Source organism: Strix uralensis, chromosome 2 (genome assembly GCF_047716275.1).
Source record: "Strix uralensis isolate ZFMK-TIS-50842 chromosome 2, bStrUra1, whole genome shotgun sequence".
In the NCBI taxonomy this organism is placed as follows: domain Eukaryota; kingdom Metazoa; phylum Chordata; class Aves; order Strigiformes; family Strigidae; genus Strix; species Strix uralensis.
The window spans coordinates 65,853,463-65,924,897 of NC_133973.1; the positions used below are offsets into that span (position 1 = coordinate 65,853,463).

General features: G+C 43.6%; 3 protein-coding genes across 4 annotated transcripts; 2 read left to right on the forward strand and 1 right to left on the reverse strand.

Moving 5' to 3' along the window:
• The first annotated feature begins 12,365 nt into the window (after positions 1-12,365).
• Positions 12,366-20,346, forward strand: NMS (neuromedin S). The gene is made up of 8 exons (XM_074860959.1): positions 12,366-12,442; positions 12,607-12,662; positions 13,059-13,109; positions 14,239-14,298; positions 17,057-17,092; positions 17,525-17,566; positions 18,549-18,579; positions 20,195-20,346. The coding sequence occupies exons 1-8, from the start codon at positions 12,370-12,372 to the stop codon at positions 20,209-20,211; spliced, it is 366 nt and encodes a 121-aa protein (XP_074717060.1). The 5' UTR covers positions 12,366-12,369; the 3' UTR covers positions 20,212-20,346.
• A 15,258-nt stretch (positions 20,347-35,604) lies between these two features.
• LOC141940002 (late histone H2A.1-like) lies at positions 35,605-36,017 on the reverse strand. The gene is given in 2 exon segments (XM_074860775.1): positions 35,605-35,861; positions 35,864-36,017. Coding segments are annotated over 2 exon segments (411 nt in total).
• An 11,528-nt stretch (positions 36,018-47,545) lies between these two features.
• On the forward strand, positions 47,546-54,480 carry PDCL3 (phosducin like 3). Of its 2 annotated transcripts, XM_074859058.1 has the most exons (6): positions 47,546-47,644; positions 49,038-49,167; positions 49,864-49,954; positions 50,617-50,760; positions 51,611-51,819; positions 54,081-54,480. In XM_074859058.1, exons 1-6 carry the CDS (start codon positions 47,639-47,641, stop codon positions 54,221-54,223), a joined length of 723 nt encoding a protein of 240 aa, XP_074715159.1. In that variant the 5' UTR covers positions 47,546-47,638; the 3' UTR covers positions 54,224-54,480. The 2 variants fall into 2 exon arrangements, with proteins under 2 accessions (XP_074715159.1, XP_074715160.1); XM_074859059.1 differs by lacking the exon at positions 50,617-50,760.
• The last annotated feature ends 16,955 nt before the right edge of the window (positions 54,481-71,435 follow it).

Consider the following 71,435-nt stretch of genomic DNA (forward strand, 5'->3'; position numbering starts at 1 on the left):
TTAGTGCTTTAAATAGGCAACAAAATCAACATTTGAGTGTGGGTTCTTTTTAATATGAGAGAATTTGTACACTGCTAGAGCAATATAAAGGACAACTGTGCTGGTGAAAAGTCACCCTCCTCTCTCTGGGACATTCTAGAGTGACTGTGGCTCCCTGAGAAATACGCTGCTGAAACCAATGGAAGTGATGCACCCATTTTTCTCTAAGGACATGGGCCTAAACTGGAAAATTTCATCTAAGAACACCTTCAATGTTTATGCCGTTAAAAAAGGTTTTTATGTCCTAATAACTCTTGTATATCTTTATTCCAGGTTTGATGTTTCTCCAGGAAGAGTCTTATTTGCAAAAGATCAACATTTGCAGCTTGGCCAGTCAGGAGGACCAGGTGTGGCACTGGCCACCTAAGCGGCAAGAGCACATTCAAACATTTTAAGAAATTATTATGTATCAGTGGCAGGCTCTCTTGACTGTCCTTGGTATGAGTTCATTCTAAATAGCATTTAAATATACTGAAATGTTTAAATGAGCCCCTGTCTGGGACAAGGTAAGTAATCATCCATGTTGCAGTTTGCATTTGAACACATCCAGCCTAATCACACTGAAGGTACTAATTTTCCTTGACCTTCCAAGCTCATCTTATTCAGCAGAAGCATAGGCTTGCCTATATTGTTAAACTTATGCTATGTTTACTTTTTGCTCTTTGCTGTTATTTCAGGATTTAATCCAATGCCTGTTACTAGGATTAGCCTTGGTAGCCCTTTTAGTCATGCTTTGCCTCCGTAAGAGCTGATCTTAAGACAAGTCACCTGTTCAGCATCAAGTACTCAGCAAGAATAAATCTTATTTAAATCAGCAGGAACACATGCTTTTCCTAGTGCAGTGCCATTATTAGTGAAATCACCCATCTACTTCATGGCTGCATTTCTGAGGCATGACTGATCACCAAAGGAGATATCTTGTGTACAAGCACCTTGCTTTACAACTGGTTGGACATGGAACCTCTGGCATGTAATACATTTTGTAGGGTGTGATCTTCATCCCAACTTGAGTGAGCTGATTTAAATGTGGATCTGGTTGATACAAGATAGAATATATAGAATACCTTGTGGCATCTACAGTCATCAAGAGATGCTGCAACAATCAAAAAAATCAGGCTGAGGAATACAGGGGTATACAGCCTCATACAGGTGCAGGATTTACTAGTATGGTCTAAACATAATACATAAAGTATTATATATTTCCTTATTTCCTTGATTAGTTTTTATATAAAATAACTTTAGTGAGGAGTGACCTATAAAGTATATGTCTAAAATAGCTGGTGTATCAGAAAGACTGAGGTGTGTGGAGGGATTGGCAGCAGGGGGGCTTAGGGCAGATATCTGCAACAAAATCAGACTGGCTGTAGTAGGGGCAAGATCAGATCCATAAGCAGCAAATGAGACTTGTTTTCACTTGGAGAAAAAGCCCACTTTTTATTTCAGGGTAGAAGCAATTTTTATCTCATAAGTGCCTTGGAAATTGTTAAATCTTTGTATATCATTACACCATTTGATTGTCTTCTGAGTAGGAGACAAAAAGTTTGGACTGAGATAAGTAGGTCACTAGCTGAACCATCTAGTTTACCTTATATTCTTAAGGCACTTAGTCTGAGCTGTGAGTTTGAAAGAGAAAACAGCTTTGTGGGATTTATTAACAGCAATGAGCTGAACATGTTGCCAGGACTGGGCTAGAGTAGCTAAGAACTACATTTAATTATCAAATCAATGTCAATTAAAATTGAACCCAATATTTCAAAATTAATTATATAGGTCATAAAATGAGTGCAGCCGACAAGCAAATTATCATGTCAATGTAGCAAAATAAGTCAATTCTTTAAACAAAATTTAGAAAGAATAATTGAGTTTTAAGTCCCAGTTATGGGTGTTTTCCAACACAGAGAAATTAAGACAATTGACTGAATCAATTAGCATTCAAAACAAGCTACTTTACTTCAAAGTAATCTGCTACCCTGTTTTAACCCTGCCCTTTCCCCATGGCCTGAATAAGACAGCTGGATTTACCAACTTTAATTTCTCTCTGTGGCTGGCAGAGTCAAACTGGCAAGCAGCTGAGTCTTAAATTCACCTGCTGCATCCACCAAGGGACAAATTAGTTCCAGGCTCTTTCCAGGTGACGAAGTTGCTGTGACACTAGACAGCTCTCACCGTTGCATCTGTGACTTAGGATCCAACGATGGCAAGCTGCATGTGCCAGTGCTGTGCCTTGCCAGGAGTTGCAAGATTGGCAATGTGCAGACACAGAGCACCAGAGCTGCACCGGGCACGGATAAAGAAGTGAGGCAGGTTTTTAAGGATTTTTTTGTTGTTGTTTCTCAAAAGGGAGTATTGGGTGGAGGCAGCTGTGCTACTCTGAACCAGTACTTTACCTTGCCAGTGTTTGAGCTCATGCTCTCAAATGTTAAAGAAACACATAAGGACAGCATGCTAGGCAGAAGACACAATTCCTGACTGATCTGACACCAGTAGTGCTGCTGTAGCAAGGGTTAGGAGAGCTGTTGTCTTCTGCTTGATTATCATCCCATTGGAAAACTGACCAGTTTTGGGGCAGGCAGAAACACCTGAAGGATGATTGAGGGGTGACTTGAATCATGGGAGTGTGAGAAAAGAAAAAGGTGGAGGGAAGCACAGAACCTGGGTCCTATTGATAATGAATGCATGTAGGATTAGAGTGTTTTACATTAAGTGGAACAGCTTTCACAGGGACACTGAGTGCTTCAAATAATTTATAACTTGCTGGTTGGGGCTGGCTCTTGGGAGGTGGCAGATGTGGTATCTATCAGGAGGAATTTGAACATTTGTTTCCCATATCCCAGTAGCCCAATAATTAACTAGGAACAGCACCGCTCTTGTGAAGGCAAGAAAAAAATGTTCATCTCAGAAATTCTGGGGCATGTATGTCTAGAAGGGTCATCATAAAATGGCATTGCTCTATAACCCAAACTCAGGAAAGCAAGTCTGTGATAGTTGGGACTTTACTTCACAGCTCTTGGCATGTCCTCCCAGTCAAGGCAGTGCAAAGGCGGGCTGTGCTCCAGCCACAGGGAGTCACTCCCCAGGTCCCATGTCCTCCTGCAGGTGCAGTCCCTGTGCCTTACCTCAGTGCATGGTCCTCCAGATGCATGGTCTTTGACCAAGGGTAATTTTGGAGCTATTTATGTCTGACTGTTTCCAATGGAAATTAAGAGCCTATTTTTTTTCACAGAATCTGGAGGCTAGTCCATCGTTTCCTTGATTCTTTATTTAAAAAGAAGAAGAAGAACACAAGGTGGAAATTCCTTGTGTTTTTAGGGGATTACTCTTCTGCCTTCCCACGTATGAGCTGTTAATGATGTTACCATATGCCCTTGAACCCACCGTGCATGTTCACATGCTAAAATATTAAAAAGAAGAAAAGGGACAGGGAACTTCCCCAGTCAACGTGTAGACACAAATAGGTATAGGAGAAAGACTTAAGAGGGAGAAGTTGAATTGTTCTGAAGAATGTGGCCTTTGGAATTGCAACACAGAGGTCAACAGAATTCTTTGGCCACTGAAACTTATGTTGAAATTTCTTGCACTTGAAAAACAGAGACATCAGGCCCACAAGATCTAGATTTACCTTGATTTTCTGTGGCAAATTTTTATTTCCTTCAGCTTAATGTTGCCCAAGATATTAGTGCACCGCCAGTCTTGGGCTGAAACAATAAAATCTTGTTCTCACTAAGGCGAGAACACATGGGAGATTGTCTATTTGAAAGGTCCCATTTTTAAAATGAATGTATTTAACCAGTTATGGCAACCACCACCAAGGAGAGCCCTGAAAATATGAGGGGCTGGGTAAATATAGAAAGTTTTATGATACAGCTTTCAGCCTCACTACAAGGAAAAGGCTTGAGAGTATAAGATGATTTTAACATTTAATATAAAGCTTTGACATCTCCTCAAGTATAACTGATGGTCATCAACTAACTTCATTTATTCAGCTCACCCTGAGAGCAGTTGATGTTTTGGAACTGTGACCACCAACCATTCATCAAACCTTATGTCAGGACCAGCCATGATAGATCAACCATGAGAAGCATCATGGCTGATCCCCAGGAATTTCTCTATCTAAAAAGAAGGAGAATAATTTTACATCTTCTTGCTATGTATTCCCAACTTTAATGAAAGAGGGTTAATGAGACAAAATCTGTGTTCACAGACAATCTCTCATAAGTATTATAAGATACTCGGTTACAAAGCACACAGTTAAATGAAGAAGTCACTGTTGCTGTTGCAACTGGTATTTGATAAATAGCAATATTGAAGGTGCCAGTTTTATACTTCAAACAAAGAAAAAAGTCATTGTTTAATGCATTGGACTTTATATTCATCACTGTAATGTTCAAAAAAGTATCAGGTTGTGTTTTTTCAGCTGCTGTTGCTCTGAATTGCAAAATCTACAACTGAGCTCAAAATGATGAAATGAATTAAAAAATAACCAAGCCAAGCAAAGACATGGTTTTCAAATGTGAACTAAATATTATCACAAAAAGTGGATTTTCTAGTGGTCCAGGATTCCATCTCAGAGCACAGATCCTACTGACACAACTCTGTTCTCAGTTCCTTTATAAATATTGTGGATAGCCCAGATCAAATGTATTAAGTGTTCCTTCTTTTGCAATCTAACATCATAAATTCTTATTAAATACAATCTTTTTTGACCATTCAGAGCCAAACCTTTCCCTTTCTTAGGCTGTCAGTTCTTGCTGAAGGGCACTAGGTCCTCTGCTCATTTTCAGGCCCTGCTCACAAGAATCTTACAGGATCACAACTATTTATTTTTTTTAGCATAAGGGACAACCCAGCCCTGCATTTGGAAGCATCACACCATTTAGGCACGTTTCCCCAGCAACACTGTCTTTATTTTAAGTTGTATCCCCAGAAAAGAAGGAGGCTGCCATCCATCCACCCACTTATGATTCCCTCTAGACATTCTGTCCTTTTATTTTTGACATCATTTAACTAGTAGGCTTTCCCTGGTTTGAAAAAAGCACCAGAGAAGTTAGCATGTGCTTTGTTGCAACATTCTTATTTCCTAATTTACATATAGCTTCCCTGAGCACTCACTTCATTAAGAAAACTTGCCACGGAGTGGTGACTCCTTGATCCAGCCAGTACAAGGTGGGCAGATAATTTTGTTCTCCAGGAACAATAACAACAGCAACACACTGAGCCTCATTCTCTTGGATAACTCATGGTGCTAGATTGAGCCTAGCACGGTTGTTGTCTAAATGCACTCCTGTTACAGAATTTATTGGGTCATATCAATTTCTGCTGTTCTCTTAATGATGTTGCTGGAGTTAGAATGGGGAAAATTCATTTTGGCTATGTTTTCTCTGAACAGAAGGCAGGGAGCTGTGCTTGATTGCTTCTTCCTTTGTTTTATTCTCACACTGTAGTCAGTATGAGGTTAATCTTAAGCCACTGCACACAGGTTTCATCTTATCCAACTCCTTCTGCCCCCAGAAGAAATGCCTTTTCTTCACTAGGATTTTACAACTGGATAAGTGAAGTGCATTATTGATTCCCTGGTGAAAATAAAGCTGCTTTAAAAAATGCTTGTTAATGGTAGTTTGATACTGAAGTTATTTCAGAATTGCCTTTCAGAGCTGCAGGGAAGATCATGAACTGTAGCAGCATCATTGTTATGTGGAAAAACTGAGCAACTGACTAGAACCTCTCAGGCTACACTGTAAACCAAATGTGTAACTTTTTTTAATGTAAAACCAGAAGGAATTGTATACACAAATATGTTTCTCGGGTAGAACAGAGAATGTTTAAAAATATTTTTCAATTGATAGCTTGGATTTTGGAAATATATTTGATATACTCTAGAATTTGTTTTTGAGATTTTATTATGCATCGTGAAGCTTTAATACAGTCTTTATTGGCTTCTTTAATGTTATACTCATGTATCTTACTGCATTTCATAATAGATAAATTGGTATTTAATTTTACATCCCTCCTCACTCTTCTGTTAAACATGATCTTCTTTAGACACTGTATTGTTGGCCAGGAATATGATAACTTTGTCAACAGAAAGAAAAAGAAAATTTACATTGCATGCAATTAATTCTCCTGTCTCAGGGCTATTCATCCGACTAAATAAGCACAATATGATCTCCACTTTCATATGACTTCACAAGTCACATACCTCCAGCCATCTCAAATCTCTGAGGTTAGCAGTGATAAACCAAACAGGAGTCACCAGTTATTCCACCGTGTCTTTTTATATTTACAAGTGATGAGATGCAGTCCCAATGTGTCATCCCTGCTAAAACCTCTCCCCAGTGAGATAGCTGACATAACCATTGACATCATTGCCTGTTTTCTTTCTGAGTTTGGGCTTTTCCTCCTTCTTTAGCAATTAAGTCTTTCCAGGTAAATCCCTAAGCACTCTGCTTGTTTTTCATTGTGGTGTCTTACGGAAAATTATACTGTGGAGGAAAGTCTGTCTTCTCCACCTACACCCATACAAGAATGCTCTAGAGGCTCCAGCCTCTGCTTGTTTCTGATAGTAGGACTGAAACAGGCAGGTACTGCATTTGACAGAATATGAGGGATAAAGTGCTTCTCTGCTGAGTCAGAATTTAGTTTTCTCTGCAGACAGTCACTCTGAGAGACCTAGTTCTCTGCTGCGTTCTTTGTCATTATTTCCCTCAAGTCATGCTTATTCTCTCTCAATTTTTTCATCTTCCTTTTTTGGCTTTGGAATAATTCCTTTGTTTTTGGAGCCTTCAGAGCCAGCAGAAAGTGCAGCCATTGTCATTTAAGACAGACAAGATGCATTCTCGAGATGTGTTACTATAAAAGGGAAAAGAAAGTTCACCTTGATGCATTTCATGCACAATATTGCTATCATTGAGGGATGTTCAGGTGCATAACTATAACAGGGAAAAACTGCTCATCAACCAAATCAAGATTGAAGAGTTTTACTGATTTATTAACAGCACATAATTAATCAGCAATTGGTGAATAATATATTCAAGATCAATACGAACAGATAAACCACAACAGTAGGCACCTACAAACTGTTACTGAACTCCGACAGATCTTTGAACACCCTTCTATAAATAATCCCCAAAAGTTCAAATCCCACACAGGGAGTGACAAGTGCCCACCCCCCTCCCCTGGGTGTGGGGCCTCCCTCCTTGCCCACTTCTCCCTTGGGAGATGTGTCTGCTCTGGCTGTGTGTGACCCCCCACTGCTCCCAACACCCCCTGAACCCCCATGCCACCAAGGAAGCCCCGATGGACCACAGGCACAGGGTCTCTCTCCACTGCACCCACTGGGTCACCCCTGCTGAGTGCTGACTGTCTCCCATTCTGCATGGATGCTTCACCCTCCGTGCTGGGCAGGGGCCGTGGTGTTGTGGGGCCACCCCTGGCACTGCCAAATCCTGCTCTGTTCCCATCGCCAGGGCACTACCCTCTGTTACAAATTTTGATACATCCTTCGCACTTCTTTTCAAGCTCACTCCTTCTTTGTTTCAAAAGACTCCAGTTCCCTGGTTACTGTTAAGTCCTGCTGATGGTTGTCTTCCTTTTTAGCAGCACCAGTCTGGGCAAACGTCCTCTCAGACAGTTTCTGGTGCTCAGCTTGTGCATACTGTTGACACGCAAGTTCTTGTTTTAGCTGGCCATTTTGCCAAGGGTGGTCCACAAGAGCAATCTCACACACAACACTTTGTTGGCAAGAAATACTTATAAAGAAGAGAAAGTAAATGCAGATGGGGGATAGGAGGTACAAAATGTCTGTATTCCTGTCACCACACTATTGTTCTCCCTCATTTGTTTTGTCTGGCCACTGCATCATATTAGGGGAACTCTTTTTCTAAACATTTATGTCTCACACTGGGTTTGGATCTTTGACTGAAAACTTTGGTCCCTGTTGGGCTCATCAGGGGCTCAGCAACATGCAGTCCCCAGAGCAGAGATTAAGTGAGCAGAAGGGCTCGTTCATAGTGTCCTTCCCCAAGCAGGGAGAGCTCTCTCGATTCAAGATTTGGTCTACATGGAACAACTAAACTCAGGAAGATAATGTGGTAGAAAATATGGTGTTAATGGAGCCAGATTTTGTAAGACAGAGTCCTTAATTCTATGCCTATAACAAAAGCCACTATACTTCTGCAAACAGACATTTGGGAAAGGACAACAATTAAAAAACTTCATTCAAATGTATTTGAGGAGGAGGAGATTAAAAGCTTTAAAAAGACATTCAACTGTGAAACAGAGTCCCCTCCAAAGGAAAGCCTGCCTTTTGGTTGCCAGTGACTCCTCTAGCCAGCTGCTTACAGGCAGACCAGGCAGATCTTTTGCAATCTGCCTTAGGGAAAGGGACATATATGCTCTGTGCACGAAAGGCTCTGGGACTCAGGTGTGGAGAGAAACAGCTGCTGAGGGTAGGATGCACTGCTCAGTACAGGCTATGGGAGAGGCATTACTACTGACAGCCAGTTTTGGACCCTAATCCAAATAGTATAAACAGATTTAATATTAACAGCTCTTAGTTTATTGTTGTTTACCAGTCTGGTCTGATCGCTAGACTCAGGAGTGGCCATTTCCATTAAACTCACAGTTCCAATATTTTCAGGCCAATAAAATGCTTTAAAAGCTGAAAAGCTTTTGCTTTTTGCTACAGTAAAGCTTTTGTGATTAATGAGGTAAGAAAATATTCAGGCCAATGAGTGTCCAGGCATAACTACTTCAGCCAAAGGGCAGAATAAAAGTTAGCTCAAGTCTTACAGCTGTCAAGAGTCAGAAGACATACAAGAGTTCACACAAATTAAATTTAATGTGTCAGGGAAGCAAGCAGTTCATTTTCAGTGCTAGTAAAATTCTGTATAAATACCTTCGACCTAAAACAGAGTGAGAAAATTAATTGCTTTCAGACTAAATGACTCAAATTACTTAACAAGAAAAATACAGATAACTTTGGCAATAATTGTGAGTGACAGTGTTTGAGTACTTACTCATTTTGAATGGCATTCAACTCAGATCTCTGACAGGAGTAAGTGCTGCTAAAAATGGCTAAGGGAAGCAAAGCTTTGGTTAAACACCTTGCTCCTCACTCAGTGATAGATGTATAACTTGTAGTGTCCGGAGGCCTGAGCTCTCACTTATTTACACACTCAGCTTCCTAGATGTTTTGGGTTTTTTTGTGCATGGTCTTAAAGTTAGGCAGATAATGAGCAATATCACCAACACAGGGTTGGTGGGTCATATGATACTGAAATGGATTGATGTCATCTGGTGGTTTCTTCTCTCTGGCTGGTGGGTTTAGCGTGGGTGGTGTTTGAGGAAACTCAGTTGGGTAGTAAAAATGGCCTGGGATCGGTTGTCCCTGTAGCCAGCTCTTGGTGAGACAAACATTTATTTTAACATATTCACTTCACATATACTAATGAAGATTTATGGTTTGGCTATTTGCCAGAAATCTTAGGCATATGGTATACATGTTAGCCTATATCCTTTACTCTAGTAATCAGTGTAAGGTATCCATTACCACAGACTGTGGTAATCCCTCTATAAACACAAAATTATGATTTACATATAACTATACTCAAAGAAAATTAAAGCTATGAATTAAATAATTCAGATCTAGGAAGCATGGGTGAATGAGTGTTGGCATTATAATTCAGCTGTTAAAATCAGATCTGTTCAGATGGTGATGTCAGTATGTGTCAGCCACTCCAGTATTTGACTGAGAGACCACCTGGAAATTTCTGGTAGAGCACAAGCTAAGAAGCCAGAAACAAATTATTCTGGACAAATCCTTGATGAAAGCTCAACTGCAGATATTGATTGAGTTATCCCACCGGTTGCCTAAGCAGAACAGCATACTGCTCCCCTGTCTGACTGGAGAAGCACCAACAAAAATTAATGCAAGCAAAAGTTCCAGATTGAAGACCTTTGCAAATGCCTCAAAGTGTACCAATTATAATGAACTTTCATCCCACTGTAGCCCAATATAGCCCATTGCCACAGTACTGTTTCCATATAGCACAACCTGGTAGCTGCGAATTGCTTCATTTCAGAGGAATTTCCACTTCTCTGGCTGAACACAGCAGACATAAAATCATATTTACCCAAGAAATTAGCCAAATTTTCTTCTTATTCTTCATTCATCAATCACAGAATATTTTATTCTAAAATTATGGGTGCCATAATACTGCTGTTGCTAAATATATGCTAAGCCTCTTGACTCACCGTAAAAAATTCTCTTGTTTCTCATTGACCCCTCACCAAACCTTCATTTTTAACTCATTTGTAAATCACCGTGGGCATGGAAACTCTTAACCTATTTCTCTCTTTGCATGCAGGAAGCTCAGGACCTTAAAGCAGGAATTTCATTTGTGCAGTACAAGTATGGCTCGTTAATGTGGCTTGGTGCTGATATAACCATTGGCAAAGCTGCACCTTAGCTAACACCTATGAAATAAAATGTACAGCAGTGAATGGTGAATGTGTTAACAATAGGACACACTCATCTATTTGAAATTTTTGTTTTAAACACTTTTCCCCATTCTTCCCTCATGCTGCCCAGTCACTGATAAAATACTATTTTTCAGTTTGGTAATAAGTTGTACTGATGACTTTTAATGGAACTTGTATGACAATTTTTATCTCATCTTTAAGTATAAGCCTCACTTGAAGCAAATGAGAAACTCTACAGGCTTCACAGGGCCAACCTGTAGGCAAAATTTGCTGAAGGAAAGCCCAGGGTACATTTACGGTACTCCCTGGCAAAGAATGAAATAAAGCAGCGGATCCTGTATCAGGCATGAGAAGGAGGCAGGAAAGATTCAGGCAGCATCCAGTACTTTACTTCAGGGATGGGTAGATTTTACCCACCCAACATGATCACACGCCCCTTTTCCTATGCTATTGCAAAAAATTCACACTCCTAAACTCGGACATAGGTAAATACTTTGAAAGGGGCTATTATTTAACAGGCTGTGTGGGACAGAAGTGGGAATTTAGTCAGATAATGAGTAATCTGAAGAAGAAAGCTGACAGAAGCTGGCTGCTGAGTGCCTGCTATAGCAGCATCTGACCTCTTCTGACAGTTCCCCACTCAGATTATTGCACCCAAAGGGCTGTGATGAGGCAAAGATGGCTGCCTCTCCCAGGGGAAGGAACAAAGGGTGAACTAATGGTGCTGGGGTCACTCAGCTGCTCTTGCACCTCTTTACATACTCAGGACACACAGTTGTGGAGCTGATGGAGTCACATGAAGTCTGGCTTCCCTCTTCTCTGCGAGAAAGCAGGTGTGTCTCCTCTCTGACTGCTCTGAGATGCTGAAATGCTCCCACCAGGAACAGTCCTGCTGTCACCCTTTTAGTGTGCAGTGCAGCCATTGAGGGACATTATGGGATGAGGTGGGTTGTTGTGCCAATAATCCCTTCTGCAGCTTTTTATGTCTTGTATCCCACGTGGGGCCATTGCCTCCCAAACATCGCTACTACATATGTTAGAAATTGGACAACAGGATATGTATTTGCTTCAGCGGCCCCAAAGTCTATAAATATAAAGAGGATGGGAGGACTCTGCCTTTCTCAGTCTCAGATCTGATTAGAAAGCATTGCCCTTAGATCTAGCACAGAGAAAAGCGGGAATGCATTTTCTGAGGTCAAACCCAGTGATTAAATTGAGAAGAAGAGAGAATCACCTTTCTGTTGTGAGATCCATGTCTTGTCTACACACTTACTATGAAATGAAACAAAGAGGTGGATGGCTTTCCTTATTTCACATGAAGGTAAATATAATAAGATGGGCTGGGACTTGTTCGATAGGAAAGCTCACATCCCTTCTAATTGGGAGGCAACCTTAATTTCCCGAGCTGCTACGAGAAGTATTTTCCGAAGACTCAGTAAGCCCTACTCCAAACCTGTAGCTTTTGTTTGAAATAAAAAACCCCAGCAGCTCCGCTGCTTCCCCTTGCATAGCCTCTTCTTTCCTTCCCTCCCTCCTTCCTCTCTGTCACCTCCCTCTAAAAAACCAGCTTTGAGGACGGTTTCCAAAGGGCGGAGGACGGGGTGCCTGGGGCAGGAGGACCCCGGGAGCCTCCTGCCCGCGGGCGGCCGCGGGGGGCGGGTTTTCTCGGTCCCGGCGGGCCGGGCCGGGCCGGGCCGGGCGGCGGGGGGCGGGGGGCGGCGGCGGGGGGCGCCGTGCCCGGCAGCGGGGCCGCCCCGACGCCCATTGGCTCGGCGGCGGCCCGGGCTCGGCGCGGCCCCATAAAGGCGGCCGGGCCGCCCGCCCCGCCCGCTGGCCGGCCGCTGCCCCGCCATGCCCCCCCCGCTGCCCGCCCTGCCCTGGCTGCTCGCCGCCTGCTGCCTCTGCGCCCTCCCGCGGGGCTCAGGTACGTCCCTCCCCCAGCACCGGGAGGGGGGTGGGGGACCGTGCACACACAGATACACGAGAACCCCCAAACCTTGGAAAGGGTGGTCGCCCCTCGAGGGGCGCCGTCGGGGCTGGGCTCCGCGGCGTCCCCCGCACAGCCGTGTCCCCCCCGTGTCCCCGCAGGGTTCCCCCAGCCTTTCTCGCGCTACAGGGACGGCGTGGACCTGCCCAAAAGCCAGGTAGGTCCCTCTTTGCCTTCCCCGGCAGCCCCCCCTGAGAGCTGATGCGCGGCGGCGGGGCCGGACGGACCCGGCCCGGCCCGGGCTGGCCGAGGCAGGTGGGAAACGGGACTCGCCCGTGGCGGGGAAGTGGGGTAGGAAATGGGCAACGGGCTGGAAATACGTTATGAAATCCCTGGGGCGGGTGGTAGAGAGAGTGGGGAGGCTGACGCCCTTTGCTGCCCGGGGAGGTGGATGGGACAGCTGTGGGCAGGGGTGTGATGCACAGCGGAGTGCAGAAGAGGACACCCGGCTTCCCGGGCAGGCTAACAACCAGCCAGTCCCGACTCCCTGAGCTAGTGCAGGTCCCAAGGTATGACAGACCCACCGTTAATGTCTAACTTTTACTTTCTAAAGCAACTGGCACTGTGTTTCAGTCAGTGGATGGAACTGTCTGACCAACCCCAGGTAAATTGACTTTGGAAATGTGTTTGAGCTGCTGGGACTCTCTCTTCCAGACATACTAATTGCCCCGTGTAATCCTGAGCATCAGTGTCCGCAGGTGGCAAAGCCTCCTCCGGAGAGCCGGTGGCTCCGGAGAGCAGAGCGAGTTTGCTGGTGTGTGTGCTCTCTTCCCTGCAGAGCTAACTCAGACCTAGAGAAAGAAAAAGCTGTGCTTTTCTTCCCATCACAGGGGTAGCTAGCACTGAAGCAAGAAGCGTCAGTCGGTGCTATAGGAGTTATAGGCAGGGTCCTGCCTGGTCCCAGCTCTGTGGTGGTGGGTGGATGGGTTTTCTTTGGGGTGCTCAGAGGAGAGGGGAGCGAGGGGACGTTTTCACACCTCATTTCTGCTGTGGTCTCTCTGACCCAAAGCTTGCAAACAGTTTAAAAAGTCGGTGGCTTTGAAAGATCAGCCCCACTGCATTTGATACTGAGCCCAAGGGTCATCTTCATTTTCAAAGGGGAGAGAAAAATCTTTGCAGGATCAGGAATTATCTGGAAATTTTGAACATTTTGTGCTGATTTTTTTCTTTCTGAAATCTTTCAGTTTTATAAACCAAGACATAGGGAAAATAGTTCCCAGAGCCAGTTAGTTATTCAGGTGTCTTAGATTTTACTTCCTTTGGAGCAGTAGATACTTCTCATCTAATGTGATTGCATGCATTAGCAAATCCCTGTCCTACGGCAGTGAGTATGGGACAGTATATTTCAGTATATGGTTAAAGATTATAGTACTGGTTGACTGAAATGCTTGTAGATGAAAATCAGTGTAGACTAAATATGCCAAAACCCAAAGCCATTTCATGAACTCTTAGCATAGGAAAATGTATTTTAAATATAAGAGGCTGATTCAGATCTCTTTATAGCACAAGACTGTGTTGACAACTTTAGTGGTATTGTGTCTATTCTCCTCATACAAAATACTAGTTTTTCATCTCGTAATAGCATCAGTAAGTCTTGCCATGCTCTGAGTGGTTTTAGTGGAACTGTGTTCAGTCTAAATTGTGCTGGGATCAGAATCAAGCCAGTTCTGTATCAAACCATGTATATCACCATCCTCTCAATAAATGTATCAAAGTAGTGTTTGTTTTTGCAGATCTCCAGCACTGTTTTGGATCTCTGTTATTCCATATTCAACAGCATGCATACAAATGAGGTAAGGTGTAATTGCTTCTTTTATTTCAAAGCATCCCCTCCTTAAACTTAAAAAGCAACCCCTCCAAAACTGACTTTCTGACATTTCTCTGACATGTATGATCTAATAGCGTCATGGTTTAGGAGATGTAGGAGATTATATTAAAGATTATTCTTTTTGTTAGTAGTTTGCATGTAATTCTTAACGCCATTAAATTATATATGAAATTGCTGGTTTTCACCAATTTGGAGCTCAAGAACCAGAACATCTACTTACAGCCAGAGTCAGTATTTTAACCTGACCCTCACTTTTGAATAATACAGGGTTAAATATGCTAAAATTGTACGTAAGATTGGATCAACAGTATACTTAAGATCATGCTGAACATGGAGGCATATGAGTTGCTTTACTGATTTTAATACTCTATTTGAGCTTAATTTTTTGTGTTCCTGACTCCGATCTAAAAGATTAAGTTGAGGAGTTATTGAGTATAGCTCTTCCTCATTGGTGTAGTCATATTAGGACCTAGCTCAATGTCAATTCTGCTTTATATCATCACTTTTTTAATTATTGCCAGTTTATTAAGAGCCTTTCCCATAAAATTCACTCCCTGGGTATATTAGAGGCCAATGTACTTGCAGATTTTTTGAGTCCTCTGTTTCAAATCACAGGTAGTTCCTTCAAGACAATAATAGAAAGTATTCTAACATGCATTTCAATATCTCTTCTTGCCAATGTGTTTATCTTATTATAATTCCAAGCATGCTTTCCTAAAGCAGCCATAAAACTCTACAATACTGAAGTTGATTGTATAAAAAATTCTAGCCTTTCAGTCTTAAATGTCTCATAAACGTTTTTGAGTTCAGTATTGACTCCCATGCTTCTGCAGCTTAGCTAATGAGGGGACATCCAGAATCATCTGGTAACTTTGAATGGAGCCCTATTTCTGGTTACTATTTTAGTTACTAACTTTGCAAAAAATTCACCCTCTCTTATGCGACCTCAAGACTGGTCGCTGAATCTCATACAGTATTCTTTCAAGAGATGACTAATACCAGCTGCATATCTGCAATATGATTTCTAGGTGTGGTCTGATTAAGTAGCAGATCAGATGTAAATGTGAAATAAGGAAAAAGAGCTATACAAAAATTCCAAAGTCTTAACCAGCTTGTCAAATCTCTTATGTGAAGTTGTACTTCCTCAGCCCACGAGGAGTCTTGAGAAGACACTGCAAACATGAATCTATGTGGTGCACCCAATGAAAGAGTTATGAAATCCTACTGATTCAGCTGGGCTTCAATTTTCTGCATGATACTATATTTGTGTGGGTTTTTTTAAAAAAATCATTTGGTCAGATTATGTAGAGAACGTAGATGGTGTTTCAAGAGAAGGAGTGAGGCTTCGGCACTATGAAAGGCAAAGTCAGTGACAATTTGTGCATTAATAGGACTGGAACTCCCTCTGGGAAATTTAAAATCTTTTGAGAGAACTAACAGAGTATTTAACTTCAATGTCTAATCTTTGGATAAATCTTGCAGATGGTACTTTCAAAGGACTCAAAAAGAGCTATCTACACCCAGCTACATTGCAATCACCTCCATGAGAGTTTGAAGTTTCTGTCCTAAAGTCAGGCCAGAAGCTCAGTTTTTGCCATGTTTCTTCCACATAGTAAACTCTCGCCAGTTATAAATTAGGAAATTTGAAACTGCAGGCTAAGTCATGAGTCAGTCTCTATCTTTGCTTGGTATGTAATAACCATCTAAGAACAGAACTAGCATTCACACTGTCTTTGTTGTAGTCTCCTCCTTTGCATCCTTTAAAGCACCTCGATCAAGCAAGCACTTTTTTCCTCCATAGTATTTCATAGCCCTGTAAGTTGATGTCAGTTGCTCTATAAATCATTGTCTTGAGGCTTGAACCCAGGAAATCCTCATCTCATACCCTGAATTGCGATTCCCTCCTTGCTTGTATATTTTAGCTTTTTTATTTCCTCCTCTCCAGTTTCCCATCCACATGCTTTTTCTGTGTTCATCCCCTGTCTTCATGTCCTTGCTCATTATCTGTCCTTGTTTTTCAAGCCACCCCGGGTAACTAATTCCGTTCACTGGTATAACTGTGGCACTGATATAATGTGGCATACAGAGCTATCCCGTTCCTGGCTAGTCGGGAGCAGGCAGCCCAGCAGCCGTGCCATGGGCAGGAGGGCTCCCAAATCTGAACTGTGTGCCAGACTGCAGGTCCAGGGCTTTGTTAGACCCTGAGCTTAGTCTGTTCCCATGAAGTCATGAAGGAAGTTTTCTACTCAGCCTTACATCAAGGAATAGAAAATGAGCAATTTCTTGAAGAATAAAGGCTGCGGGGGAAGGCTTAAAACCAGTAATCGTGTCTGGTTTAAAACCAAGGGCAGTCTGAAAGGTGAAGAGCAGCCACATTTTAACAAGGTAAGAGCTATGGGTACGATTCAAGCCTGTGGAATGGAGCTGCTGCGTTTGCTCCAGGTTGAGCTCTTCTTCACTGCCCAGAGCATGGCTGTGCTTTGCTGTACAGTGAGGGAAGCATGTTGAATGATGGTAATGAATGGGGTAACATTGGTTAAGGCAAGGTTTAAAACCAATCTTTGAAAAGATCCATTTGCTGCTGTTCTTATATCTGTCTGTGGTAAGTGTAAGATTATCTCTCTTCTCACATGGAGTGCAGCAACCTCATCAGTGATGGAGGACTACTGTAACAAACCAGACAAATGACAGCATCTTGTTTAACTTACACTGTCCACTTGCAGGAATCACAGATTGCTGCTACAAAGTTTACAAAGAAGGTATGTAAATGTGAAGACAAGCAAGTAGCAATGGACAGGGAAGTACAGCCCTTTCCCTGTTTCTTTTGCTGCTTTAAGTCAGCTTGTTTTTTCAATGGTTGGGAAGAGAGCTATGCTGACCCTGCTTCTGCAAAGCAATTCACTGTGTCTAAAGCTTTCTTTTATAAATTTTCTAAAGGCTGTGAATCTTTAATTATGGTATATTTACACTAGACAGAAGGGATAGTTATTGACAATGCCCTTTGGGTATTAATTTTTAATCAGCATTCCAGATGAATGGGCGTTGGGGACTATCAACATTTTGTTGCTTGTATGCTGCTGAAAAAGGCCTTGAATTATTGATATTCTGATGGAATGTCACTGAAACTTGTCAACAGATCTATGGAATGGAGTTTAAAGTATTTTGTTAATGATTTGTGTTTTATTTTACAGGATAGTCATGGGACTCTGGGACGGCCTTTTTTCCTTTTTAGGGTATCTGAATCTCTTACTACTTAAAGATTCTGAATCACAGTGTTACATATCCATAGAAAAGCAACGGTTTGCCTTCACAAATTCTTGCTGCACTTGTTTTGAGTAAAGGCCAAATATCCCTTTATTGAAAGCTTGGGGAGTTATTTGCTTAAAAAGCTCTGGTTCAGCTAAAAGACCACAAGATAATGAGATCTGGGGTAGTAATGGATTAAACATTTTTTTGATTTGAAGAGGTGACTGCAAATGTTTTGTCTTGAGCCAAGTCACCCAAAGATAGAAGTAGTACGTGGCTTGTATCTCTGAGACTTCCAAGGTGCACTAATGCTAAATTTGTGAGATAAAACATGTGCATGAGCTGAATGTCCACTTGGTCTGAAAGGTGTGGCCAGTGAGGCATAGCACGGTGAAAAGCCAAAGCAAAATTATGGACATTATTTCTCTCATGTTTTTCACCTGACTCTCATTCACTGACTTGCTTAACTATGGCAGAGTCTAATGCAGAATATGCTGGTTTAGACACGCTGTATGATTAACACCAAACTAGTTTTTAGGAATGTCTTCAACACGTTACAAAAAGTTATAAAGTATGTTGTAGGAGGTAACCAGAGTCCCAGTTCAGCTGTCATTTACATTTTAGCTCACCTCAAGTGTGTCTGGCTGGGTACTTTCCATGCTGGTACTTATATGCTCTTTCTTAGGCATTTACATAGTACTTCAGTGAATTAGGTCCAAGACCCTTAATGAGAATAATTGAAGCCAGACTGTTTAGCTGTTTGGGCAGAGGATGAATTAATATCTTGGACTCAAAGGCAAATCCTCCCCTGCATGGATCCCCTGGTATTTGACATGTTGCCCCTTTAAAGGAAATCTTACTGCAGCCTTCTCATGTACTTTGTCTGCATGATGGGAGATGTATTTTGGTGTGCTTATAAATTTGGCATCTAATACTTCTGCACAACCATCTAATTATTGTGTTTTTCAGCCTCGAAATGGAAGAACTATCAAAGACAATGGTAAGTAGGCATCCAAAAGTGACAAGAATTTTCCTGTTTTTTCAATAAAGATGATCCTTGTGGCAGAAGGAGCTACTGAGAACTATTACAAACCTAGTACAAACCTACATAGTCACGTGGATGTTTCATATGGTGACTGAGAAGTGTCTGGGCAGAAATGCTTTTTATCATGGTTGGAGACTTACAGTGTATGCTCTGACAAAAGGATTGTTTTCTTCCCTCTTTAAGGTTAAGTAAGAAGGAGTTTTCGTCCTCTGCAAAATGATAGAAATGATGCAGAAATTAAGTTTAAAAACAGAGGGTGTAAATTGTACTTGGAACACAAAAGCTAGCCAGGTCCTTCACTGTGATAAATATGTGGACTCCTCTCTGCTCCAAGAGACATTCAGTGACCTAATCCTGTGTGAGAACCCGCTAATGCAAATCTCTGCATGTGGGTGGGTGTTGTTCTCACATCAGAATTAGGACGTCTTTTGGGGTAAACATTGACTAGAAAGAGCAAGGGTGGGTATGTAAGAAAGGAGAACAGTGAGATCTAATCATATAGCTCTTGTGTATCCATCTTTGAAAGGGTCTGTTAAAGGCCTTAGTGAGTTTTAAGGGGAAATGAATGAGACAGTCAATGTACATGAGTCCCCTCCTTCCATCTCTTCCTCCAGTTTTGCCCCAGAATAAAAGATCACCATTTTCTGTTTGCAATGTAAGAATTCTTTCCAACTGTTAACTGAAAGGATTGGGTTTTTTTGGAACAGGAGAGAAGAATAGGAAAAAAACATGCAAAGAAAAATTTTACTGTATATTCAGCATTCAACCATTTCAGAAAGGAATCAAAGACTAGGCAAGTGTTGTAGAGCAGCATCTCTACTTGCTCTGATCTTAGGCACTGCCCTGGGCATCCATTGCTTCTCAAGGATGAAAGGAAGCTAAGGAACTAGATGGATCTCTGGTTTGAGACAGTATAGCTGTTCTTGTGGTGTTAGGCCCACATACGTGTGGGAAATGTTTCATAGCTATCACAGGTAGGGACAGGTACTGCTGCCCAGATTTGTTTAGAATAACTGGAAGCATGAGCTGACAACTCTAGAGCTAAGCCAAACAGAGTTCCTATAGTTTTTGGGTAAAACAGCTCAAAAACAATTAGAGTAAACTTGCATCAAAGTACTCTATGCAGAGTACTCTAGTGTTAGCAGAATTGCTAGACTATCAAACAGATCTCCTTAAAGTGCTGGTGTAAAAGCCATTACTCTACTATGATGCCCTAGCCTTACTTACATCAGTAAATTTTATCCACAGCTCAGTGGCCTGAGCCGACCCAGCTGCAAGATGCACACCATACCTCCATACCTCTAAAAGAAGGACAGTGGAGTTAGGACATGGAGGGGGAACTCTGTGGAGAGGGAGGATTTGTGTTTGAGTACAAATGACAGATCTGGGCCCACTTACCTGAACTTTCATCCGTGTGGTTTTTTTTTTGGTTTTGGGGTTTTTTGGTACTAGAATTTGAGGCTATTTAATTTCTGACTTTGGGAAGGACCAGACATACATAACTGAAGACTAAGTTATAGCCAGATCAACATCTCAACATAAAGTATGATACTGTGTTAATTTGTTTCAGAATACCAAGGAATATGAAGTTTATGGGTCGACTTACCAGCTTGATGACTTGGTTTATACAAAGAAAAGAGACTTCCTGTTGCACTGGTGGTCTGTTATGTGACTCAGTTGTCTGGAATTTGCTGTTCCATGTAATAAATTTGCAATCATTAATTCTTGTTGTCCTCTTTTATTGAAGCAGGTACTAGAGTTCATTGGGCTATAGTGTAGCATTGCCTGGTTCCAACTGTATTCAAATGAAATCAATCATCTGAATATCAAAAATTTTCAAATCCAACTGTGCATTTTATGTTTATAACATCTTTAATAGTGTCATGAATTAATAGCTTGCCCTTTTCACAAGATAATATATTTTCCTAGCATTTCAAAATACATATCCCAAACAATATATTAAAATCATCATGGATATTTTAATGGTTTAATTCTTGTCTTGAATAACTAAGGTGCTGAGTGTGATAACTGATGAATCCAAAGCACTTTGAAAGAAGTGAAACAAGTACTGCTCTTACAAACAGGCACTATTTGATCAGATGATGTATCTTTACTGGCTATCATAAAGCACAAATGAGTCACTTGAGAGAGATATTCTGAACATCTGTCACTTTTAGTGAGATAATGAATTTAAATCTGTGGAGCAGCCAATTGTGTTTGCACCATAAGGAGTGGGGTGGTTTGTTTTGGTAGGTGGAGACATTTGTGGGCAGAAAACTTAAAGCACTAAGCTGTTACTTCCTTAGGAAGAGAAGAGCATAATAAAAGCCAAGGTCTGGGGGTGCACACCAGGTTGGAGTTCCTTAACACAAAGTGTGCCACAGCATTGGCTTCCCCAAGACCTTTGTTACTGCCCTTTCCCCTTCTTGGCTACTCAATCCTAGTACCATGGAATGGTACCATCTCACTTATGCTGGCACAGCTGTTGTGAACTGGATTTGGGAACTCCTCTGTCTTTGAAAACAAACCCTGAGAAACCTGCGGGGCTATTTTTGTGAGGTTTGTTTTTTAACTGGGTAAGTTCCCAATTTAGGCTGTATTAACAGAAGTTTGGCTGGGAGATAGAGGGAAGTGATGAGTTATTTGACAATTGTTAGACCACATCTAGGGTAGTGTGTCTAGTTGTGGGCCCCCCAATGCAGGAAGGGTATGGACAAACAGGAGGGAGCGCATGGAGGGCCTCTGAGGCAGTGGGGACTAGAACACCTGCCCCATGAGGGGATGCAGGGGCAGCGGGGATGTTTCAGCCTGGAGGAGGAATGCCTTCAGGGGCACCTAACAGCCCCTCCAGTGTCTACAAGGGGTTATCAAGGAGACAGTCAGGCTTCTCATGGTGAGGGGTGGGAGGAGAAGTAGCAACAGGTACAAGTTGAAACAAGAGAGGTTGAGACTGGCTATAAGGAGAAACTTTTCCCCCATGAGGACAGCCAGGCAGTGCAGCCAGTTGTCCAGGGATGCTGTGCCATCCAGTCCTTGGAGGTTTTCAAGACTGGAGTAGACAAAACCTGGTCTGAATTCCTGCTTAGGATCAGACTAGAGACCTCCTGAGGTTCCTTCCAGCCTCAGTTATTCTGTGACATGGGTATAATTTCATGCTATGTATTTCAGTCTGTAACAAGGTCAGGTCTGGGAATGCACTGTAGTAATGCAAATAAATATGAGGTAATGATACAAAAGCACAGTAATGGCCCTTCTGGCCTGTTTCACCTCAGAGGCCAAAGCCACACAGCATCAAGTTTTGCTCAGTTCCGCATAAATACTTGTACTGGTTTAGGCTGGGATAATTTTCTTCATAGTAGCTGGTATGGCTCTGTGTTTTGGATCTGTGACCAAGTGTTGATAATACACCAATGTTTTAGCTATTGCTGAGCAATTCTTGCACAGCATGAAGGCCTTTTCTGCTTCTCAACCTGCCCCGTCAGTGAGCAGGCTGGGGGTGCACAAGAAGCTGGGAGGGGACACAGCCAGGACGGCTGACCCCAACTGACCAGAGGGGTATCCCACTCCATATGGCATCATGCTCAGCAATAAAAGCTGTGGGAAGAGGGAGAATGGGGGGGTGTTTGGAGTGATGGTGTTTGTCTTCCCAAGTCACTGTTACATGTGATGGAGCCCTGCTTTCCTGGAGATGGCTGAACACCTGTCTGCCGATGGGAAGCAGTGAATGAATTCCTTGTGCTTTCCTTGTGCACGCAGCTTTTGCTTTACCTATTAAACTGTCTTTATCTCAATCCACAAGTTTCCTGACTCTCACCCTTACAATTCTCTCTCCCATCCTGCCCAAGGGTGTGAGTGAGCAGCTGAGTGGGTCTGAGCTGCTGGCCAGGGTTAACCCACGGTAATACTGTGCAGCTGTGCTGTGTGTTTACCATCAGCAGTGACTTCTGTCCTGGTTTCAGCTGCGATAGAGCTAATTTTTCTTCTTAGTAACTAGAATAATGCTGTGTTTTGCATTCAGTAGGGAATTTCATATGAGAAGAGTGTTGATAATATACTGCTGGTTTTAGCTGTTGCTATGAAATCAAGGACTTTTCAACTTCCTGTGTCCTACTGGTGTGCAGGTGCCCAAGAAGCTGGGAGGGAACATAGCCAGAACACCGGACCCAAATTGACCAATGAAATATTCCATATCATATAATGTCATGCTAGTATATAGATGAGGGTTGGCCAGGAAGCTCTCTCTCCCAGGACTGCGGTGTCAGGATTTTCTCCCCTCTGGGATAGCTAGCCAGGAACGGGCTGGGCATCAGTTGGTGGGTGGTGAGCAATCACATTGTGCATCACTCATTTGTATATTCTATCTCAACCTATGAGTCTCCTTACCTTTACCCCTCCAATTCGCTCCCCCATCCCCCAGACAGGGGAGGGTGAGCAAGTGGCTGTGTGGTCTTTGACTGCTGTCCAGGTTTAAACCATGACAGCTTCCTCCACCCACAACAGGTTTCAATAATAACATCTAATTGGACTGGTTAGTGAAACTGATAAATAGATGGTAATCTGCAGGTGAGGACCTAGCTTAGGTTCTTCATCTATATTTCTGTAGTAACTGTGGTTCCTCTGTAAAATGCCCAGGAGAGATCTTGTTCACTGCTCAGTGGAAATCTTTGCTCCCAGGAGCAACACAAATGTCACCTGTGGAACAGGAGAGATCAATAATATTGAAATGTAAAGGTCATCCCTGGCCTGAAACTCTTTCTGAACACCCCACTACAAAACCCACAGGATAACTGAGGAGCTCTGACACAGGTGGCAACAACAATTAGAAGCACAGAAAAATTTCCACAAGAAAAAGAAGTGAAAGCTCAGTTCCCAGTGCCAGCAAGAGAAGACACAAATCAAGAGTGACATGACAAGGTATACAAAGTAATGAGTGTGTTTAGAACAGTAAATCTGATGCTTATCCATCCTCTTGTAATAAGGAGCAAGGAGAGAGACTCAATTACGCTGAGAGGCAATACATTTAAGCTGCAAAGGGGAATTTTTTTCCTAGCAATCAACTCCTGAAGCTAGTTGCCATAGCTTAGAGCGAGCAGTGAGAGACAGCTCTGCTGGCTCTTGAGAAGGCAGGAATGTTCAGGAGTGTACACCTTCATGCCGCCTCACTTGCCTCGAAAATCACTTCAGACTGGCCCAGGACCTCCGTCATTAAAAGCCTGGCCTGTTTGAGCTGGGCTCAGCAAGGCATTGCTCAGCAGAGTGCACAGTGAGAGACCTGGAAATATGCTCGCCAGTGGGGGAGCAAGTACTGCCCAGCCTCATGATGTGCCACTCACCAAAGAGCCAGAGCATGAAGCACAGGAGGAAAATCCTCTTGGTGTTTCACTTCACTCTTTCTGGTCCCTCCATGATTTGGTGTCTCGGACAGCCTCACTCTGTTTTTGGCTCCCGCAGGGAAGAGCACACTTACTAAATCTCCAGGAGATGGCAAGCTGGGAGGGACAGCAAGTGCTGGAGGACAGAGTCAGCATTCAGCATGGTCTTGGCAAAGATACATCTGGAAAAAATACATATGGCTCGCTGAGGATGAAAGGAAGGTATTACGCATACTGAAGAATAATCAATTGCAGCTTTGCAGCAAAGGGAACGGGTAATTGTCAAATATCACAGTTTTGGGGAGAACACAAAAATATGTTGTGAAATGAATAAGAAGTGTTAGGGACTATGACATGGGAGGTGTCACACTGCTGATTATAGGAAAGTTTTCATGTACAGAGTAGCACTGGAGAAGAAAGAGGGGCATGTCAACAGGACAGAGCCCAGCAGAGAGGAAAGGCAGAGGTCAGGGAAAGTTGGTACGCTTAATGAAGTGGGGTTGGTTTGCTAGAAGGAAAGTTTGAAGAGGGGAATGATATAATGCTTCATTAAGCTCATCACTCCTGGCAGTATCCACCATGCCCATGGATGTATACTGCCAGGAGAGGTAAGTGTAAAATGAAGAAAGAGTCACATTGAGAGAATGAAGCACTGACTGATAGGCAGAGTTACCTTTTCTTCGTCATAAAAATTCTCCAGGGGGGCCAACACCTCACTTGGACTCTAAGTTACAAAAGTTCCAGCTCTGAAATAATTGCAAGCAGCATTTTCTCTCTTCAGTGTTACATCATGGTGCAATGTTTATTCCTAATTATGTTTCATTTAATTAAAGTTTAGTACCATTGTTTTGTTGAATACCTAGCATACTTCAGATAGAAGTTGCTCTGGCTGCTTCTGGAGAAGTGCAAGATTTAATCTTAGAGAGCCCAGCACTTATATTTTACATACTTCTATCTCATGGTAACACTTGTTGTACTAACAGCTGTGACAAGTGACACCTGACTCCCAGAGCTGTAGGGCAGCCCTGAGAAGGATACTGTCTTTGCTTCTGGAACGCTTTCATAAAACAAGAGAAAACATCCCAGCATGGAGAAGGAAGCATATGAATTACAGAAAAAATGGAAAAGCCCATTTGTGACCTGCAAACTCAGCCTGCACACAAACTGGAGTCCTCTGAAAATGCAACGGAAGGATTCAGATGACTGACAATGAGGGCTTGACCAACAGCCAGTAAGATAACTAACTGGCATGTACACATGACGTGAAATACCATCTAGGAACTAAAAACACATCAGCTGACTGCTTGTCTCATCCTCACAATTCTCAGCAGGTAATGAGACAGAAGTAGCTGCAGAAATTGCAAATCTATCTGCTGGAGATTTAAAACCATTTGCTTAACATAGCCACTTGGGCAGAAGACACACGACTGCTTGACAGGCTGGCCAAAAGCTGCCAGTATCCCATTCCAGCTTTCCTAGTGCATGTGAGGGTGAGGCTGCCGAAGGAACTCTGGGTACAAGATGGATATGCTTATTATTGTAAACACAGCAACAAAATACTTATTTCTTTGCTGGGATCTTAGAGTCGAGCACTGACTGCAGGATCTCTGCTGACAGCCAAGACAGATGCTTATGTGGACATCGCTCTGAAGACGTGTCTTACTTATCTGTTCCAGGCAACTCACAGATTGCAATTGCCACCCCTCTACCTTATTAAACAGGGTAGAAGCATATGTTTGACTGGGCTGGACTACAACTGTCTAATCTATACATCTGTCACCCTGATAGATTTCTGCATTGAACAACTAAAAGTAGCTTCCAGGTCTCCAGTCATTTCTGGATCTACTTTTTCCACAGTGCAGAAACAAAAGTGTGACTGATCTCATACCTGGTTATGATTCACCATCTAAAATTTTGACATTTCTCTGGGGCAAAGAACATCGTGCACTAAACACCATTTATCTATTAGCCTTAAACTTGCTGAGTGATCAGTAGAGAAACTCTGAAGGACAGCAAACTTGAAAGAAAAAAGTTCTGAATACCTTTACCACAAAGCTTCTGCACCCAGTGGTTTCTACACACCAGTTCAGATAGTGCCTGATTAATTACTACATGGGGAAGATACATGCACAAAAATACATGCTTCTGGAGTATAGCTATCTAAACATCAGTCAGAAAAAGACCTAAATACGGACTAGAACTTCCAGCAGAAAAAGCAAAAATGCAGAACACACATGAACTGACCTCAGAACACAAAGGACCAGCAGTCATGTATGACTCATCAGAAAAGGACCAAATCCGGGAGCCCATTCAGCATACGACCGAGCTCACGTTTCCTCTCACAACCCCGGAGTGAAGGGATATGCCACAGCCACCCACCCTGCTGGGCAGCATGGCCTCTTATGGGACTACACCAGAGATTCTGCTATGTAAATAAACACCAAAAATAGCCTTTGATTATAACTTGGTAGTCTTGTACCACATCTTTTCCTTCATTTCCACAGCTGTATAGTCTGTACAGTTCCACAATGTATAAAGTAAGATAACCCAAAGTCGCTATTTTGTGACTTACAATAGAGCACGCACTTGACTTCCAAGAGGACGAGGACGTTTAGCATTGCAATATTGGGACCGGTCAGCAGAGGGCAACGCCAATATCAAATTTGTGATAACTCAAAGCAGAGGCAGGCCGCTGGTGCACCGTGCTTGATCTGTTCCTAACTCGGGTAACGAATGAGGTCAGACCTTGTGCATCCCTTATGCTCACCTGGATAAGGCTCTCCAAGGCCATAACTTGGGATGTCTCCTCTCCTTACAGGGAAAGTGGAGGTGATGGAAGATGGCAAGCTTATAAACACACAAATCTCAGCGCAAAGTGAACGGCAAGCAGTCTGCACAACAGAGACATCCATCAGCAACGTCAGTCCTCTAGACAGGTAAAAGAAGAAAAGCTTTTCCAGGCATCATTTCAGCTCCATGCTTCCATCTGCCCACAGCTTCATTGAATTGTGGAGCACCATGTACATGCATTTTCTAATGTGTTTTATTGAAAACATCCATTTTCCTTGACAGACAATTGCACCATGCCACAACTGAGTTAGGAAAGTAATGCTACATCAAGATAAACGTGTTTTGCAGCATCAGTAACAAGAGAGGTGCCAGAGGAGCTGTATTTTGAAATTTTTCATTGCTTTGTTTTACAACTAAGGCACGTACCAGCCTCAGCTGCAGGTGACTAGACCTAAGCTGAAATCTGTAGCATGGGATATGGGAGAACTAGTCATGTGCAAAACTACCATGCAATTAGTGTCTTATTTTACAAGCACTTCTGTGATCAACAGAACTAGCAAAGTTGTTTCTATTAAATTTGTACTTTGAGGAGGATCTCCTATATTGTATTTAATGAAAGATACTTTTTATTACCATTTCATTAGTATAGTTTCATGCTGTGGCCCTTATTTCAGTCAGGACATACATCAGCGTTCTTTCTTTTACAGAGCTACCTATTTCCATGTAACTCGTAGGCATCAGCTTGCAGTTTCAGCTCTCCATCATATTTGCCTAGAACTGCTCAGCAGATTCAGAAATTAATAAATGAGGACAGATGGATAAGCAAGAAAATGGTGTGCTGCCATAAATGTTGTTTTCCTAGGAGGAAGGTCAAAACCTGAAGCGATTAAGGCAGCTGCATAGGGAATGCATAAAACGGGAAATTGTCTGTCTGAGCTCTAGTTCTGGCTCTCTTGATGAATAATGGTACACCTACATTTCAGTGAACCACCTATGGGCATGATTTTCATACTTACCAAGCACTTTGTAGAACAGGAGCTTACCTGTGAGTATGAAGTTAAGCATGTACCAAGATGGCACATTACCACCTGACTCAGCTTCCCCCTTTGTGAAACAAGGGTATGGGTACTTAACCTCAAAGTTTTGCTATGATGCCCAGTTAATTTCTGTTCAGACATAGCTTCAAAATCCTCAAGAGTGTCTATTAATCAGCCTGGATAAAACCCCAACCTTCCAAGGAAGCCAGATGTTGCTGGTCTGGATATTTGTCTGAATTTGTTCCCAATCCCTATATTTAGAATAAATAATGACATTAATAACTGCAATAAGCTAGTAATATTTGTTCATGGGATTTACCTTATAATCAAATGACAGAATTTATCCTTATATTTAAATTTATCCTCAAATAAAAGCTGTTATCTTATTACCTTAATGCATCATTATTTATCAGTGTAATTAGCCCTACTCCAGTAAATGTTTAAGTACTCCTCAGTGTACGTTTTGCAAAACCAGGTGCCAAAACACAGTTCTCCGTTTGTCCCATTCAGACTGGTAACACCTCTAATGAAAAAAACTTTTCTTGTTGTTCTATCCCCAGGTTTCCGAGTATCTAACATTTCTCTGCTGATGTGTTGTAAGGCAGCAGTGAAGTGTCATAACTATGTTTGTTTCCTCTTCAGCAGCAGATGTTTGATCTGTTGGTGGCCCCTGGGGCTGGTGTGAAGCTTAATGAGCTGCATTCACTTTTAGCAAGTGCTGTGGAAGGAAGAGTATGTCTGGAAAATATCAGTGGTCCTGTTGAGTAGGTAATGGGACAGCAGGTATAAATACACAGCCAGAATGGCCAGAAAGTACCCTGACATTCATCTTGCTTGACAACCTTTGTAGCATAAATGAAAGAATATCACCCAGTAATTCCTGCCACGAAGGGAATTATTCTTTGTTTTGCTTTATTCTGTCATGAAATGCTACTTCACACAATAAATTTTACATTCACTTCCTGCTGATAGTTGTGCTGCTCTTTCCTTCACTGTCTATGTCTCTCTATTTTTACAGAATTTTCATCTTCATTCTCCCATTTCATATTTTCTCACCACTTCAGTACTATTTCTCCCAACAACAACTTCTACTTTAGCCCTTCCTTCTCTAGCTGCCTTGGCAGAGAGTATCCTGGTACAGATGAAGGAGGCAATGGATATGCTCTGAGAAGAAACATACTTTGAAGCAGGTACCAGAGCAAGTTTCCTTTGAGAGGAACTGTAGGTTGTTAATGTGGTGGAAGTTAGTTAAACTCCTCTGGTGTGGAAGAGTCATCTTCCTATTTTAAAAATTACAAAAATTACTATTAAAAAAAATTTATGGATCCATGGAAGAAAAGAGATGGATTACAAGGAGTAGGAGGGGGAATAGATCCCTTCTTAAGTTTTAATAACTTGCATACCCATTTCTCCCATGGACTAGTACTGAATTTGTAATCTGTGTTAAAAGAGAAGACGTGGCTTCACCACTTTCTGGATCTTTTGCCATGATTTCAGAGGAAGGAAGACTAAGTCTATTTGAAGAGAAAGTGATCTTCAAAGAAAACAGCTTAAAGACATGAGGAATCCCAGCATGCCCATCTTTGAATTTCTTCGAAGAATGCTTCAGTTGGCAGGATTAACTGATGGTGAAGCACTCAGTTGTTTACAAGGATATTATTTTACTACGATTTAGTATTGCTGCCATTGTATTGTCATGAAAAACAGCCCCTTACGTCCATCAGGAGGGCACAAGGGAAGTGCTCAGCCAGAAGTAGGCCACGATCCACATCTCAAAACAGTTTCACACCAATTTCTCCACCAGTCCAAATAGACTTAAACCTAAACATAGTGAGAATTGAGCCTGTGTGATAACATGTAGAAAGAAGCTCCCGGACTTGTAAATAAGAAGCACGTTGAGGCAAGCTTCCTGGTCTACTACTGAATGGTGGCCCAGTGAGCAGGGTACACATATAGAATACCCTGGACAAGTTGGGTCCCAGGTCTGTTATCTGATGTGTTACAGTGACCCTGATAGGAGAGATCAATAAGGGAAAAGTAAATCTGAAATAAGTAAGGATGTTAAAACTTGGGATGGGAGAGGGACTGGGATATGCGACAGATGCTTAATGTTTCCTTGACAGATACATGGGCTATGCTTGAGTTCCCTTACAGCAGCAAGCACCTTCCTTGGTGAATTCTGCTAGCAAAGTATGATTTAGCCTCATCAAGCAACTGCATGATGTTTGAATGAATAGAGAAGCTCAGAAGAATATCTGTTTCCTAGTTCAAGCAGCAATCTTCACTGTCTTCTGGGCATGTTTGAGACTCAGCACTAACTGAGTTTCAAAAGAAAAAGTCGGGCAAGTGCTGTGACAGCTTGACACAACCCCTCACTGGTTGCCCTTAATTCCAGCTTAACCTGTGCCCTGGATTCAGTGCATGCTACAAGGAGAAAGAGCCAAGTTTCTCCTCTGACAGGGTGGAGGACAGCTATTTTCAGGTTACTAACTTGCACTTCTGTTGCATTCTGCATTACACAAGGTAGGCCTGTTGACTCTGTCTTTATCGCTATATGGCATGATACCTAGAATTGTATTCATGGGCTGAGATCACATTTGGACTAGACATTGCAAAAAAAAGGAAAAAGAGAAATGTCAGTATTCCTGATGATTTTTCGAACCACTGAGTAACAGTCAGGCTACCTCTTTCTGTTGCTGTGCTGGCTCTGTGTGGTACCTTCACTTACCACAGTCCTTGCTGGCTGTTCAGAGCCCTAGATTCAACGTGCTAAGCACGGTGCTGTGGTAACGTGGCTCCAGGGCAAATTGTTAGCAACAGAGCTTGCTAATGCCTTGGGCTGGCAGCAGCAAGTCCAAAAGAAAGTATAGTGGCCAAATCAAACCTTAGGCAGCTTCATGAAAACCTCCTGGACCAGGGGCACATGTGGAAAGACACCTAAATTTTGGTGCTTAAGAAGAGAGGTACACCCAGAACAGGCAAAGCCTGAGAACATGTGTGTGCCTTCCTTGGCTTGGCAGGTAGAGAGCTTGCAGTCTGACTAAGCATGCAGCTAGCAAGTTGATGCAGTAAATACTTTTTCTGGGTCTGCCACTTTGACAAGTGCATTTAAAATCTAACTCAGCCTAGTGATCACATCTCCCATTCCCTGCTTTCAAGCAAGATCAGAGCACAGAGATAATGCAGGGTGAGCTTGTACATTTTGCTAGTTTATTGGTTACATATTTCTAAGACTATGACTGACTCCTCTCGCCAGCTACCAAGATGTTGCAGGCATAACAAATGTTAAAATGGTTACTAGTTGAGTTTAAGTGGACTTGTCTTTTTCTGGGTAGAATGATTCAGAAACCCCACCATGAAACTTCTGGCAAAAATATTCTCACAGATGCTATGCACAGTACTGCAAAGAAAGCCACACATAGTTGGAGCAAGCTGGAAAGAATACATTTTTCATCACAATGCTGGAAAGTGTTGTACTGTTCTCTCCCACACACTGTCTTGATACAAGTCCTTGTTTGGGAGTCTAATGAGCTGCTTGTATAAGCAAAACATTTTCCAGTAGTTCTAACACTCAACAGCCTCAATATAGTCAATGAATATTTGCTCCCTGAAGTCAAGGAAGTACACAAGTTGTGACATGAAGGAAAGCTGGGGAAGAGAGACCAAGAAAGAAGTGAAGCAGGCAATGGTGGTAGAAACAGGAGCAGAGTCTGTCCCCACTGCTAGGGCAGCCTTCACAAAACATATGCTTCACATATTATCAAGGTATTTATTTAGGCTAGAGTAGTGCACAACCTGGTAATGAACAGAGATGAGGATACACTAGAAGACTGAATGTATGTTTTATTGTATATTTAAACTGAGACTGGATTTTTAAAACTCAAAGATTAAAAGTAACCCATTGAAGCACATGTAATGTATCTTCAAAAGAAAGACATAATAGGCTTTACAGCTGCAAGAGAGAAACAGAATTGGGAGAATTAATGAGTTCCCCAAAATTAATATATTAATGTTGGACATTACCTTTTCAACTGTCTTGAGACTTCACAAAAAAAGCAGGAATGAATGCACTGGTTGTTCTACATTTAGAAGTGCAACTGAAAAACTGTAGTCATGAGCACAGGGAACAAGAGAGCCACAGCAAGACATATTTCAGGAACCAGTATGTCTATAGGTCAGCTCTAATTATTAAAGACAAAGCAGATCTGTATGACAGCTGCTGGGACTCCTGCATACTCCAGGGATGCTCTTTCCCTGTGGCTCTCCCTGGACCTGTCAGTGGCCTCTCCTTGTTCCAGTATTCCTCCAATTTGTCTTGAGTTTTGCCAAGAAAGGGAGGGTGAGCCACTGCTGAAGGTGATGCCTCTTCCCCTCCCTGCAGTGTAGCATATGTGAGCTGCAGGACCCCAGAGCACCTATTGAGCACTCAGCTGTGACAGACCACATCTTCCCAAGCTTGCTGCTTCTGGAGCAACAGGATGCCTTGAGCTTGCCAGCCACCTTGCGGTCACACTTAAGCCTATGTAAACTTTCTGGTAAAGCTAGATGAGTTTAATATGAGATGTATTGAGTTGTTTGTTTGGCAACAGAGAGACTAACCAGCACTACTCCTGATGGCTGCTTTCCTTCTGACCAGGTCTCAGACAGAGTCCTGTACCCTGGGCAGCAGCAGGGCTTCTTGGCTAGCTTGTCCCAGCACAGGCCATACAGCTCCCTGAGATTGGGGCATTCCCTTACACAAGCCAGGGTCAAGCTTTGCTTCCTCTGCAGAAAAGCTGAAACTTAGAGAAAGGTCTCCATTAATTTCCACCCAGCCACCCTCCCCTCCCCCTCCTTTTATTTGGTAGGATTTCACAGAATCAACTAGGTTGGAAAGGACCTTGAAGATCATCCAGTCCAACCATTAACCTCACACTGCCAGTTCCCATCTACACCATATCTCTCAGCGCTATGTCGACCCAACTCTTAAGCACCTCCAGGGATGGGGACTCTACCACCTCCCTGGGCAATCCATTCCACTGCCTAATAACCCGTTCTGTAAAGAAATACTTCCTGACATCTAGTCTAAACCTTCCCTGGCACAACTTGAGGCCATTACCTCTTGTCCTATCACTTGTTACTTGGTTAAAGAGAATCATCCCCAGCTCTCTGCAACCTCCTTTCAGGTAGCTGTAGAGGGCGATGAGGTCTCCCCTCAGCCTCCTCTTCTCCAGACTAAACAACCCCAGTTCCCTCAGCCGCTCCTCGTACGACATGTGCTCCAGACCCTTCACCAGCTTCGTTGCCCTTCTCTGGACACGCTCGAGTAATTCAATGTCCTTTTTGTAGTGAGGGGCCCAAAACTGAACACAGTAATCGAGGTGCGGCCTCACCAGTGCCGAGTACAGGGGTAAGATCACTTCCCTGTCCCTGCTGGCCACGCTATTTCTGATACAGGCCAGGATGCCATTGGCCTTCTTGGCCACCTGGGCACACTGCTGGCTCATGTTCAGCTGGCTGTCAATCAACACCCCCTGGTCCCTCTCTGACTGATTTCTATAGGTACAGGGGTTTGCTGAAACCTCCTGTTCCATGGGTCATAGCTCATGATAAAACTTCACTTCAGACAGAGGCCTCAAATTCCCACGGGGCTTCACAATCACAGCCCACATCATCAAGGCATTGAAAACAGCCTCTCCCTCAGCAGCTCCAGCCATCATCCCCTCCTCGGTCTCTTCTTCCTGCCCCCATGGAAGCTTTCAAGTTATGCCAACACCACGCTAGAGGGTAGTGTTTTACTTTAAGAAACAAAAGAAAAGAGGAAAAAGACAAAGTTTGACACATAAGCCCAGCAGCCTGGTTCACAGTAGATGCTGTGAGCAGCAGAAGGAGCAGTACAGGATGGAAGGAGCTGCATGAGCCCATGCTGCTGCAGGGGCACCCATGCTGTGGGCAGCTGGCTTGGACAGGCCAGGAGCAAGCTTCTGAGCCAACACAGCATGAAACATAACCATCAACCTGACGGGGGAACAGGGGACTGTTTTTCTTAAAGCATAGCTCATATGGTCAATGTTGATTGAAACTGCTGTAGAAAAACATCCAGCAGCCGTCTAAAGAGCCACTGTTGCTCTCCAAGATAGTGTTTTGTTTGTGGTGCAGGTCAGCAGCATTTCACCCTCTAGATCTCTAGCCAAAGGTTGCCACGTTTACAGATAGCAACGGCTGATCTTATGGCTGCCCTCAAAACATTTCTCTGTTATCCACACTACAAGTGTTTCACTTCTCTCCAGTGCTCATTGCAGCCAGTTATAGAGGGACTGACCTGATACCAACAGACTCTCTTCCCTTTGTCTTCTCATAGACTAGCCTCTAGTAGGTGTTTGCAGCTTACACACGTGCTAGAGGTTTCACATACAGAAAGTCCTTTGGCTACAGTCCCACAATAACTCATTCCTGGCTTCTTGCCCTTCATTTAAATTCCCTAGCCTGCCTATACAAAAAGAGATGAGCTCTCTGCAGCCCATTCTTCAAAAGGTCTCAATTCTCACAAGACCAGAAAACCAGGGAGATATTTGAGTTACACTAGAGAAAGCAGCAGCATAATATGGATTATTATAAGTCAGATATGGGAAATAGAGTCCCAAAACCTTGCACTGGTAGTATCAGTCTTGAGGTAGCTTTCTAAATAGCCTTTTTACCTGGGATGAATATATCTGAAGCTGGTGGACACTAGGACATTTCTGTTGTTATTAATAGAAAAATTAAAACACCTAATAATGCAAAAACCTAGTAAAGAGTTAAGGCTCTTATATTTGAGTGGCATCCTGCTGGCAAAGCTGTTAAACAAAATCTTCTGCAGGACAGCAAACAAATTTGTGTCCAGCATAACATTGCAATCCAGAGTGCAAATCTAGTAGTGCTTAGGTAGTCTTTCAAGCTGCACGGGTGCAAGATAAGAGTTTTGGGAGGTCCTGGAAAATGCCACTTCCTGGATTGTCTTTTAACACACGAGTTTCCTTTATCTGGATCCTAATGGAACAAGCCTCAAAGCAGCTAAGGAGATTCTCAGTACCAGAGAGGTAGAAATTATATTTGGATTCATTCTTAAGGGTTTCTAGATGATCTTTAAGGCTCAAGCACTGACAAGGTTTATATACTGACTGTAGAAGGCTCCTTGGATTGCACTCCAATGCAGAAACTCGGAGGACAATTCCAGCACCATCTTTGAACCAAGGTGTGTGCAGTGACACCCTGAAGTTACAGCACAGCCCCACCTCTGTAATCCAAATGTTAGGCAAGATAATTCATCAGCTTTACCATCATTATAAAGCATTCCAGTTTAAGTTTCTCAGGTGTGTCTATTTACACTGACTAGTTAACTGTGCTCATGAGATCTGAAGCAGTCAGATGAAGCAGACTTCTATCCATACTGAATAAGGAGATTCCAGCCACGCACACAGAGACACAAACTTTAAAGACCATATAGCAGGTTTCCTTAGATAACTGCACTGCCAAAGAAAATCTGCTCCTTGGTGCAACAAATATTTTCTAGAAGGGAACGATGCGACACAAGTCCTTTGCACACTAATTTATTCATAGAAGTAGTCTTTTGACTTTTTTTCTTTTGAAGGACATAGCTAGTGAAATCTAACTAGCAACCCTGTCTTTAGCAGCTTTTCAGACATGCACACAGGTAGACATACACATGAATTTAGACCAAAACTGCTAACCAGCATGAAAAACTCTGATCTGTGGAAAAAGCCTGTGTTACCACCACCACAAGGTCAGGACCCTGACGGCAGCTAGAACTCCTGTGACTGGACATATTTGTGGGGCAATTTAAGCAAGGCAGTCTTCTCAGGAAGAAGTTTGGGAAGAATATTTGGTATAACCCCTCCTTGAGCAATGGTGACAGAGGAAAAGAGCTTGTTCAGCTCTTCATCATTTCTCACAGCCAGCTGGATGTGCCTGGGCAGGATCCTGGCTTTCTTATTTTCCCGTGCAGCATTCCCTGCCAGCTCCAGGATCTCTGCAGTCAGGTACTCCAGCACAACAGCAGGAAGATGGCAGCACCACGACCGATCCTGGAAGCATAGTTCCCTCTTTAAAGGAGCCTGTGAACACAACCCATGGGGAACTGCAGACCAGCCCTGGCTGATTTGGTTTTCTTTGACACAAGGAGGAGCTTTGTGGTTTTCTTTCCACATCCAGACATTCTAACATCAGCCTAGCATAAAGAGAAAAAAATAATAAACCAAAACAAACAGACATAGAAACTGAGCTTTTAAGTCCTTTCTTCCTTCTCATTTCACTGCCTTTCTAATTCCCTTATAAGTCAGTTTTCCCCTCTCAGGAAGTTTGCTAGTTGTTCACACTTTTGTATGAAGGAGCAGATGGGTCAGGCTGCTGCTCTAAGAAAGTCTGACAAGTTTTCAGCCAAGAGGCATCTACAAGCTCAGTCAGAGCCATCTGCTAGACTTCCAAAACTTTTCAAGAGAAAAAGGTAGAACTTAGGAGCAAGGTCTTCTGACCCAGTATCAAAGGAGGACTGTTGTCAAAGAGAAAGGTTAAGTAACCTAGGCTTCAAATACTTACAAGCATTCAGAGACTCTGCAGGGAAGCTTCATTGAACTTACCCCTGGTAAGAGCCTAAGCAGTTCCTGTAATAATAACCTTGTGAGAGCCAGAGCTAGAAATTCATAGCTTTGTCTGAAGTAAAAACAACAGACAAGAACTTCATCTACTGGAAACCACTTCAAATGGATCTTGTGTCCTAGAGGTGAGGGGAACCTATTGCTGCAAGATAACAGGCCACAATCAGGAACAAGACTTATGGGAAGAAAGTAAGCTTTATTTTACATCAGACAGTGAAGTTGCTCTGCTTAGCAGACTGTGCAACAGACTACTACAAATGCACAAGTACCATCTTCTGGTATGGTATTGCATCGATTGTAACAAGCCTCATTGTTTATTTCTGACATAAAGTCTCTGGTACTGAATAGTACCAATTACTCTTCAATACATAACACAAAGCAACTGGGAAACAAACACAGGAAAATTCTGTTCTTGTATACAGAATTGTTCTCAAATTTTAATCATGTTTTTAAGTAATGAGAAGGTCTACCCAGATTTGGGGATGAACTAAATCAAATATTAAATTGAAGCACTTAAAAATACAATAAAAATTTCTATTGTAAGATTTTTACACACCTTAGATAAGTTTTAAAAAATTGTCTATACAAGTAAACAAATTTAAAAAGTTAAAAGGCCCCTTAAGCAGCCTTATAACAAACACAGAACTTACAAAAACATTATTTCACTCAGGAGTTTATCTACCACAGAAAAAGCATGCTATCATTTCATAAGAACAAACTCTCACCTGAAAAGGCTATTGATACCACTAGCCAAACCACAATTTATGGCAAGGGCTGCCCCCTTTTAAACGCCACAGCAGTAGCCATGTCATTACCAGCTCTTGCCCCATTTAATTCCACCTGGGTGAGCAATAATTCAGCCACTCAAAAAACAATCAAAGTCCCAACACAAGAGCAGGAAAATTTGTCACTACTCTTTGTAGAGCTGCTTAGCACCTTGTTAGCTGATCTCCTCTGGAAACAAGCCTAGTATTTACTGCCTCGGAGAACTGCAGTATCTCTGATTGGTAGTTCATTTATCACAGCTGGAAGGGGGCAGACCTCTACTTGCTGCAGTCATCAAGAATTAAACCCAGCAACCTTTACAACTGTTCTTTGTGCTGTCAGTAGTGACCAAGCTGCTTTGTGACCATGATGCAGAGCCTGGGAAAGCTCAGGACCTCTGACATCTTGTTCTCTCTCTTCTAGGACTTGACTCCATCTGTCAAGCAGTCCAGTTATTTCAAAGCCATGCATAGCTGTGTTGCAGGGCATAATACGTCCTTTCTAGGGTCAAGGGTGTGGTGACAGCTGAAGATTTTTTTTCTTCAATACATGAGTGCTGGAAAGTTGAGCTCTGGCCCAACAGAAACTTTTGCTGAGCAGCTGAGTTAGGAGACATCTACCCTCTGTTACTGTGAAGCCAGAAGGGTGGGTTTTCAGATCACTATGCTATCAGGTTAATTTACAAGCGAACTATTGGCTAGAAGAAAGCAAACAAGATTTTCTTGGTCAAAGAAATACTTTAAAAATTGACCTTGAATTGGACCAGTACTTCACCACAAACTCTATCTTTGGGTGTAAGTAGAGTTAGGGCTACACAGCTCACTTGTTGTCTTTTATTGTACAGATAATGGCAGCTGGATACATTTCAGGAGCTACTTGAGCACTGGCTGTGCCTTGCAGGGTCTGTTTGGTGTGGTGCAGAGCAGGCTCATGGGAGCAGTTTGCATCCAGGAGCAGCACAATGACTGAGACACAGTTCTCCAGATTAGCCAAGAGTGCTGTAAATGCCATGCTTAAAACTGCACAAAATTTGTACCTTGCTTGAGCCTTCTATCATTACTGCACACCATTGGATTTTCACTTGGTCCAAAGAAATAATCATTTCCAAGCTTGCTTTTCTTTGCCATGGTCAAACAAAGGAAATAATTTGAGTTTCATGTGTTCAATTCTCATGTACTTCCTTTAAAACTGCCTTCTTTTTTTCCATTTACAAGTGCAAACACTCAGCATAAGACTAATTACATACAGCATATATTTACTATAGGCACAAAGCTTAAGATCTCCTCTCAGACATTTTTACTTCTCACTGCTACAGCATCGTCTACTTTTTCTCACTTCACTGAGTTAATTGCAGGCCAGCCAAGATTGCATCAAATTGCTCTTGAAAACCAGGCACCATACAACAACTGTTCCAGTGAAATCACAATGTCTGCTCAGTCAGGTATCCTCTCTTCCCATTTCTGTGTAAGAACAGCTTGGAATGCGTCATTAACACAATTGCACACAGCTCTGACGTCTGTCAGCATCATAAAACCTGTTCAGTAGGCTCTGGCACCCTTGTGCCTTGAGGGGGCAAAGGAGCTAGGTCAAACTCAACAGGACAGGCAGATCTTTTTCAAATAAGTTCATGCTCCTACTACAGTTTAGGAAGCTGGTCCTAACAAGCTCTTCTCTGTGTGAAGTGCTATGAAATCTGTGAGATACTGCCTCAGGGGCAGACTGATCCTAATGCAGCTGCAGCAGATCCCTGGTTTCCAGTTCAACAGCAAGATTCAGCCCCCACTATGAACAGAGAAACCCCAGGCACTTTTCAGGGGGAAGACTTTCAATGGTTTGGTCAGCAAAGGCCTGGGGGCTTGTTTGGATATGGACACTTCTATTTTTCTGCACTGATAGACAGAAACAAAACAGTCACCTCTACCAACAGCAAAAATACTGCACCAGGTTTTAAATAAACTACCTATGCTTGTTATGACAAGATGAAGGGGACAGAACAGTCTAAAGAGAGGTAGTTGTTCACTACAGCTTTACAAGCAATAGTAACCCCATGCTTTAAAGTCTTAACTGCTACAGCAGAGTTAACCTCTGAGGCACTGAACTAATTGCACTATGGATCTGTGATGGAGGGAAAGTTCACATGAACATGAATGGCAGTATGTATCTTGACTCCTCTACCTGCTCCACAACAGTTACCTGTAACATGTTTTCAAAAGTAAAAATGTATTTGACTTTTTAAGAGTTATTTGGGTGCTATGCTAGACTTTTTTTTGATATTTTCTGTGTTCCCCCATCCCTGGAACAGGAGCCAAGAAAAAGAACGGTGTTGCATTCTAGGAACTTTATTACAAACTTTAAAAGTACATTAAAATTAGCAGGAAAAATAGTTGACAAAGAAGCAAACACATACAAATTAGTGCTACTGAGTCCCATCATCCATAAGTGCACAGACCAGACCAGGAAAAGCAAGTTTCACTGGCTACCACCTTGTTACTGAGAAGGAGCAGAATCTCTGACAGTTTTCTTGGGAAGGAGCTGGGAAAGGATATTTGGTATAACCCCTCCTTGAGCAATGGTGACAGAAGAAAAGAGCTTGTTCAGCTCTTCATCATTTCTCACAGCCAGCTGGATGTGCCTGGGCAGGATCCTGGCTTTCTTATTTTCCCGTGCAGCATTCCCTGCCAGCTCCAGGATCTCTGCAGTCAGGTACTCCAGCACCGCAGCCAGGAAGATGGCAGCACCAGGACCGATCCTGGAAGCATAGTTCCCTCTTTTAAGGAGCCTGTGAACACGACCCACGGGGAACTGCAGACCAGCCCTGGCTGATTTGTTTTTCTTCACTGCAGCTTCAGGTTTGTCAACCACTGCGTGTTTCTTTCCATGTCCAGACATGCCGATGGGTGAGGAGACACAAAGAGTTGGAGATCTTCAAATTATCCACGTTCTTCGGCTACAGTTAACTGATAGCCAGAGGAGACAACAGTGAGTTACACTTTCTGCTCTTCCACATCAACAAGAAAGCTTGTTCTTTTCTTGAGGAAAGAGAAAACCACACACCACAGTTCCTTAATAACAGAGCTAAGAGTTTAACTATTACTACCCTTTTACAGCCTACCTTTTAGGAGAGAGGCCTTGTTGTAAAAACAGAGTGGTCTGACAACCTGTCAAGAAAATCTTACTGAAGTAGATATGAAGAGCTCAAAGGAAAAGAGGCTTTCCCCTGCTACTTGGAATGTATTTAGGATTGAGGTACAGTGGGTTTTCTTCAATAAGATTTTCTTAAACACCGTAACTGTTACCTCAAAGCTAACTTGAGACCAAGCCTGCCTCTTCTTCCAAGAGGAATCTATATTCTAATTTCCTCCATTATCAAGTTAGATCTTTCTTTCATTTTAAATCTAAAAATTGAAAGATTCCTGCAGCCCACAGCATCTTATACCCAAAATACTCCAAGAGGTTTTCATACAGAGTTCTAAACTGATTCCCCAAGGGATATTCTCTGGCTGCTATAAGAGTACTGGAGGTGTCCTGCACCAGGAAAAGGAGGAATTGACTTGGACAGCAAAATGCAGACTGAAGAACAGAAATTACTGTCTATTTACTCAAGATTAAGGAAATTCAGTCCTGTTAGAGTACTCTTACAATTGAAGTGGCAAAAATACTCATTTAAATAACATTTCTAATCTGTGAGTAAATAGGACAGTTAGCTTCCAGCACAGATGTTTGCAATATACAAGAATATCCATCACTAGATTAACATATGGGGGTTTTGCATAGTTTTTATAGAGATTTAAATATTTCAGAAAAATCAGAATAAGATTTGGGAAGGAGGAACAAAAAAATCCCAGCCCATAATAAAATCCAAGCAAACCAAACCATAACTCTCTATCCCTATTATCAAACAATAATTTTCATGTCCTGATTACTGACATTACAGACATGCTGTGCTACAAATGCAGCTAAGTTACAAAATAACATAAAGTCCACAATAACCCCAAATCTTTACCTACATATTATAATTTAAAAAAAATCCCATTACCTTCAAAAATGCTTATATTTGTCTCATCTTTGCTACAGGCTACACTCAAAGGCAAACAAGCCACATAACACCCTGGGGCAGAACCTTTTTATTAGCAAATTTTTCTCCTCATCAGTGGGTCACCTGGACAATTAATGAGTCATTCTTATATGTGGCTCATCTTTCTTCTAACCCCTGGTTTGGGGGAAAAGGAAGAAATACGTTACAGCTGCCCAGAAGCAAATTCTCTGGGGAGGGGAGAGAGAAGCCAGGTCGTCTCCAAGGTCTGAGCCACAGCTGTATTTCAGTCTCACTGTGACACTACCAGTTCTCACCCACTCTGGCTGGCGTATTTCTGTCCGTACACCACTTGTAAAAACAGTCTTCTCTTTCCTGTTGAAGCTTGATTAAAAAAGTACTAGGGGAAAGGTGCTTTATAAATAAGATATATTTTTAATTGTGTGTGAGGGGGGAAACTGTGTATTGCTTTATGAGTGTTCTCGGCAGAGAGAGTTATGCTTCATTCACATCATGTCTGAGCCCCACCAAGTGATGTGATTTGGGCTGTTCCTAAGGTTTGGGCTTCTGCCCCTTCTTCTGGTAACTCTCTGCCCCAGGTGGGGCTCAAGGTTTACTGTGAGAACAGAGGGGTTCTAGTGCCAAGGGGCCTTGGCTAGTTCCTCTCAGTTCACCTGGACAAAAATCTCACCTAATGCAAATGAATATTTTTGAGCACCTTTTAAAAAATGAGCGCACACTCTCTGCTCATGCTCTTTCTGTGTTTGTTTTCTGGTGTTCAAAATAGGTTCCAACCAGCAACATAGAAGAGCCATAGGTGTGAATGGTATTGCAGCCACAGAAGATGACTATTAAACCAGCAGGTCCTCAACCCAGGCTCTGACAAAACATTTGTACAGCAAAACTGGCACCGAGAGCTGAGCCTTTGATTCTGCATGCTGGGTACTAATGGCGGGTCAGAGCCAAAAGACTTTGGAGAGCCTGTAGTATAGTATACTTCACATTTGCTAGTAGCCATGGTTAATAATTGTGCTAGTAGCTACAGTTTCCACACATATGGGGACAATTACGAGGTTTGGAAGCTTGGTCGAGTGAAACTTTGAAGCGTGGTCAAGATGACCTTGCCTAGCGATAAGAAATTCATAAAAGATAGATTTTGATTTCCAAACCCTAGAAAATAAGTAGAACACCCAGAACCATAAAGAGAGAAAGTGTTTTTTCCTTTAAGAAGGAAGTGTTAATGGCTCAGGAACAGGTGCTGTAAGAGAAGCAGGCAACAGAGAAGACCACCCTGGCTGAACAGGGAGCTTTGGCTGGAACTCAGGGAGAAAAGGAAAATTTACAGCCTTTGGAAAAAGGGACTGGCCACTCTCAGTGATTACAAAGATGCTGTGAGGCTATGCAGGGCAGAAATCAGGAGGTCTAAAGCCCAGCTGGAAATTACCCTGGCTTCAGCAATCAAGGACAACAAGAAATGTTTCTATAAGTATGTCAACAGCAAAAGACAGACCAGGGAGAGTCTCCATCCCCTGCTAGATGCAGGAGGAAACATGGTAACAAGTGATGAGGAGAAGGCTGAAGTCCTTAATGCCTTCTTTGCCTCAGTCTTTAATAACAAGACTAGTTGTACTGAGGGAATCCAGCCTCCTCAGCCAGAAGACAGAGACTGGGAGAACGACCCCCCTGCAATCCAGGAGACAGTCAGTGACCTACTGCATCACATAGACACACACAAGTCTATGGGACCTGATGGGATACACCCGAGGGTGCTGAAGGAGCTGGCTGGGGTGCTCGCCAAGCTGCTTTCCATCATTTACCGGCAGTCCTGGCTGACTGGGGAGGTCCCGACAGGTTGGAAACTGGCCAATGTGATGCCTATCTATAAGAAGGGTTGGAAGGATGATCCAGGAAATTACAGGCCTGTCAGCTTGACTTCGGTGCCTGGGAAGCTGATGGAGCAGCTCATCCTGAGTACCATCACACAACACATGTGGGACAACCAGATGATCAGGCCCAGTCAGCATGGGTTTATGAAAGGCAGGTCCTGCTTGACAAACCTGATCTCCTTCTACGACAGGGTGACCTGCTTATTGGATGAGGGAAAGGCTGTGGATGTAGTTTACCTCGACTTCAGTAAGGCCTTTGACACCATTTCCCACAGCATTCTCCTGGCAAAACTGGCTGCTCAAGGCTTGGATGATCGCACGCTTTGCTGGGTAAAAAACTGGCTGGATGGCCGGGCCCAAAGAGTGGTGGTGAACGGAGTTAAATCCAGTCGGCAGCCGGTCACGAGTGGTGTCCCCCAGGGCTCGGTTTTGGGGCCACTCCTGTTTAACATCTTTATTGATGATCTAGAGGAGGGGATCAAGTGCACCCTCAGTAAGTTTGCAGATGACACCAAGTTGGGTGGGAGTGTTGATCTGCTCGAGGGTAGGGAGGCTCTGCAGAGAGACCTGAACAGGCTGGAGTGATGGGCTAAGGCCAACTGTAGGAGTTTCAATAAGGCCAAATGCCAGGTGCTGCACTTGGGCCACAACAACCCCCAGCAGCGCTACAGGCTTGGGGAGGAGTGGCTGGAGAGCTGCCAGTCAGAGAGGGACCTGGGGGTGTTGATTGACAGCCGGCTGAACATGAGCCAGCAGTGTGCCCAGGTGTCAAGAAGGCCAATGGCATCCTGGCCTGTATCAGAAATAGCATGGCCAGCAGGGACAGGGAAGTGATCTTACCCCTGTACTCGGCACTGGTGAGGCCGCACCTCGATTACTGTGTTCAGTTTTGGGCCCCTCACTACAAAAAGGACATTGAATTTCTCGAGCGTGTCCAGAGAAGGGCAACGAAGCTGGTGAAGGGTCTGGAGCACATGTCGTACGAGGAGCGGCTGAGGGAACTGGGGTTGTTTAGTCTGGAGAAGAGGAGGCTGAGGGGAGACCTCATCGCCCTCTACAACTACCTGAAAGGAGGTTGCAGAGAGCTGGGGATGAGCCTCTTTAACCAAGTAACAAGTGATAGGACAAGAGGGAATGGCCTCAAGTTGCGCCAGGGAAGGTTTAGACTAGATGTCAGGAAGCATTTCTTTACAGAATGGGTTGTTAGGCGTTGGAATGGGCTGCCCAGGGAGGTGGTGGAGTCCCCATCCCTGGAGGTGTTTAAGAGTCACATTGACATAGCGCTGAGGGATATGGTGTAGTTGGGATCTGTCAGTGTGAGGTTAATGGTTGGACTGGATGATCTTCAAGGTCCTTTCCAACCTAGATGATTCTGTCATTCTGTGAGAGCATCTGGGATTGTGTTGAGGATGAGTTATTTGACAACCCAACAAAGTGACTATTCGATTAATTAACTTGGCAATGAAACTAATTTCTGAGTTTCCTGAAAATGAACTACCTTCATTATAATATTAAAAAACACACCCACAGGTCAAAAAGATCCCCTGCCTAGGTTATGACCCTTCCCCTGAGCATGCATAGTAGTAGAAGTATTATGTAAGCCATATTATAATTGTATGTTAATCACTAACCAATCAGTCTCTAACAGGAATGTTCAGAAAAGTACTAACCTCTGATTTTTGTGTATAAAAGAAGCATGAAAACTGATGTTGGTGTGCTCAATTTGTGGAAAATTCCACCACGCACCCAGGCCTGAATAAATACAGTATCTCTCCTGAGTGTGTTAAGATCGGTTTATTGCATGCTGGGCACAAATCCACTTTTTGGATAACACCTGCAGAAGACTCCAAATTTGTGGTCTCAAAAAACTTTAGCTCACATGCTGCCCTGATGGAAGGCTCCATAGCCTTTTATTTTCTGATTTAAAGTTCTCACATCATCTATATTTGTGGCTCCATCTATCACTCAGCCAGTCACTTTTCCCATGAGGATGAGCATTTAGTCCAAGTTAGGTTGGGCTCAGTCTTCCTCCACCTCAGGGCCCTGGGGGATGGGTATGGGGCACCCTCCACATGTCCAAATATTCACCATCAGGACTGATGTCCTCTCAAAGAGCAGCTATCCATTTCTTTTAATTCAGAGGCAGAAGAGCTGGCTGTGCCTTCCCTTCAGTAAACCAGACTTAGCACAGAGTAAATGCCCCAGCACGCTTCGGGATACATGGGTGTTGATGGGCTGTCTGTGATGTTATAACAGGGCTTCTGAATTTCCGTTTCAGGCCCTTGGTGGAGCAGAGAACAGTTGTTTCTCCACATGCCCGGAACAAACACACTCTTAAGGCCTGCTGGCAGGTTGTGTGGGGGTGATTTTCCGGGGACTTAGGGCTGGGGTCCCCCTTTCTGTGTGAGTATGCTGACCGCCGGGCTAGAACATAAAAGGAGGGGGAGGTGGGAACAAGCCTCTTCCCCCTTCTCCTCTGCTGTGTGTCTTTGAGAAGAAAGTGCAAGATCTGCTCAATTCTTTGAAAGGGCAGAGCTGGCCATTTTTAGCAAATGAAGTTTTGATCCCAGGTAGAGTGGTGTCACCACACTCAGCCACTCCTCAGTGTTTGCTGAGTGATGCTTTAATACAGACTCAAAAATAAAGGTAACTACTGAGACACAAATTTCTTGTAATGGTAATTGGCTATGATCCAATCCTAACAATACTTGAAGTACTGATAATTATATCTGATAAGAATAGATAATATAGGTTTGATTGTTTTACTTTATTTTACAACAGAACAGGGAAAAAAAAAGTGAGGAGAGAAGCGACTGGAGAAATAAAGCAGGATATGAAATGCAAAAGGATAAAAAGAGGCTCAGTGAAGTGGAAAGAAAAGAGTTACAGAGAAAAACTAAGGCATAGGAGAGCCCCAAAATTCACCAACAGTATTTGGATGCTCCTAGAGAAGTGTTCCCTATGGCTGACAATTTATTTGGGGTGTTTCTATGACGGTGCCCAGCTTGGTTTATGCGTTCAGGTTTACAGTAGCTCCAGGATGCTGGCTGGGGAGCGTGAGGAGCTGAGTCCATGCCCAGCTCAGCACGCTGCCTGGTTGGGATCCCACATCTCATGGCCATGCTGCTTCCCCTGCATGCCCTACAGAGCCACACCATCCAACAAGGACAAGCCACCTGGGGCTGGGCAGGAGGAGAGGGGCTCACAGCTCTGCTGACACACTGCAAGGGTGCAGTGAACTCATTTTAGCAGGGTTGACTCACAGAAATACGCCTCTCTTCCTGCCTGATTGCTTCACCAGTGAGAAAGGAGTGCTGGAAGGTGCTAGGAAGTAGCTCACTGCTTCTTTTTAACTTCTGAAATAAGAGTTACAGAATATGTCACATACTTCTCAATCTCATACCTAATTCTTTGTTTTGCTCTTCACTGCGTAACTCTTTTCCAGGGTGTGTTTAGCAGGCTACTTTTAGAAGCTGTGATTTTGCATCCTTTGCTCTGCTGCTGAAACAATGATGAAAGGGGCAAGGCAAGAGCAGAGCTGCACAGCCAGCCTGGCTGAGCTCCGATGGTGAGGGTATAGCGTGGGGATGAAGAAAGGTTTCTTAAGTTGTGCTGGCTGCAAGGCTGTGCCAACCTGGAAGCCAGACAGAAATTCCTCTGCCCTCCATGACTTACATGCTGCATCGTTTCTGAGCTGATGCTGGTTTGAGGAGTATGAGTGGGGGGTAGGGGCATCCCTCCAGAACAACGGTACTTGGGTTAAAGCGCTGCTGAGGTGGGCCTCGGGCAGGCTTAACACACTGCCCGTGCAGCCTCATGATTTACGTGACCAACCTTTGTACGAAACCCCTCCAGAAGCACTCGAGGGGTGGCACGCAGGGACGGCTGCTTGCAAGCCTGGGGACCAGTGGGTGCCCCCACCAGGGCTGATGGAGCTGCCCGTAAACCCCGGGCTGCTCCATGAGGCACCCACAGCCGCCTTCTGCCTGCGGAATAAGGATGGGGAGCAGCGAGAGCCCTTGCCGGGAGAGGCGGGACAGGCGGGGAAGAAGAGTTTCTAAATCCCGCTGCTCTTCCCGGTGTGCACGCCGGGGCTCCCCGCCCGGGAGATGATGCGGGATCCCCGTTAGGAGCTGCGGCCGAACCTTTTAAAATCCGGCGCTGTGGCGGCTGCGGGGAATGCTGACGGCAAGGGTAAAGGAGAGGGAAAAACCTCACAGCCAGAGTGGAAACTCGCGAACTCATCCAGCCGGCGCGCCCCGGCCCCCCTGCTGTCAGGGACTCGCGGCCCGCCGGGGCCCGCCGCTGCAGCTGCCGCAGACCCAGGCCGCGCCGCCGGCACCGGCCTTATTAGGCGGTACGGGAAGAGGCAGCGGAGCTGCGCCCGCCCCGCCGGGGAGCGCCGCCTCCTCCGGCCGCGCCGCGCACGCCGGGACCGGCCCTGCCCAGCCCAGCCCCGTACCGCCGCCCGGGCCCCGGCCCCGTCCCCGGTGGCAGGATGCAGGTGAGCAGCCGGGGGGCCTCGCGTGCCGGGCCGCTGTGCGGCCGGTGCTGCGGGAGCGGAGGGGGAGCCCGCCCGGACCAAGAGCTGGGGCCGGGCCCCGCGCCTGGTCACAACCGCCGGGGCGGCCTCGGGCCCCGCCGGCAGCCGTGGGCCGCCCCTAGCGGCCGAGCGCCCCGGGCGGAGCCCCCGGGCTCACCCCCTTTCTGGGGACGGAGGTGGTTTTCGTGTGGCCGTCTTGTTATAAAGCCCCATGGCATGGTTTTGTGGCCGTTTGCTGGGGTTTTTTGGTTGTGTGTGTTTTTTGTTTTTTTTTTTTTTCCCAGTACGATATTTGTTTCGGTACTGTAGTAAGCAGATGGGCGGGTGGGTGTTTTAGGCACTTCATCAGTGTGTTGATAAACGACAGTAGATGCTGTGAAATGCTGTGTCGAGGGAAAAATGACCACAGAGACAAAAAAGTAATATGGTGTGCTACGTGCTGAGCTACTTCGTTTTCTTTATTTTGTTTTGTTTTGGTTTTTTCCTGATAGTCTAGAAGTACTGTGTTGTGGTCTGGAGAAGAGATACGGTCTCTAACAGACCTAGTGTAAAGTCTATTGATACAAGCAAAGCAGTAGGTGCTGTATTCAGTTTTCAAAGTGAGCTCAGGTCAAGACAGTAAGGAATCAAAATCAGCCTGTGAATGCTTATCACTGAATTTTCATGTATTTAAAAAAATAAAATTGTTATCTAACTTGGAAGAACTTCTACTAAGTTTCTCAACAATACATGGGTGCCTGTTGGCCTTGTTTTGCAGTATTATTGTGACTATTTCACAGTAAAGTCTCTTTTTAACTTTCAGGCACAGTCTAGGCATAGGTTTTGATCAGACTCCCTAGCAATGGGCTTGTCTGGCAGAGACTGTGCTTGCTTTTCTCTAAGCACTTGTGGACTTGAAACTGCTAAGGAGACTTCCCATATATCCAGAGGTAGGCCTGCAAGGCTGGTGCCTGCGTGTCTTCTCGCCAGTGCTTCCCAATGCAATGACCGCTGATGTGGTGGCCTGTTGTTCTTCTGAGGCTCTATATGTGAGCGCTGTGGCCATTGTGCTTCCCCGTCACCCAGCTGATTTCCTCCCCTTGCCTTTTATCTTGTGAGAGCTGCAATGGTGGTTACAATGCTTCAAACTCTACAATACCTCCTCTGTGTGCTGTGAGTGGGATGGAATGAAGTCAGTCTTCAGGGTATTGGTGTGGGGCTGCAAAGAAGCCTCAGCTTCAGAAGGATGCACGCTTCAACCTTCTGGTGCCATCCAGATAGTTACCAGTTTAGCCGTTTGCTGTGTCGCTGGGAAAACCTTGCCTGTGTTAAGTTCACCTTGAATGCACATCATCCATTCCTTGTTCTGTTCTAGGACCCAAATAAAGACACAGAGTGGAATGACATCCTGCGCAAGAAAGGTATCCTTCCTCCAAAGGAAAACCTGGAGGAACAGGAGCGTGCAAAGGAGGAGGAGCAGCTTGCCATCCTTCAGAAGTCTCTTGGTGAGTGACCAGCCAACTTGGGCAGCAGCAGCAGGACAAGGCTTGGAATGGCTCATGGGGAAGCTTATACAAAGAAATGGCCAGCAGCAATGTTTATATGCCTATAAAGCAACGTGTCCTTCTCCAAGTCTGTAAGGGATACCAATGCTTCTTCTGGTATAGGGTGATCATCTGTTAACAGTATCAAACGAGTACATTCTTGGACACATGGATTCTTCCAGCATGGGAAAGCTTTGTTCTTGATGTGAAATCCATATTCTTATAGAAGTAAATGTTTGAAAACTGAAATAAGAACAGTGCAAAGGGAGTCTGCCATGTGAATGTGCAAGTAAAAGTATCTCATGACATTACCTGTTGTATGCTTCCTCCTTCCTCGGTTGTTCAGGCATCCCTGCAGTGTTGTGTATGTGTTAGGTACATTTTTGCTGCAGCCACCAAACTTGAAAGCTAGTGCAGATACTCATGTGCTAGCCTAGACAGCCTTCAGCTCAGAGTACTTTACATCATTGTCTTTCCATCTGTATGTCTAAAGTACATAATACTTTCTAAAAATCTAGTAATAATAATACTTAAGCTGTATTTCCCATAATTAACCTGACTTTAAAGTAAATAAATTCTGTTGGATTGATAAAAGCTGATAAGTTTTAATCTTGGAATGAAGTTTTTTTTCTGATTAAAATGTTTCTTCTATTCTAGTGAAAACTTATGAGGACATGACTCTGGAAGAGCTAGAAGAGAATGAAGATGAATTTAATGAGGAAGATGAGAAAGCTATTGAAATGTACAGGTTAGAGCAGCATGCAGAATTTAGCTTTAATGAAAAGTTGAGGGTTTTTTCTTTTTTATGCTGTTAGATATTGTTGAAGAGAGGAATGATTTTGTTAGGCCTTACAATAGAAAAAGTGGGTTCTGTTTCTGGTCTCTTGGTAGAGCTTCTAAGTGTCTTTAATAGGATAACTGGGTTTAAATTCAGTGTCCTTTTATCTACAACCTAGTTTTGCAGAGATAATATGCGCCTGCTGAGTGCATGGCTGGGGATTCTGTAAGCTTTGAAAATCACCTCCAAGATTTCTCAAGTTTTTGTGTGAAAGAGGTTAAGGTGCTGCATATTTACAAAATTACAGTGATGGTTTTCCATTATCTCTTTATTTCTACCACCTATCATGGTTTTTGCTACTTAGTTTGGTAATGTAGTATCTGCAGAAGAAATGTCTTCTGAGGTCAGAAACGAGGAAGAAAAATGCATGAAACATAGCTGTACTTGCATGATGGCATCTGATGCAAATATAAAAGCATGTGTTGACTATGTCAGCTTGCTTTTGCTGCTCTGGGGTTTGAAGAAGTTTGTAACGTGCCTCTGAAGTCTAGGTTTCAACCAGCTCCTTTAAGTGTTGTTCTGTCAAAAATGCATCTATTCTCAAGATCTCTTTCCCATTCTTTGCTGTTCAGGCAGCAAAGGTTAGCGGAAATGAAAGCAGCTCAAATGAAGAATAAATTTGGGGAAGTTTTGGAGATTTCAGGAAAAGATTACATTCAAGAGGTAACGAAAGCTGGAAAAGGTATATGGGTAGTTCTGCACCTCTACAAACAAGGGTAAGAATTTGTTTTTAACCTTTAAACCTTCACTGTCAATAGCTGAAAATACTCTTGACAAATGTGTAGTTATTGTGGAAATTAAGGAACTGATTCTGGAGTTCTAAGAAATAAAAAATTGAATTAGTAATTTCACTACTGTTGACTCAAGACTGCTGAACTTAGCTCTAAAAGGATGTTACATGAAGTGGCTTTTTTATGCATCTGTACAGCACAGCGTGACTAGTAGTATACAGCTACCACAGAGCTAGCTGCTGCCACTGAAATATCCAAGCTTTGGAAATTATTCTGGCTAAAGTGCGAGGGGCTGTGCATTAGAAGGATCACTGTGTGATCCTTGTTTCTAGAGGCATAAAAATGGAGCAAACAGGACTTTCAGTCCTGTCAGCATGATGGAAAAACTTGTCGAAAAGGTCTAAGTTGTGAGAATTTTCTGGAAAGGGTTAGAAATACTTGATTTTGTTCATTGTCTCTAATTGTCTTACAGGTGTTTTCATTGTCATTTGCATACTTTTTTTTCCAGGAACTGCTTTTCTCTTTGCTTTGTCCTTGCTCATGTAATTTCTAAATATATCTTCATAAACCGATTTCTCTGTATGATAGAGGGGAAGACTGTATTACTAATATCTTAAAACAAAAAACCCATCCACCAAAACCTCCACTGATGCTGAGTTCCTTTGAATGCTGGAATACTGGACAACAAAAGTATTCAGAAGTTTCTTCTGGTACACTTGTCTTTCCATAAATGCTGCTCATCAAGCTGGTATTTTTGACCTTTCTTCTGGAGCAGATTACTGTCTAATTTGTCTTTTATTTTTTCCTTATGTGTGCTTGTTGCTGTACTTCACAGAATTCCACTCTGTGCCTTAATAAATCAACATATGAGTGGGCTTGCAAGAAAGTTCAGAGATGTGAAATTCATCAAAGCCATCTCTACGACCTGCATTCCCAACTACCCTGATAAGAACCTGCCTACGATATTTGTTTACCTGGAGGGAGACATCAGAGCTCAGTTCATTGGGCCTTTGGTGTTCGGTGGCATGAACCTGACAAGGGATGGTGAGTGTCTTCATTTTTGGTCTTCCAAAGGAAAAGCAAAACTGCTTTGCTGGGAATGAGAGAAGTGAGGCTTCGGAAGAGAAGGGAGGTTCTAAAAATCATATTAGATTGGTGGTGGGTTTTGGTGTTTGGAGGTTTTTTTTTTTTGGCACCCTTATGGCTCAACAATATGTGATTAAGACTATCTTGTAAAATCCATGAGTGACTGACTAGGCCAACATACAGATGTTTATCTTATGTGTGTGTAAATATTCACAGCCTGTGTTGGGTGAAACAAATTTTCCTGAATATATTAAAGGGTAAATAGTACCCACGCACATTCTTTGGGGCTTTTGTACCTGAATGACTGACCTTGCCCCCAGTTACTTGGTACTCTGTGCACTTGATAACTGGTGCTTGCCTTGCATTGTGGGGCTTGTTTCATTTTCAGGCCAATGGCATTTATTTGTCTGTTGTACCTTCCTGACATGCAGGCTCTGCTCCTCATGAACCTTTAAAGGCAGCCTTTCTGTTTATCCACATGGGACTGGTAGTCTGAAATTGGGCTGCTTTCTTTTCCTCTTGCCATCTCCTGGAGATGGCAGCATGTTAAGCTCCTGCCTCAGTGGTTCAGGGGGCACAGGGCTCCATGGGAAGAGGCTGTTACCTTTCCTGAAGGTCGTGGTTTTCCCTAGACGTGTTTCTCCTTGCCCATGGCAGCAGCCTGGAGGCAGGCTGGGTGGTACAGCCTTGTCAGCATGATGTGATTCAGGAGGATTGAGGGTGGTGATGCAGGTCTCGTGGAGCACTGTGGCTCTTCAGTAAAAGCTGCTGTTTGGAGGTGTTTGGTCGGGGATGGTATCCTACAGCAGTGCTTGAAGACAGAGGTCAGTGAAAAAGGCTTTTCTTGGAAAGCAAATGCAACTCAGATGTAACCTAGTGGGTTTTACTTCAGTTAAAAGGATACTTACCAGCTTTCTGACATATTGGTCCAGATGCCTTCAAGCTTTTTCAAGGTCAGATGTTAAGGGCATCTTTATCTGAAGTGAACCACAGTAGTTAAGCAGCATTTCAATGATATCACTGCCTGTGCTGTGATAGGATGCAAAGGGTATTTTTACTAAAACCGTGAAATTTACAGGGTATCTTGAGCATATGCTGTAGAAAATGCTTCCCTGCCTTGAACTGTCAGAAGGGGAAAGGCTCACCACTGAGATAGCTGTTCTCAAATCAGCTAACTCTAACTACAGAGGTTGCCTAATTATACAGTTAGCTTTCTCCCATTTTTAGTATAAATAAATAATTGATTTTGTGAGGGTCCAAAGGTGACTGAGCCAGCTTAATTCAGTCATCACAGAAAGCTGGGCACTGAAATTCTGCACTTTTTATTTCTTCTTTCCTTCTGCCTTAAGCCCAGATGACTTCCACTAGAGATTCAAGAAAGTGTGAGGTTGTATTCATTACTCTAATGTCCGAAGAAAATTAGATTTAATGCCAGCAGATCTAGGAGAAAGGGAAAGGTTTCAACTGAATGTGTTGCACTGACTTTCTACCACTTCTGAAAAGCAATCCAGTTTGGGCCTATATAGTAATAGGCCTACTGCTGATGGTGGAGTCTTCTTACGGTCTTGCTAAGGAACTAATAATCAGTGCAGGGCATAGTGGGAAAGGGTGAATTGCGTTTACAGAGTACATCCCTGAAAAATACCTATAATTCATATGTGTAAATGGAATTGCTACAGTTTTTTTGCTCCTCAGCAAATATATTCCCTACCTCTTCTGATTGTGATGAACTCAGTGTATATGATGGAAACAGCTGTAATATATGAGCAGTATTCCTTCACTGGCAACAGATGTGAAAACCTGTCTTCTGCCCTTATGTGGTTAGAAGGAGGTGGAATTTACTTTCACTGGGCCAGTTACCTCTAAAGATGCTGCTCTGTATCAATCATCTCTTTTGCACTCCTGGTTGTAAGGGGAGCAGGGAGGCACTGGGGATGCCCACCGGTGGGCTGCAGAGCAGTACCCTGAGCTCTGCTTCCTGTGCTGAAACCTGTGCCAGCACTAGCAACTGTGAAGGGAGGGCTCAGCTGGAGAGGGTGCCGGAGACGGGGCAGGGGCTGGGACCTGGGGGTGGAAGAGCGGGGGGAGGAATAGAGCAGGGCCCTGGTTTTGGTGGTGGTGATGGCAGGGTGGTAAGAGCAGTCATCTGCGGAAGCGAGGGTGGGCTTTTACCAGTTTGCTCCCCTGCATTCATGGGTCTCTTGTTTTGCTCTGCACAGAACTGGAGTGGAAGATTTCAGAGTCTGGTGCCATCAAGACAGACCTTGAGGAGAACCCCAGGAAGCAGATCCAGGACCAGCTCATGTCCTCAGTCAGGGCATGTGTCCCAGCCAGGGGGGAGAGTGACTCAGAGGATGACTAACTCCTGTGACTGCATCAAGACTGATATAGTACACTTGCAGCCAGTGTTCCCATCTAGAGCACTGAAGATGCTCATCAAGATCTCGCTGAGCCCCAGAAGGGTAGTACTTCAAGACAGCCATTTATCTAGAAACTAAAAAAGTTTCTTTTTTAAAAAAAACTTATTGCAGCTTCACTTAAGATCCTGAAAGACATTTTATATTATGAAGCCTGAGTAAATAATTACTCGAAGTTTTAAAATATAGACATCAGTAGAAACAGAGGTCTCTTGTTATTATTTTCTTAGTAAATTGCTGACTTCTTTAAAAAAATCTAAAATATGAAGTGGCCTTAAGTGCACTATCTTTGACAAGCCTAACTTATGTAAATCAAATCTAAATAGCTGGTCTTAAACAGTTGGTTATAGCACTTAATTGGGCCTTGTCTATGCACTATGGGCTAAGAAGTCTGTCAGTCTGGACTGTGTGGAGAGACCCATGATGTGGGTGGCGTGTGGTCCTTTGTAGAGGCATGCTGGCATGGGGGGCCAGCATGAGGCTGTGAACTGGGATTCTGGACATCTTGAGAGAGGCCTTGGTGACAGCCAGCATCTCCTGGGATCTGCTGAGTCTGGAACCCCCTTTCATTTAGCAACAGTATTTTGCCTTTCACAGGGGCTGAGCTTCCTGCACCATCTTCTCTGCTAATTGGGAAAGAAATTTCAAGATGGTGGTGCTTGACTGTGAAACTGCTGATTTCTTACACAAAATCAGAAGTCCGATGTGTTACTACAGTAGTGCCATTGCCAAATGGAAGGGAAAATAATGTCTAAAGATCTGATGTCTTTCTATATTAAAGCCTTCCATCTTCTAGGTGCAGTAATAATAATTGAGGCCTTAAGAGAGAATGAACCAAAATACCACCATAATTATAGATCTGCTGACACTTGGAGCTGCTGGCTTATTTTAGGTTGGATTTAATGTCCACCTACACTTTCAATTTGTCTACACTTGGGCTAACAAGCTCCAAGAGCTTTTGCTAACAAGGCTGCCCCAAGGACATTTTGTTATATTGCTGATGGGTTCTGTGGGTGGATGGTACAGAATGCAACACTCAATAAGCAGCATTTTTTTTAGTTTTGTATTAGTTCATAGCAACTTTTAAGCCTGTTTCCTGCACTCTGTCTCCCAAGTCAAATCAGTCGTAGTTCAAACAAGTAACTGTTCCTTAAACTTAGGGTGAAGTTGCAAGATCCTGATGGAGACCTTCCTCTTTGAGATCTGAATGGTGATTTGAGTGTCACTTAAGTCTCCTTTCTTTTCTCTTTTGTGTTTTTTGGCAAAATAGCCAAAGCACTACCATTGTGCAAGTGAGCCAAATGCAGCAGAATACAAGCTGATAAATCCTGAAATATTATTATTGGACATAGCACCACACTTCTCTTGACACTGGGTTATTCAAAATGCTATCATCCTTGATGCATTTCTGTACTTGCCTACAACTTACAATCTAGGAAGGGGACAACTCTTTCTCCCCACAGAAGCCTGCACTGCATATTTTGCTCATCTCTTGCTTGTCCTCATTTAACTGTACTTTGGAGTGACCCCTGAGCATGTGGACTGGGTTCCTTTTGGAGGAAACTATCTAGAGGAGCAGTCTCCAAAGGGAAAGTCAGTCCAAAGAGCTAGACTAAAGCTAACCTGAAATAAGGCCCTCTGAAATGTGTGTAGAGTGGATGTCACATCTTCAGCCTCTCCCTCCAGATCTGCTGGGGTTGACCTGTCTTGATTGCTGATGCAGACACAGCTGCTGTACTCTTCTCAACTTGTTTATCATTTAAAGTTTATGAAAACTTCTAGGAAGGGGAGGTGGAACCTGCAATCCATCTTGTATCATTGCTGTGACAACTTCAATTTGAAATCTAATTTAAAAAGTAGGCAAGGCTTTGGATACTTTTTTTACTTCTATTTTTCCCTCTTTTATTGTCTCCCACTTCATTGCCTCTATGGAGGCAAAGAAGCAATAATGTTGCAGCTGCCCTTTCCTTTCACTGTCTTCTAGACCATTGATGATTCATGGACCACAGCAGGAGAGAGGCTCAAAGCAGGATGACCACTGCATTTGGATGGGGTTGCTGAGGGCTCTGTCCTGCAGGATCTTGAAAACATCTAGGAATGAAGACTCCTCAAATTGGAGCTTGACTGGCTCCAGGGCAACCCTCTGTTCTTTGCATCCTGCACAGGACAGCACAGGCAGCAAGACTTTGAGCCAGAATAACTCCAGACAGAGCTTGATCCAAAGCTTGTTGTTCAGTCGGGAGAACTGGTGTTTTGAAGACAGACAGACACCCCTAAGATACTAACTGTAGACCTGCTAGAGCAAATCAACAGAGAAAGCTGAAGGACAGAGTGCATCTTTTGACCAGGCCATACCAGCTTGCAAGGACCATACCAGCTTGCAAGGACCTTGGCGCCCAGCTTAGAGTATGTGACTTGAACATCCCCCTTCTGGAATGAGCCCTCTACTCCAGCAACTCTACAAGTCTTCCTCAAAAGCTTCCTGCTTGCTCCTATCCACACTGGCACAGTGATTCTTGTTCCCTAATCTGCAAAGTAAGCTATTTTAGATGGGATGGTGTCCCCTCACCAGAAGGGCTCATGCCTGATGAATGAGGCACTGCCTTGGTGCAGGTTTGAGCCCCTCAGGCAGAAGTGAGAATTGAACTGAATTGGTTATGCCCTTGGCATGTGTCGTGATAAACCCTTGGATAAATAAAAGGGAGAGGTGAGACTTTGGGCTGTTTCCATCAGAGTCTTCTCTTCCAGCAGGGTCTTAAAAGAAAACCACAGCTGCCTTCCCCTTTTGTATGGAATCTAATGGGTTTTGTGGGCTCTGGGACCGCCAAGAGGACCGAGCTCCTGAAGAGGACTAGAACTGCGCATGGGCAGCTGGTTGCCCCAAGCTGCTCAGCTTCGGTGAGCCAGATACCCAGTGCCTGTGAATGACACTTGAAGCACCTCCAGGCAGTAGTTATGTTTTTCCTCTACAAGAAGTGAACCAGGCCTGCCTGGGAGATTTACCCATGAGACTAGGTAGGGGAGGGTGAGATTGCCTCTTCTAGCCTGCGCCCTGCTGTCAGGACTACAGCAGGGGATGCCTTGCCATTTAATAGGCAGCACTGAGCCACATATAACAGCTTAGGAGAAATGGAGACAGTTTGAGTTATACAATCTTTTACCCTGAACTACTTAATGTATTGACACGTTTGGGGAAGCCATTCGAGGATGCCATGCTGAAAGGGGCAGATGTGAGAATAATCACAAAGCAGAAGAGGCTGAATGTTCTGCCCAGCTGCTGAGACCCATGCGGAGCATCATTTCAGATGGTCTCTGTGCTTCTTCATATTTGGCTAAGTGTGAAAACAGCTTCTTGTAATCTTATTCTCTCTCTTGCCAATCATATTGCCCTGCTCAAGGCCTTTTGTAGAAATTAGGTCTCTGCAGGAAATGGATAATGAGGTCTGTTTAACCTTTCGGCAGAGCAGAAGCTATGGAAGCATACAGTTAAGGCGAATGAGCCTTAGCTTAAAAGGAAGCTGGCTGCGAAATAGTAAACCAAAACAGCCAATTAATACACATAGCAGAGTGAGACAGTATATAATGGGAGAAAATAATTGGAGACCATGAACTCTCATTTGCCAAGATTTGGGGCACTGCTGCTAAATGCACCGTCAGTATTTTTACAGCCTGTCAACAGTTAGTGTCAGATCAATGCTCTCTTCTCACCAGTGTGAGAACGGTCTTTCTGTCAGCTATCATGGGAGTAGTCAGAGGCAGCTATCCTGTAAACAGTGCCGAGGCTTGTATGAGTTACTGTCCTATGTACTGCTGTGAAAGCATCCCTGACTCATGCCATGCTGCAGTGGTGCCAGCAGGTGGGGTTAAAAAAAAAGTAACAACTGCGCCATAGACAGGGGCAGATAATTTGCCATTAGTGGACAGTCACTCTGGAGTTTTTTGTGTGAACCGCTACTAATAAAAAGCGTTTTCTCCATGATACAGGTCTGAAGTCTGCTGCTTACCCAGGTTATGTGAGCAGCCACATGAGGTTTGTGGCAGGCTACCCTGATCTTGAAAAGTCATCCCTGGTTTTCATTTACCCAGACCTCCTTGCATTCACAATCTGCATTCACCAAACCCTGCCAAACCTGGAGGGTAACGTTTTACATCCACTTCACATGCAGAGGGAGAGCCAGGCTTTGTGCAAGCAGGGCAAGGCCATGGAGGGGCAAGTTAAGCTGCTAGTTTTCCAGATACTTAGTCCAACTGTAGTCAGGGACCTGCACGTAGGTAGAAGCACCTGCAGGACTGCGATTGCAGGAGGTGAAATGAAGGAGTGTCCTTTGAATACCCATGCTGTGCCGTAACTGTTTTGATCAGGTCCTCCTTTCCCAGAGCTCAGCTTAGCCTCACCTGCCTCCTCTTTGGGTCTGGCCTATGACCTCCCTTACCAAATACACTCAGGTGGATATTTGGTTGGCCTTACTGCCAGTAGTTTAACTTAGGTGAGGTGATTCACTATGAGAAAGCTGGGTGTGTGCTTCCAGCTCTGCTGGATCATGGTACAGAATAAACATGATGTTAAGCCTGAAGTTAGCATGACACCTGAATGCAGATATTTGTCTTTATAGAGTTCATGAAGAAAGTAGCTCTGATCTACAGCAATTCCCATGAAAGTTAAGGTGTACTTTTTATTCTTGTATTATAAACTCAAGTTCACAATAATTTGTGATTATTCTCTGGAAATCTAGGGAAGTTTCTGATTTCACAGGCTGTGTAGCAATGGGAAATGAGACTTCTAATAGAAACCTCAGTAACTTAGTTTGGACTAGCCCTTGTTTTGTGAAGGGGGTAGAATAAGCACCATTATATGAACCTTTTGCTGAATATTTCTTGGAATTGGATCATGTCTAAAGAAACTTTGCTCTCACTGAGATCAAAGAGGAATGCTTTCCCTTCTTCATTATTTTAAATCACTACATTGCTAAAACTAATCTATTCCCTGTCAATTGTTTGGGAGGTAGTTGAACTCATTTCTCATTACAGCCCATTATAAATCACTCCTCATTTCAATCTCATTTAGCTAATTCACTCATCAAAGGGTTGCAGGAGGCATAAAGTATTTTATTGATGCATTTAGCTCTTCACAGAATTATAAAAAGTATTGAACTTCTTAGGTCTATCTATTTGCAGATGGCTCTTGTGATGCGGGGAAATGCTTCATTCCCTCCTGTGGAAGGCAGAAACATTAAAAAAGAAAATCCGAGCAGTGACTCTCTCTAGACTTGTGTGGGAGATTGATGAACGATCTGACTTGTTTTCATATAACGTGTTAAAACTTTCATCTCTTGACACCATGCCGAATTTTTCAGGACTTCACTGAATTAATTTTAATTTACAGAGCTGACTGAAGGGTTTGAGGTCTGATAAAAAACGGCAGGAAAAATATCAAGTAATTTTGAGGTTGTTTCTATTTAACACTTCAAATGTTAAATAAGCAAGGAATTATATGATCTAAGGCAGAACAGTCCATGTAGCAGATGTTAATGGACAGTTAATGAGATGAATGTAATTATGCATATTTGTAAGCCTCTGGTTCAATATATCCACTATAAGAAGTCATATTTCTTCCAGTATATTGAACAGCTTAAACTCAAAGATGCTTCTTGTGGAGGCAAAAGTCACAGCATTTACTAGCAAGAGCAAGTCTTGATTTCCCAGGCAGCTGTTGCCTACCCCCAAAGTGACACTGACTCTTGCTACGGCATGTGTCATCCTGCTCCCACTCCCCTAAATATCCATGGGAGTACTTTCATTCACAAGGAGGACAGCAGAGCCAGCTATTGAACTTTTCTTCTTGCCTGATTGCAGTTTACCCTTCTGTGAAATAGTCCAGACTGTCTGGGGGTGTTGGAAAACTTCATTAATTTTCTGCCCACATGCAGATGATTTGTTATGTAAAGATGAAAGTAGGGATGTCCTGGATCCTTCAAGCTGACTATCACTTTCTGTGGTTTAGTTGTTCCTAGCCTCAAGTGATTAGAGGAGCAATTGTGAGGGCCACCTCTATGGCAGCAGTAGACACTTGCAAAGGCTGATCTCTGCTGCAGCACCAAGGCATTGACTATTTTCTTTAGCAAGAAAGTGCTGGTGGTAAAAGGGTGCAAAGTTCAGTGAGGTGAAGCAAAACCAGGAGAATATGTAAAATGTGCAGTTGGGTTTCCTGTTCTGGTAATGTCCCCAAACTTCTTCAGCTGAGGTGTATTCCCTTTGATTACATTTAGCTAGCAAATTTAATAGTTCTGGGCAACACGATTTGAACTGGATCCTGTGGGGTGAGCCAAGTCCAGATCAAAGGGCTGATCCTGGAAGTGCTTGAAGAAGTTTCTTCTTGTCTTCCTTTTTCCTCTGAGAAGAGAGGGAGGGGGAGAGCCCTTGAGACAGTGGAAGAGAGGAAGGGTAACAGGGACAGGCAGGTAAAAAGGAACGCAGAAGGCTTAAATGAGAAGTCTGTCCATCGCTAGAGAAGGGTAGAGATAAGGAAGATAATAAAAATTTGAGACCTCACATTGTAATGAAGGTTCAGGGATATTTGGTGTTGGGATACACTAGGAGAAGTACTATTCTCAAAGGATAGGCCTCGTGTGTAGCTGGAGACTGTGCACTGAGGGTAGCAGAGTGGATGAGAGCATTAAATCACAGGCCACGAGGAGAATTTTGGTGCAGTCCCATGAAAGCTTCATCCCTGATTTCAGTGTATAGGAAGAAAAAAGTCAGATGAACATGGTTGCTCTGATCCATAGAGAAATGTTAAGGGGTTGACTGTAAATAAGGTGCCACTATTAATGAGAGCAGTAATCACGCAGGTTTTCAATAAGTAAAATTGATCGGTAAAAAGAATCGTGTAATTCAAGACAGGAAAAGATACTGCTGTATTATTTGCATGCTAATAAGCTGTCTTTAGCATAAGCTCAGCAAAAGCTATGAATCTTTCAGGTGAGGGGAGCCGTTTATATCCGTTTTACAAGATACATTAAGCACTAGTGGCATCATGTCATCTGGCATATGTTACAGATCCAGCCCAGTGGATAAGATGGGGTTTTTCTCAACATTAAGATGTCAAATAGTACTTTCAATTTAACAGCACTACACTGTCATTTTCAAACTTAGATACTGCCCTGTGCATTTGTGTTGTATTATAAAAGATATCAGGGCAATTTTAAAACACAGTTCAATAACAATGCCATTTCTAGCTTATCAGTGGCAGTCCCACTTTGAATGCAGGTATAGAAAAGGGAGGAAGAGAGAGAAAACATCTTTGTGCTTTTGCTGACTAGTAGCTGATACTTCGGGCCTTACAACCTCAGGGTGCTCCTGATGAGAAACGGGTGGCCAAGAGCTTTGGTGGCACCTCTACAAAACATGCAAACCCCTGTCCTCCTCCTCTCCCAGTGGTAAGATAACCAGCAAGCATGTGGATATCCTCCTAGCTAAAACACTGGCGTGCTTCTATCACTCTGGGCTTCAACCAGGGGAAAATCTTTCACATCAAATCCATGTTGGCTGTAACTGTCACTCCGAGTCTGTGTGGAGCATGTGGGATTTCCTTAGGAAGTCATGCAAGAAACTGGCCCCTGCCATATCCCCTGGGTTGTGCCCCATGCCCCTTGTTCTGAAATGCAGATAGTGCCCTGGAGATGTAGGTGCTCAGCTGGATACAGACATTACCTTGCTTGGCAAGCAGGGAGAGGGAAATTCAGACTTTTCTGCAGGCACAACTTCACTCCACAGAGGCCCGCTCAAAAGGCCAAGCAATTTCCCCCCTGATGCAAAGGACCCCTTGGAACAGGGCACCTCTGTGCAGTGACACAGAAGTCATGGGCTCCTTGTCAGTGCTGGTGGACTTTACTCCATTACCCCATCAAACGGGGAACATGTGCCAGCCAGAGCATATCATGCTCTGGTGATGGTGTGGTGGTCAGTGCAGATGGGATCCTGGCTGAGAGTGAGAAGCTGGCGGGGTTATGCAGGATGCTCAGGCCTGTCAGGATCCAGGGAGTCCAGCTCATCCCCCAGCTTTGCTGGCAATGAGACAAAAACTTACCTGGAGAAGAGCTGCTCGCCTGCAGGTGATGATTAAAAAAATATGGAAGGAGGCAGCGTAGTGTGGAAATCCTGGGAATGGACTGGATTTCATGGGAGATGGGGTGCCAGGTCTTTCACATACCCCCACAGGAGGACTCCCAGGATACTGCAGTATACATTGCTCTGTATTTTAGGGAGGATGTGCTCATCAACAAGGCATGGAAATGGGATCAGCTGCTCCCTCTATGGCTGTGGCAGCTTTTCCTTACATAAACAACATGGCTTCACTAGGCCTCATATTCCTCACCAGGAAAATTAATATTTGTGTTTACTGACCATATACTGGTGCTTCTAGGTTTTTTGTAATTTCATCTGCAGTCAGCTATGAAACACTATGAGGGCAATTGCTACACTAGGGTAGTCACTGTTTTGTCTCTTTGTCCATCTATGCCACATTTTCCTGTACAGGAGTTCTCTGCTGTTGTTGTACTCACTGTGTGTCTGCATGGCTACCGTCATTTGCAGATAGTCAATGCTGCTATTCCACTTGTTAAAGTTTTGTAGAACTTTGTTAGCCCTGATTTTTCCTGGTTTTATTGATTTCATTGTGATACAGCTGGCTTTTTTCATTAAATATACTTAATGAAGTGCTTTGCAAGATAAAAATGAAAAATTTGCTAGCCCAGAAAGCAGTTCAGATCTTGTTATCCTTGCTTGAGGACTGGAACAAGCTGATGCTGTTTAGGGAGACTTCTCCATTCAAGGACTTGAACGCTGCTTCAGGCATCCTGGAGTTTTCTGGAGAGGCATGAAGGATGAGAAACTTCTACAATATCACCTGTCACAAGCGTGCCAGGCTCAAAGTAAATGCAATTGTGCACAAGATGGCAATGTTCTCCACGAAAAGGACCTTTCTTTCCTTCCTTGCTACCGTCTGCCTGTGTACTTTTAGAAATAATGCTGGTTTCAGTGAAATATCAATGGCAGCACTTGAGATGCTCAATTCTGCTGTGTGCAGGATTGAAGTCTCTATGAATACATACAGTGAGATATGCATGCCAGCTGTATGTTCAAATACATCTCACCACAGGCATGTGTAAATCTGTCCCACAGGTTTCTAACAGCTTTAGCTAATGCACCAGACAGCAGCTTGTTTTTCCTGTGTTCTGACCTGTCTATTATTGCACATAAACATAGTGTCTATAGCATTAACTTCGCAGGACTGTTTTTCTGGAAAAATAAGTATGTCACCATGTTGGTCACAATAGCTGGCCATACACCCTTCTGATTCATCCATCGTCATGGCTCCAGGCGTCTTGTCCACAAAAACATCATATCTAAATCAGTCTCCAGAAAGAACTTGGATCCAAATTCAGCAAAGGCTGAGGAATGGGCCCAGTCTGTCTATAGCAGAGCAGTCCCATCCCAGACCATGAGATATGTGAAGGTCTTCACAGGATGGAAGTGTGCCAGTTCCTTGTTGTCATCCCTCTCTGAGGTAAGATAATTTCTATGCCTTTCTCTAGGATGGTCTACTTATCTTTTGGAGAAATGCCTACATAAATAGATGATTTTTACTGGGTGAGCTACATGGGTTAAACATTAGGACTCTCCTGATTTAGAGAGTAGAGAGCACCCTGGCCTAGGAACACACACCTCTAGGCTGAGAAAACTGTACTGAGTGAAGAAGCTGAGAGTAATATCTGTCAGTGATGTTAAAAAAGACCCAGAAACTTAAAAAACAAAAGGGTTTGTATTGGATACTGTATTGGTTTGAAAGAAGAATATTGATAAAATATTAATCCAAATTTATTATGCAAATATATGAGAGTCCCTTCAAGGATCTTCAATTTTTCTGATCTGCCTCAGGAAAGTCCCTGGCTTGGTACCGGTCTGGGTGAGTAGCTGACACACCAACAGACAGGCAGCCTGGGAAGAGGCATGAGGGCCTCTTCCTGATCCCTGCAGACATCTGACTCCTTGGTAGCCACTACTGCAGAGCAGCAGCACTCAGTCTCCTTGTGAGAGATGTTGCCCCACAGCTGCCACTGGTGCCTCTCACTGCTGCAGCTCTGCTCCCTTGTTTAGCTGTGCAGAGACACCAGAGAGGGCTCTTCAGGAGAGCAGCAGAACTTGCCATCTCCATTAGCAAAAACTGATTTCTAGACTTGGTGAGGGCACATTCATGCACAGTCCTGTGTGTTGCTCAGTAACTGAGAGTCATGCGTCCCCCACCTGAATGAACAGTGGTGTATAATCAATTGAGGAGCTTTTCAGTGTCTATCACTCATTGAGCAGAGTAGGAGGGATTTTAGCCTTAAAGTGCTACTTCTTATAAGACTCTTGTCGCAACTCTCTGCTACAAGTGGTGATTCAGCTCACCTTCATGGGTTCACCTTCCTCTGTTCTTCCTGAAGACACATTTTTGTATGACAATATTGCTTTGATACTTTGTTTACAGAGGAAGAAACTATCCAGGTTGACCCTCAGTTTTTTATGGCCAAAATCCCCTCAACCTCACCATCAGGTATGATGAGGAGGAAAGCAATATCAATCCGGTCAGTTTACAAATCAGAGCTGGACTCTGGATGGACACACTGAGAAATGGCCAAAGACGACCTGCCTAGAACTACTGGAGCACACAGCATCCAATATACTTGTTAATAATGAGAGTGTCAGGGTGGACATCTCTCCTTACATTCGAGGAGAATGTGGTGTCTCTCAGGTCTTAGGATCTAATGCTGTGCTTTGCAAATCTGTAGTGCTGTTCTGTGAGATTTCAGGATCCTGTGTCTTGATGACCTGCTTATTGCTTGGAACTTAGATAGTCACTCAGAACAGAACAAAAAAATATTTTACCAAGCAATAAATGAAGTTCCTTGAGATGGACTGGCCACTGGGCAGTTCACCCTTTCCTTCAGAGCCCTGCCCAGGTAGGATTCTGCAGTTTTGTTTTCTAAGCTTAGTTTTCTAATCTGAAGTAGGGACAATCCACAATTTATGCTTTTCACATGGAGCAGAAGGTCTCTCCAAGGGCAGGTGCACAGCATGGGTGTGCATGTGCACGGTGGGCCAGTAAATTTCTGGGTTTGGGTACATGCGGGGCCCATATGAGCTTACTGCCTGTGCCGGTGGGCAGAGCACCCCGTACATCTCTATTCCTGTATGTGACTGACATTCTGTTATTAGAACCTCCATAGAGCTTTTCAAACCTTAAATAACCCAGCCTCATAATCACTCTGGGAGGTAATTAAGCCACCCGGTTATCAACAGTGGAACTGAAATGTGGAGTTGGGATCTAGATTTTGGATGAGATAGCCTTTTACGTTGCAGGCCAGGTCACGAAACATTAATACAAGTGGTATGGACCAGGATTTCTGCTTCTGTCATGGCTCAACACCAATGCCTGAGTTAGGCGTTTAAGAAGCTCCAATTTCCCAGCCCTGTTCTCAGAACATCTTCCCATAACACAGAATCCCCATGTATCTTGTTATAAAAATGAACAGAACAGGATGTTTTAAAAAATCTAAGCTGTACCTAGATCATGGTAATTTGGAAAACATCACAGGCATGTTTCTGTGTCTTGATGCAATGCTAGTGTCTCTCTTTGTATCAGGTTTTAGCCTAATCTGTGATGGACTGAACTTTTTTTTTTTTTTCTTTTTACCATGGCAACCTCACTATGGTGATTTGAGGGCTAGGGAGCTTTATATTTATCTTGACCAGCATGAAGAAGTCTGAGCCTCATTAACTGAGGAAGGTGGATGGATAACATATGGAACACATCGCACACGAGATGGCACTTCCCTTCCCAGGGCAACTGGGTCATTCGTATTATCTACATGAGCTGCAAGTTTCCTTTTGGAAATACTGAGTTGCTAACTGTTCTCTCTGTCCCAAGAGAAGAAAATCCAGACAGATGGCTTCAGAGAAACCTTGCATCTTTAAGGGAAGAGATCCTCCTGGAACAATAATTAATGCTGGTGGGATCTTTTTTTTAAAAACAATTTTTTTTTGAGAAACTTGGAAAGAATTCAGTATCACCAGAGGGCATTAACACAGAGCCTAGCAGAGGACAGAGAAAGATAAAGAGGGGAAAAAATAGCTATCACAAAACAGTGATCCTATTAAAATGACATTGAAGAATTCTATTAGTGCTCTTTGCCCCCTTGCCTGCCTGCCTTCGAAGATTCCAGGCGAAACACAAGTGCTTGTCAGTCAGACAAAGCCTACTAATAATCTCCACTAAAAGGTGACATTCACACTTTGCAGAGGGACATACGGGGCTCTGGGTTGACCACATCAGGAGTCTGCCAGCAGAAAAGCTGCACCTGGCTGTGGGTGCCAGCACCCCACACTGCAGGGAAGGGGATGGTGGGGCAGACGTGGGCTTGGGCTGCTCACTCACCCGGAGGCTCAGCAGCTCTGCCTGTATGAGTGTGGCTGAGCTACTGGAAGAGCAGCAGCAATACTATGGCAGTGTTGCCTCCATGGGAAAGGAGGCTGGTATTATGCAGGCTTTATGTGCTACTGGGCAAGTTGGGTGGACTTCATCCTCACTACACCCCAGATGAAATGCCTTGCTATGCTGCGATCCAAGGGTCTCTGGTAAAACCTCATCTATATTTAAACACCATTGTTTGAGCTTTGGATGTGTTGACTCTTATTGTTGGTGAGGATCATTAGAAGCACACAAGTATAGAGGAAGAAAAGCTGGATCCTAAGACAGTAGTCTTTTCCAAAAAAACCTGTAACTACTACCTTAGATGTGCTGCTTAGTTTCGTACTGTGTGCTATATCCCAGGGTTCCACAAAACAGTTGTGATTTTGGGAGCCATGCAAACTGAGACTAAATATTGCTCTCTACCCAAGATTACTGAGAAAATGCAAGACCTCTTTCTGCACTAGCAGCTAAACCTTCTTATTTTCAATTCCTGAGCTTGTTCTGCCAGTACGTTTCAGCAAATGTCTGTTTATGCAGGTGTATCTAGTGCACTGTGCACAGGATTAAAAATGTATTATTTTCTTAGACACATTTAAAATAAGTTTTGAATTCTATTAATTTCTCTCTCCCCCAGTTTTTTTTAGTAAGAAAACCTATTTGGATCAGGATCAAAGGGATAGTTTATTGCTTTTTGTAGGAAAGCAGATTCTCTTTTACCTTTGGAAATTACTAAACATAGCACAGAAAACTCATACACCATCTTGTCTGTTTTACTCAGCAGAGATAATGTCTCATCTGGAGTACTTTGTGTAGAGTTGGGCACTGCATTCCCAGAGAGATACAGACCAGCTGGAGTGAATCTAGAGGGGAGCTGCAGGAAGGATCAGAGGGCTGGAAATCACGACCTACCAGGAAGAATGACTGCATTGGGGTTGCTTTGCTTAAAGGAAAGAAGATTAAGGATGGGGGAAGGGAGAATGATAATATTCCTCAAATATGCAAAAGACTGCTGCTGAGAGAAGAGGGAAAATGTCTTCTCCCTGGCGGAAAGCAAAAGAAATAATGGGTTCAAATTGCAGCAAGGATAACTTAAGTTAGGCGTCATGAAAAAGCTTTCTAACAGGAAGAAAAAATGAAGCACTGGACAGAATTGTCTGAAGAGGCATATTACAGACCTCATTGGGAGTCTTTAAAACCAAATTAAGCTACTGTTCCTCTTGGGCAAAGGAAAGGAACAGATGACCTTGAGAGTTAGAGGGACTATTATGACATTTTAGAGGAAAGTAATTCACCTGGAAATTCAGCTACTGGTAAAGAGGCAAGATTAAAAAAAAAAGAATTAAAGTTTTTATTAATGCTTTTCTACATCTTATAAACTTTAAAAATCATCCTTTCAAGCCTCCTAGGAAGGTGTGTCAGTATTAAAACATTAGAAAGAGACACAAAAATAACAAAATGCAAAGGGGAGATGTTTACAGGTTTCAGTACTGGACCGCACTTGGCAGCTCTGAGTCACTGACTTACCCAGAGGCACTTGGAGCAGTATCGCTCTCTGGAAAGCTCATCTCTTTCCAGATCATTCAAGTGAGGAAGGCAGATTTCCCTCCTGCCTTCTTCAGGGGGCCTGGCACTGCCAAAGGTGGTTTGGAGAGTATTATCGGGGCAATCCAGGAAGGAGAATTACACCTGCTCTAAATGGTGGCTGAGCACTGAGCTGGGTACGTAAGAGGATGGAAATGGAAAGAGACGATAAGAAGATTGCCAAGTTGGCCACTGCATCTGAAAACACACTGGCAAGCTTCCTCCCCTGCCTCTCTGCTGCAACTTCTCAGTCACCCTTGGTACAGCCCTTGTAATGCTGTGCCAAATAGGATTACACTCCAGCAGAGGGAGAATTTACACATTCCATAGGACTTGATGAAATAGCAATTGATAAGGACAAGCCACTGTATTAACTGGAAAAAATACATATCTATTAGGGGCAGAGGGGGTGGCTGGGTGGGAAAAGGAGAGTTACACCCCCTGTTTGGTTGGTTTTAAGTCCAAGCAACCTTTGCCCGTGTGCAGGGAGTCCTGTCACAAGCCTTGTGCTTGTTAGAATTTAATTGCTTGCTGATTGTGCTGCTGGCGAACTGGTGCAAATAGAGATGATCCCTCATTAATGCAGAAGCTTACATGAGACCAGCTCCAAGGAATAATTTCAATAGTGTCTAAATACTGTCTGGTCCAAGTTTCCTTACACCAGAATGCCATTTTATTAACATATCTGACAGAAAAAATCAGCAAGAAGTCTGTCTGGGAACTGTTTCCTCACCCTCTAGATATTTTTAAAAGCAGGTCTGTGAGTTTGTCTTAGAGGGTATTTGTGGCCTGGAACTGCATGGAAATGCGTTTGGAGACACATCACCAGTCAAGAGGTCAGAGTGCCAACAGCCACTATTAATTGCCTTGCAGCTAGGCAGGAACCGAAACGGTACCCTTCGGCCTCACTCAGCTGGAGAGAGCATAACACAGCTGTAAACAGCTGTAAAGAGCTGTCAGGGAAGGAGCAAGCTACACCTACCTTTTGCTTTTTGCCTTCCATGGAAAAAGAAAAAAGGAAATAAAAAAATCAACTCACAGGAAACTACACGTGGATTACTTCTTTTCATCTTCTGAAGCCAAAGACATCAGTCTTCTTTTGCACAAGACATGAGCCGCACACTGAGACACCTTGTGATTATAAACTCTCCTCAGCAAAATTACTGAGGGTCAAAGAATTTTGGGACTCGTGGGATGATCTGATTGGCAGGACAATTAGGTACGGGCTGTGTTCTTTCATTTCTGCTGGAAACTTGGTGTAATTACAGCTCCTGTGTCTGGTCTGTGTGATGCCGGAGGTCAGATGAGGTGATCAGGATAGTCCCTCTGGCTGTAAAAACCTATTAACCTTGCTTTGCACCACGCATAGCTCAGGCGCACAGAAATTCAATACCTGTCCACCATCTGAAAGCTCTCTTGTCAAAGAGGAAGAAATAGAAGTACTGAGGTGAGCAGGGTTTCTCTCCAGTTTTTCCATTGAAATTGCTGGAAAGAAGCTCCCAGGCAAAGGGTTCAACTTGGAGGCGCGGCTGGATTTTGGGGGCTTTGCGACAGGCATAGCTGAGCTGGGAGCCTTGGGAGGAGCGGGCCCCACAGCTGGGACGCACTGCAGAGCTACTCAGCAAGTGATGGACAACCATGGGAGAGGCAGGCCGCAGGGACTCCTGTGCTCACTGAAGGTGCCGCTTTTCTTATTTAAAGGGGATGGAAAAGGAAAATCTGCTGAAGGCTTGCTACCCTTTCTTACAAAAGGGAAGGTCTTGAGCACAGGAAATTAGGCTGCCCCAGAAACACACCAGAAAATCACCGTACTCCAGAGACTGTAATCTTTATTTTTGCACATATAGGGCAGAAGGATTTTTTGAGTGAGGATCCTACTTATTTATCAGTTTTCTTAGGGGATGTTTTTTGGAGAAAGGGGCTAGTGAGAGCTTCTAGTTAATTTGGTAATCTGCTTTACTGAGTGGGAGATTCATCAGCCTTAAGTTAGGTATCTAAAATTAAAAATGTCCAAGCCTGAGCCAGCCAGACTTTTACTTACTTTGTAATTGGTAGGAAAACCAGAAGAGATGGCAAAGGCAGATCAGACTAATCAGCCTCTGGAGATGCCCATTTCCCTGCATCATCTGTGTAAGGAGTCTCAGGTGACCACTTTAAGCTTCAGCACCTGACTTACAGGAATCCAAAGTTAGGTGAGATTCCCAGCAGCCATCAGAGTAAAACTGCAATGCTTTTCACAGATGATGTAAATGGCATTAGAGAAAAAAAATGCCAGCTAATAATCAATCATTAGCTTAATTAGCTCCAAGCTATGAAGTCAGACAGTTCCAACTGGAGGCCAAATCCAGCCTGTGGGCTGATTCCATCTGGCTTAGCTCTACTTCTGCCGTGGCTACGTGGTGGGACGGGAGGCGATGGGGAGCAGCTGTTAGCACCCTGGGTGAAGTCCAGCAGTTCCTCATGCCTCCTACCGTGCTTGCATGCAGCCAAAACTCTCATCCTGGGGAGGTGCTGTGTCCACATGGCTCGCAAGGGGAGTCTCCAAATGGGCATCTGGGCTCCAGGAACACAAAACAAAGCTTGGACCACCCTGTGAATTAAGTCATTCTTCTTGGCTAGAAAGAGGCTTAGGAAAGTAAACATCTTGAAGCTTGCATTGCACAAGCTTTTGAAAGCCCAAATTAAGTGCTTGGATGTGCAGCCTGTGCTGAGAGGTAGCATTTGTGCAGTTGGGGTTCATGCAATTCCCTTTGGAGGCATTTTCACAAAGAAAACAGGACTTTGTGTTTTCTGACATTTACTTTAACTAAAAAGCATTGTGAGGACTCTTACAGAATACCAATTAGACTCACAGGTTAGCAAGCGAGAGCTATGTACTTCATGTTGGCTGAGGTCACTGCAGAGCAGGAAAAAAAAAAAATCAGAGCTATTCACAAACAGCCTATCCCAGAGCTGAAAAGTCTGATTTCTCCACTTTAGCCAGACAAGGGTTGTTAGCAGAAGTAGTATCTTTCCTTACATCAGCTGATCCAGTTAGGAAAGAGTAGGCTAGCTGTTGGGCTGTG

Bases quoted from the DNA above. Each gene is read 5' to 3' on its own strand.
- NMS (XM_074860959.1), top strand. From the start codon at position 12,370: ATGCCCCCCCCGCTGCCCGCCCTGCCCTGGCTGCTCGCCGCCTGCTGC. The intron at 13,110-14,238 runs GTAAATTGACTT...TTGTTTTTGCAG, and splicing joins AACTGTCTGACCAACCCCAG to ATCTCCAGCACTGTTTTGGA. The intron at 14,299-17,056 runs GTAAGGTGTAAT...GTCCACTTGCAG, and splicing joins ACAGCATGCATACAAATGAG to GAATCACAGATTGCTGCTAC.
- PDCL3 (XM_074859058.1), top strand. The intron at 49,168-49,863 runs GTGAGTGACCAG...CTTCTATTCTAG, and splicing joins CATCCTTCAGAAGTCTCTTG to TGAAAACTTATGAGGACATG. The intron at 51,820-54,080 runs GTGAGTGTCTTC...TGCTCTGCACAG, and splicing joins CATGAACCTGACAAGGGATG to AACTGGAGTGGAAGATTTCA.